The 72,089-nt window shown below is 34.2% G+C and overlaps 5 protein-coding genes across 5 annotated transcripts; 1 reads left to right on the top strand and 4 right to left on the bottom strand.

Moving 5' to 3' along the window:
* Window positions 1–9,387: 9,387 nt before the first annotated feature.
* LOC139874480 (small ribosomal subunit protein uS15-like) lies at window positions 9,388–16,523 on the bottom strand. The gene is made up of 5 exons (XM_071861909.1): window positions 16,415–16,523; window positions 16,239–16,311; window positions 10,478–10,616; window positions 10,168–10,354; window positions 9,388–9,468 (listed from the first exon to the last, which is right to left on the bottom strand). Exons 1-5 carry the CDS (start codon window positions 16,435–16,437, stop codon window positions 9,435–9,437), a joined length of 456 nt encoding a protein of 151 aa, XP_071718010.1. The 5' UTR covers window positions 16,438–16,523; the 3' UTR covers window positions 9,388–9,434.
* Window positions 16,524–17,552: 1,029 nt separating this feature from the next.
* On the bottom strand, window positions 17,553–19,916 carry LOC139874474 (uncharacterized). Its single transcript, XM_071861904.1, has 7 exons — window positions 19,807–19,916; window positions 18,852–19,059; window positions 18,637–18,731; window positions 18,443–18,523; window positions 18,238–18,313; window positions 18,060–18,152; window positions 17,553–17,860 (listed from the first exon to the last, which is right to left on the bottom strand). Exons 2-7 carry the CDS (start codon window positions 19,027–19,029, stop codon window positions 17,688–17,690), a joined length of 696 nt encoding a protein of 231 aa, XP_071718005.1. The 5' UTR covers window positions 19,030–19,059; window positions 19,807–19,916; the 3' UTR covers window positions 17,553–17,687.
* A 15,821-nt stretch (window positions 19,917–35,737) lies between these two features.
* On the bottom strand, window positions 35,738–39,117 carry LOC139874469 (probable protein S-acyltransferase 14). Its single transcript, XM_071861899.1, has 7 exons — window positions 38,663–39,117; window positions 37,618–37,840; window positions 37,428–37,519; window positions 36,950–37,073; window positions 36,755–36,840; window positions 36,571–36,636; window positions 35,738–36,216 (listed from the first exon to the last, which is right to left on the bottom strand). The coding sequence occupies exons 1-7, from the start codon at window positions 38,870–38,872 to the stop codon at window positions 36,091–36,093; spliced, it is 927 nt and encodes a 308-aa protein (XP_071718000.1). The 5' UTR covers window positions 38,873–39,117; the 3' UTR covers window positions 35,738–36,090.
* A 3,361-nt stretch (window positions 39,118–42,478) lies between these two features.
* Window positions 42,479–54,814, bottom strand: LOC139904565 (uncharacterized). The gene is made up of 3 exons (XM_071886482.1): window positions 54,185–54,814; window positions 52,414–52,502; window positions 42,479–43,223 (listed from the first exon to the last, which is right to left on the bottom strand). The coding sequence occupies exons 1-3, from the start codon at window positions 54,812–54,814 to the stop codon at window positions 42,479–42,481; spliced, it is 1,464 nt and encodes a 487-aa protein (XP_071742583.1).
* A 7,858-nt stretch (window positions 54,815–62,672) lies between these two features.
* On the top strand, window positions 62,673–66,987 carry LOC139874461 (protein transport Sec1a-like). The gene is made up of 19 exons (XM_071861894.1): window positions 62,673–62,748; window positions 62,866–62,944; window positions 63,055–63,105; window positions 63,202–63,298; window positions 63,393–63,425; window positions 63,567–63,695; window positions 63,806–63,985; window positions 64,062–64,145; window positions 64,226–64,324; window positions 64,414–64,484; window positions 64,615–64,711; window positions 64,802–64,927; window positions 65,001–65,096; window positions 65,187–65,300; window positions 65,394–65,471; window positions 65,855–66,009; window positions 66,364–66,454; window positions 66,541–66,630; window positions 66,754–66,987. The coding sequence occupies exons 1-19, from the start codon at window positions 62,676–62,678 to the stop codon at window positions 66,778–66,780; spliced, it is 1,770 nt and encodes a 589-aa protein (XP_071717995.1). The 5' UTR covers window positions 62,673–62,675; the 3' UTR covers window positions 66,781–66,987.
* Window positions 66,988–72,089: the final 5,102 nt, after the last annotated feature.

Below are 72,089 nucleotides of genomic sequence, written 5' to 3'. Positions count from 1 at the left end.
GTCATTGAGCCAAAATTATCGTTACCTCGGAAAGGACATAAATTGAGAAACAACCAAAATGTTAGAATTCATTTAAGAATGGAATAGAGGAGAAAAAGGCAAAGAAAAACATAAATAAAAGCCAAGTGTGGGAAAACTTTACCAAACTATTCAAAACATATATCACATATTTTTGTACAAATTTTTGAAAATACTTTTGTTTTGGAACGATAATCAACTGTTTTATCCGATGAAAGAAAAGAAGAGATAGATCTACACGATGAATCAATTCCATCATTAAAAGGAAGTAAAGTCATCCGAAAAAGAAACGCGCTTCTTGATTTAGGTCATGAAGTTGTCGTCCAGACCAGCTGTAGGTTGACGAAAAATCTAGAAAAGTCATCACTAAAATCAGCAGGAAATCCACGGACCTCAGCATTAAACAGGGTCGCCAAGTGGTCAGATTTATCCTAACCATGAGAAGGATTTATCTCGTACAATGGGGGGCACCATGCAAATTAGCAGGATAAGACTAATGAATCAGATCCCCAGAAAGGATAATCTCCTTAAAGATTAAAAATCAGCTTTTAAGACTGATATTATTCAATCCTAGAGATTGACCTTAAAGATTGAGAATTCAAACTCATGGAATTCAATGATATCTAAACTCGAGCTTGAACGAGAAAATATTTTGATCAAAATTACAAACCGATTTGTTTTTTGAAAACCCTATTTTCAATGCGTTCATTACCATTGAACGTAAAATCCTAGGAATTCACCGGGAATTCATTAGGTCACCTGAACCAAATCGGGTGTCAACCGTAAGAACGGTGGTTGCATAGCATGGTCGGAGACAGGACCTTGTGCCAGACCGAAAAATCATAGGATGATCTTTACTATTGCTCCTACCAAGGATAGTACTAGCATCCGACACGTAATTAGACCATGAACAAATGCATGTCATTAGACATTGCCTTAACAGTTTCTTGTTCATCGCTTTCCTTTACAACCGGACGGTAGTTTACCGAAAGGTAATATACGGAACAAGTAAACTGGATGTGTGCTTTCCGATACCGGGATAGCAGTGGATTACACGAGCCTAAAAGTTTTTAGCCAAAATGTTGATCCACAAATATATTTTGCAACACCGATGATGGATCAAATCAGAAAACTTGTCTAGGATAAAATCTAGCTTGAATTTTCAAAAGATCAAATGTTTTCATAAAGATCCAATTTCCTTAAGGATCTAAATTTTTATAGTCATGTGGGACTGTAAACCGCCTTTCAAATGTGCACTTTGCTTTGGAAACCGAAAGTAAATCGGCTATTTGATTGCAAGTGTCGTTGACCTAAACCCGAGGCAACTGTGGATGACACACCCACCTTTAACCACATTGTTACTACCATTGTTCATACCGCCGTATTAAAATCACTGATGTACAAAGTGTGAAGAATAAAGAAGTCATTCAAGTGTTTTTCAAGACTATATTGCTTGAGGACAAGCAACGCTTAAGTGTGAGAATATTGATAAGGCTAAAAAGGAACATATATTTCATAGCATTATCCCCCAAGAAATACAAGATTTTAGTTGCAATTGTTCCATTTTCAAGTAATATTCGTTTATATTAAATAAGTGCGAAGACAAAAGGCGAAAACGACGAATTGAAGACACAAAGGTCCAAAAAGCTCAAAAGTACAAGATACAATCAAAAAGGTTCAAATTATTGATGAAGAACGTCTAAAAATGATAAGAGTACAAGTTACAAAACGCAAAGTACACGATATAAAATTGTACGAAAGGACGTTCGAAAATCCGGAACCAGGACATGAGTCAACTCTCAACGCTCGACGCAACGGTGTAAAAATTACGAGTCAACTATGCACAAGAATAAAATATAATATTTAAATAATTCATAATAAGAATAATATTAAATAATAAAAAGTTGTTAATTGAGCATAGTTCAGGGGTCGTAAATGAAAATTCAATTTCATATTTTGGGCGATGATTTACGATCAATTTGATATACCTTTTTTCGATCATATTTTCTATCTATATATCGATCCATCTATCAATTATCAATATCAATTATCAATATCTATATTCTATATCTCTATCATAATGTTAACTTAATAAGATATAACAATAATCTTAATTTTAATTTTAAATTATGATAATAATAAGATTTATGATAGAGATCGTTTGAGTGTGTAAGTCGAAATTCTGTCCGTGTAACGCTACGCTATTTTTAATCATTGTAAGTTATGTTCAACCTTTTTACATTAATGTCTCGTAGCTAAGTTATTATTATGCTTATTTAAAACGAAGTAATCATGATGTTGGGCTAATTACTAAAATTGGGTAATTGGGCTTTGTACCATAATTGGGGTTTGGACAAAAGAACGACACTTGTGGAAATTAGACTATGGGCTATTAATGGGCTTTATATTTGTTTAACTAAATGATAGTTTGTTAATGTTAATATAAAGATTTACAATTGAGCGTCCCTATAAATTACCATATACACTCAATCGGACACGATGGGCGGGGTATTTATATGTACGAATAATCGTTCATTTAACCGGACACGGGAATGGATTAATAGCCACTAGAATAATTAAAACATGGGTGAAATTATGTACAAGGACACTTGGTATAATTGATAACAAAATATTAAAACCTTGGGTTACACTCAGTCGACATCCTGGTGTAATTATTAAACAAAGTATTAAAATCTTGTTACAGTTTATGTCCCCAATTAGTTGAAATATTTGACTTCGGGTATAAGGATAATTTGACGAGGACACTCGCACTTTATATTTATAACTGATGGACTGTTATGGACAAAAACCAGACGGACATATTAAATAATCCAGGACAAAGGACAATTAACCCATGGGCAAAAAAAAAAAAAACTAAAATCAACACGTCAAACATCATGATTACGGAAGTTTAAATAAGCATAATTCTTTTATTTCATATTTAATTTCCTTTATTTTATATTTAATTGCACTTCTAATTATCATTTTTATTGTTATTGTATTTAATTGCACTTTTAATTATCGTACTTTTTAATTATCGCAAGTTTATTTTATCGCACTTTTATTATTCTCAATTTCATTATCGTTATTTACTTTATGCTTTAATTTAAGTCTTGTATTTATTTTTAATACTTTACATTTGGTTTTAACTGCGACTAAAGTTTTAAAATCGACAAACCGGTCATTAAACGGTAAAAATCCCCCTTTATAATAATAATATTACTTATATATATATATATATATATATATTTGTATTTTTACAATTATTGTGTGTAAAAAAATATAGTGTTATACTTCACGAGCTCCCTGTGGAACGAACCGGACTTACTAAAAACTATACTATAATACGATTAGGTACACTGCCTATAAGTGTTGTAGCAAGGTTTAAGTATATCCACTCGATAAATAAATAAATAACTTGTGTAAAATTGTAGCATATTTAATAGTATTTCGCACTAAAAATAATACTATTTTGTATACACCCCCTACGACATCACCGTTGGTTAGTATTCTAAATAATACTAACCGTGATATGGAATAAAGATAGAGAGAAAATTTTCCTTGACTCACCTTAAATTCTTTATGCCACAATGTCGGAACGTTCATATGAGTCACCGTAATATAATCCCGGAAATTATATTACCCTGATTCATATGTGCATTCGACATCATTTCATATAGTCAAGGTGGCGTGTCAATCAAATTAAACAACGTGAGATTAAGATGAACTAAGAGTAGATATGAGTAGAAGCGTTCGAGTATAAATGCACAAGTAGTCAAGTAATTCCTACTTCAAGTCTATATGCCGGTTGTAGTCTAGACTCACCAATGTACCCTATGACTCGAGGTTGACACCAATGAACTCTAAATCCCTACAACCAACGCTCTGATACCATCTGTAGCGACCCGACAAAATCTTCATTGACGGCGCCGTCTACTTAGGTCCCGTTACGTGGTCATAAGTCTTTAAAACAACGTTTGACCAAAAGATATGTCGCATTCATTTCAAATGTAAAGATTGTTCAAAGTTTACAAGAATAGTTCCACCACAAGTTACGTTACAAAGTTATAAGTACAAATGAAACTTATGCGACACAATTTAAAAGTAGCCAAAAGACGCTCCATGTATGCATATATACTCAACATCCAATGCAAGTATCAAAATAATGAGCGGAAGCATGTATCATGTATCGTTCAAGGACCTGAGAAAAACATAGAAATCTGTCAACGAAAACGTTGGTGAAATCATAGGTTTAAGTAAGTAAGTACAAATGAACCACAAGATTTATAACATTTCAATAATAGTTAACCATTCCAAAAATTTGTTATCACGGGCACCCAATTATCAATGCTTAACATTTCTTCCATAGAACCCCATCACCTTAGTGTTAGAACATACACTGTTTCTCGAAAATATATTTCATTCGTAAACGGTAGCGAACCGTTTGAATGAGGGTTTGTCAAACCCATATGGCCATATAACATAAGTTCTCGCTTACACCCGGCAAGTGTAACTAATGATAATCGAATTGAGGATTTTTGTTCTAAACTCGTATGTAGAATGTTTGCTTTCCTGTACTTGTGTTCACTTAGTTAAAAAGGAACGTTTATGTTTTCTCATCCCAAATATAAGTTTTAAAAGTGTAAAAGTGGGACTATGATCTCACCTTGAGTGCACGAGTAGTAAAATACTTCAACAAGTAAACGTGTGCAAAGAACAATGCTAGTCTTGACCTAAACAATAGGTTGTATCAATAACGGTAAACACGATAGGTCAAAGATGTTCAATTAGTCCTATGGCTCTTTACGACTCGAATACTACAACATGTGAGTCAAATTGTCATATTTCATGCAAGATACGAGTATAAAAGCATGTTAGAACGATTTGCACAAACATTTGGTTAAGTTTGATTAAAAGTCAACTTGGTCGGGTCAAAGTCAACGAAAAAGTCAACACGTTCGGGACGGGTCCCGAACTATTTCTCTGAGGTTTTTAATCATATATGAGCACGTTAGAACAAGTTACATGTGAATCGGAGGTGCGTAGCATAGTAAACATTTTTCGAAAAATGACCAACGAAGACAGAAGCCTGTCAGTGTATCTGGACGGCGTCCAGATTGTTTGGACGGCGTCCAGCTTTGAAGGCTGGGACGGCGTCCAAAGATCTGGACGGCGTCCAGCTTTGTAATCTGGGATGGCGTCCAAGGATCTGGATGGCGTCCAGATTGGTATTCATGTCTGATGCAGAAACTCCTAAGTGCACGAACCAAAAACCAAACTAACACATTTTATGATCCGCAAACAACCAAGACATGTATCTTATATCATCGAAAAGCTCTTTTGACAAGGAACACAACTAGATACATTTCCTAAATCAAGTTCATCATTTAAGACAACAAAAACCTCGTCGAAGGATCGTTAAACGTTCAAAATCAATGTTTCAAGTTCATCAAATGCATTTTAAGTTTCGGGAAACCAATTCACACATATGATATGCCATTTTAAAGGTAATCAAACACACATTGCAACCAAACACTTATCAACAACATTTCATAGCATTTGATGCATCAAAAGTTCATATTAAGCCTATCAAACCCTAACCAAAATCTCAAAACCAATAATCATGTTAATGTAAGGTTTTCATGTCAATCAACACACCAAAACGAAGCTAATGAAGTAACTAACACTTTGAACATACAAACATTAACATCTAAACACATTTCATCATCCAAAATCAAAGATTTAACAAACACTTTTTCAAGTTCATGCTAGTTATGTCAAATCACAAGATCGAGCATACAATTTACATATACGACATCACAATGAGCCATAGACACTAATTAACACACTTTTAAGTCAAGAACACTAAGATTATGAAATTTAGAGTTTTTAGAAAGTTACCCAATCGAGATGAAATTAGTATCAAAAAGTAGAGAATGAAGAGAGGATTCCAAATATGTAATTTGTTTTGATGTTAGCCTCCAAAATCGGATTTAGATGATGAATTAAGGATTGAATGTTGAGAGGATTTGGAAGTAGTAAAAGATGAGGATGAGAATGAATGGGTGAAAGGGGTTTGACCCTTTGACCTAGTCAAGGGTTTGATCCCTTTTCAAGTTTAGTCCCTCAACTTTCGTTCGGGTGCGTGAATTACCTAAACGAGATAATTTAAAACGCGTATTAACGGGAGAGGTTATAAATATATAACGGACTTTAAAATAGTTAAACGAAAAGTAATCGGAAAAAGACGGGATGTTACATTTTTGAGGATTTGGTTTGAATTAGTGGGTTTGTGGTTGGCGGTGTTGTTTGTTGAAACCAGGCGTCTTCCGATGGTCGGAATCCTCCTGTGACCACCATGGGCGTTTAACGGCTGCTAATGGCGTTTTGTTGCTTTCGGCCGGCGTCTGCTTTTGGTGGTTGTGGGTGGTTCCAAACCAGAGCTGTGGTGGTTGTTAGACGGCTGTGTGAGGTTGTCGACGACGGATGACGTTGTAGGCGGCCTTTTGTGGCTGTCTGGAGGCTAACGGCGGCTGGATTCTGTTGGTGACTGCGGGTGGCAGCTGGCGGTCGCCGGCGGGAACCGGCTTCTGGTTTCCGGCTTCCGGTGGATGTGGGTTTGTTAATGTCCTCTGAAAATTCGGCGATGATAGCCGAGTCTCTAATGGTTTGACGTCGTAATTTGTATTGTTCGGTTGTCGTCCCGCTATTGTGTTAATGCCTCTCCCGTAGTCGAGTATATTCGGGTGGACTCGATGTCGTTGCAGGTGTGTGTTGACTTTGTCAACCATGGTAACTTGATGTTTTTTGAAGTAGTTCTTTCGGGATCCTTTTTTCCGCTCGAACGGGGATTTGATCTTACTTGACGAGCATTTGGTTCTCTGGCTAGGAGTGTTATGTGGTTCTTCGGTGCGAGAGGTTATTTTGATTTGCGGGTCTCAGGTTAGGTGTTGCTGGAGTGCCCGGTGTTCATTTTGGTGTGCGGCTTTCGAGTTGTGTTGATCACGGTGTTTGATACGTGCCCGGTTTTATATAGTTTTAGATTTAGGTTTGGTAGTCATCCGCTTGTAATGTCATTTTCATTTTCATCGTGCTCGCTCTCTTTCAATCAATGTTCTCGTCCAATGTTTGTAGGACGATTAGAGAGAGCCCTTTCAAATTCAATCATTGTCGTTTGTATGTACCATCGGATCTCTACGATCTTATATATATATATATATATATATATATATATATATATATATATATATATATATATATATATATATATATATATATATATAGTCATAATCAAGAGGGAAACACTTTTTTGGGGAAGGGGGAAGCAAATTATTTTATTTTATTTTTTCGTTTTTTGAAAAAACTTTATTCACGAACATTATAGATTAGATGATAATATGAACATTTAAAAAAGACACTTTGTGATGAATGTCATTATTTTGGCGGGAAAACGCTCGAAGAAAAAAATAAAAACATTCAATGCATTGAATGTTTTGCTGCTGAGTTTATTTGCATCGTTTTGTTTTCATCTTGTGTGATGTGTTTTTTTCGAATTTAGCTCGATTTAGAGTTTAGGGTTTAGGGTTTAGGGTTTTGGGTAAACCCGAAAACCCAAAACCCTAAACCCAAAACTCTAAGCCGTTCGTGTTAAAATATTCAATCTAGACTTAATTTATAAACCCGAAACCCTAATTTATAAACCCAAAACCCTAATTTCTAAACCCTAATAGCTAAACCCTAATTTATAACCCCCTAATTTCTAAACCCTAATTTCTAACCCCTTAAAAAAAACTCAGTAGCAAAACATTCAATGCATTGAATGTTTTTATTTTTTTCTTCGAGCGTTTTTCCACCAAAATAATGACATTCATCACAAAGTGTCTTTTTTAAATGTTCATATTTTCATCTAATCTATAATGTTCGTGAACAAAGTTTTTTTAAAAAACAAAAAAAAATTACTTCCCCCCAAAAAATTGCTTCCCTCTTGATTAAATCTCTCTCTCTCTCTCTCTCTCTCTCTCTCTCTATATATATATATATATATATATATATATATATATATATATATATATATATATATATATATATATATATATATAGGTAGGATCAAGAGGGAAGTAACCATTCGGGGGGAAGCGGGGGAAGCAAAAACTTTTTTTTTTCGTTTTTTGAAAAAACTTTGTTCACGAACATTATAGATGAGATGAAAATATGAACATTTAGTAGAGACATTTTGTGATAAATGTTTTTATTTTGGCGGAAAAACGCTCGAAGAAGTAATATATAACAATTATCGTGTTTTTCGAGCGTATTTTGAGGTTTTAGCTATTGGGGTTTAGATATTAGGGTTCAGATATTAGGATTTATAGGGTTTAGATATTAGGGTTTAGAAATTTAGGGTTTAGGGTTTAAATTTAGGGTTTAGATTTAGGATTTAGATTGAGTTTTTAACACGAACGGTTTAGAGTTTAGGGTTTAGGGTTTAGGGTTTGGTGTTTTGAGTTTATGGAATAAACCCAAAACACCAAACCCTAAACCCTAAACCCTAAACTCTAAATCGGGCTAAATTTTACTTCACAGAACATGAAAAAAAAACGTTCATATTCTTCACGAACAATATTATCTTGAATGTTATTTTTGTCGATCGTTTTCCCGCCTAAATAATAACATTCATCACAAAGTGTCTCTTCTAAATGTTCATATTTTCGTGTGATCTTGATGCCGGAAAAAAAAAACGAAAAAAAAACGAAAAAAAAAAAATTTTGCTTCCCCCGCTTCCCCCCGATTGGTTACTTCCCCATTGATCCTGCCCCTATATATATATATATATATATATATATATATATTCGTCGTAAAAAAAAAAAAAAAAAAAAAATTCCAAACACACCATAAGCAAACGGGTTTATCACCCAGTTTTTTAATTCAAAATTACTAACCCCATTAATCTCATAAACCAGGCATGCGTAATTGTCGCTAATATACTATTCAGTTGCATGTAGCCTGAGTGATTCACCGAGTTCTACCAGTCTGTCAAATGCTTCTAAAACATTACGAAAAAGAAAGATACACTAATTGAAGGTGCAAATAACCAATGGACAATTGTCTTGGTATGATCAGGTAAGCCTTTGAGGTTGTGGGTTCAACGGGGTTGAACATTTGTATATACTCGTGAATTCATGTTGAGTGTGTGAGATTGCCTTAAAAAAATGTAAAGTGCAGATAAGTTGACCAAAAAACGCACTTAGTGAACCATGGATGTTAAGTCGTCTATCAAGAAACAAATCTATAAAGGAAGTAGGCATAGATGACATACAATTAAACCCAAGCTACAAAACAGTTAAATATTCTCATTTAAAAAAAAAAAAAAAAAAAAAAAAAAAAAACTTGTTTTCCATCTAGTGCAACAAAGATCTTCTCTATGCCACCAGAGTGCTGGCAGTAGTTGACTCGCTGCACAAAAAAAAGAGGATAATGTAGAATGAGTCCAGAAGTACAGATTATCGACCAACAGATAATAGTTGTTTTCAAAAGTTGAACAGCAAAAGTTAGATAGTGCCATTTTTAACTCAAAAAATATATATACAAAGTACAAACAAATAGTGAAACAGAGACAATCAACATAAAAAATCAGGGGATATAATTGTAATCAAATAATCGGGATGAACAATGGTAAAAAGACATAAATTAAATCAGCTGTACATTGTTGTAATCACATACATGAAGTACATGTAACTTGATACAAAAAAGAGATCCATGTATGTTTTACTAACATAACTAAATGCAAACAAAAAATAAACTTGTACCCAAACGCACAGATAAAACTCGCTCCAGAACATATCAATACTGACCTACATTACCATTATTCTTTTCTAATTACTATAGTATACAGAGTATTATATTATACATACATCATATATATTATATACTAATATATTACAGTAATTAACGTTTATTCAGTTTTCAGGATAGACTTTTTACCAATACATAGCTTTTACAGTTGTACCATGAAGTGGGTATTTTTAATAAAGATTAACGTGTATGTCAAAAACAAATCATATTGCATTACTTTTTCAGACTAACAGATAATGATATTATTATGAAAACTAACAGTGAGAAGAGAAAAGAAAACTATAAAAGCATGACACGTACTATTTCCAGACAGGTGGCAGCTTCTTGGTCTTCTTGTAGTATCGAGCAAGACGATGAATCCTGCTCTCAACAAGAATCAACCTGAATTTTGAATCCTTATCCTTTCTGTTCCTCTCCAAATGCTTTCGTACAGCAACCGCCTTTTTAATTAGGTAATATAAATCCTCAGGAATTTCAGGAGCAAGACCTAATAAAGTATAACAATAATTATTACAAGGTTAAATAACGTTTGATTATTTCTTAGCCTTTTAAGAAGGTAACGAACTAATGATAATAATTTATGTATGTTGAAAAGAAGAGAAATGCGTACCATGTCCCTTCAAGATACGTAGAATCTTGCTTCCAGTTACACTGTTGACCTGGGCAATACCATGAGAGTCACGAAGAAGAACACCAATTTGAGATGGTGAAAGACCCTTCTTTGCAAACTTGCAAATGTTGTCCTCGACCTAAAAGATTTTAAAGAAATAGACTACATGAAATTATGAAATATCAATATCAATAAAGTCATATACGAATTAATTTAATCACATTAAAACTCGGAAAAATTTAGCTACTGACAAGATGTACAACAACAACAACAACAATACCCAATCCCGCACCTGCGAGGTATGGGGGAGGTAAGATGTAGACAATCCTTCCTCTACCCTAGAATAGAAGAGAAGTCGTTTCTTTAACCACGAGTCGAGAAAAGATTCTCCACCCACAGGAAAGGAAATTCATCCCCCTCTCTACTTCAGGGTAGAGAGATTGCTTCCGCGGGGACATCCGGCCAGCTACTGACAAGATGTGTACTTGGTAAAAGGTTATAAAATTGACAATAAACCCCTCCAAATCCAAACGCATTTACATTGGAAAACAAATCAAACCTGCTCCTTTATATTCAAATTCAACTTGATTTTTGTTACTTTTCAAATTAGCTGATCAACTCTCAGTGTTTTCTTCCTGTTTAAATCGGCATTTTTGCAAAAAACTAGCACTCGTTCGCAACTAAATTTATGAAATGCTTTAAAATCCAATAACCCTAACCCTAACAAAAACTAACATAAAATTGTAAAAAGAAAAAAAAAAAAACAATACTGTTTCCACATTTAAGTTCAACACTTTAGACCACTAGCAACGGCCCTCGAGCACTCGTACAGGGTTATTTCTTGTTTACGCGCAAATGAGGACGAGAGGAAACGATAACTTTGACCGTTCAAGGCGGGTCCATCCAGTAGCAATGACACAAAACATAAATAAATATATTTTTTCTAATTTTATACTATAAATGCTGCAACATTTTCTCATTTTTACACAACAATTCACACTTCATTTCTAATCTTTTATATAAATTATATCAATTTTCACTCACAAAACATCATCAAAATGGCAAAAAAAACAACCCAAACCAATTCAAATCGACAATTCTCAAAGTCAAGTTTTTTTCAACACATGCCTGCAGATCAAATTTATCCGTCACCATATGCCTCATCTTCGGACCCGCGTCTAAGTATGGGTTTCGCTTCTACTCTTCATGTCTACCCGGGTTCAATCCACAACAAGTTATCAACGATCCATACCGACAAATCGACAATACAAAAACACTCAATTCCAACAAAACACTTTTCAACAATCTACTTTTCGACAACCTTCTTTTCAACAAACACCATCACAAATACCATCATTGTAAATCTCCTTATTTCTCACGAGATCTCATTTTTGGAAGGCAACTGAGACGAGATGTCCATCTCCCGAGATTTCTCGTTAAACGGGTCAAACTTGGTCAAAGCAACGATTTCTTGAATTTTCTCGCTAATTTCTCGGTTTTTCTCGTGAAATATCGTAATTTCTCGGATTTTCTTGCTCATTACTAGGATTTTCTTGTAAAATCTCGTAAAAATGTAATTAAATATACATATATTTATCGATTTATATTAAAAAAACTAAAAAATCAACGTACGTCAATGTCCGAGATCTCCGCAAAAATATCCAAACGAGATCTCCCGAGATCTGAGTTCTCCAACCTTGCTCCGATGATACCGAAATTGAAGAAGTGGAAAAAACAAAGCCTGTAGTGGAAGAAACACAACCTGACCGTAAAATAAAAGGAAAAAAAAGTGCAAAATATAAAAAGTATCGTGGACCAAAATGGAAGGGAAAATTTAAGCCGAAGTTTGGGTACAAGTGTCAGAAAATAATATACAGACAGTGCACAAACAAACAAGTCTTTTGGGGCACCATTGACCGATTGAAACGTCAAGCCGACAAAATCATCGGTAAATGGAGCAAAATGGCGAAATATGTCGTGAATTTATTGAAGTGTACACCAAACTTGAAAAACATTGGCCAAGTAGAGCGAAAACGCGAATATTATGTCATTCGTCCGACGGGTATTCAAGAAACAAACAACTAGGTATTTTAACTACGCAAACGAATGGCGTGTACAAAAAGATTGTCCGAAATTTCTAACACCGAGGGTGTCACGTGTAAAAGAAAGACAACGATCGAGGAGCCGATCAATGTGACGGACGATAACCCGAACCAAACAATCAGTTCAGACTCGGCTCAGTTTGAGCATCTATTTCGTGAGAAGGCCCTACGACGTCCACCGGGTCGTGCAATTTCCAAGAGTCAAAAAAGTTCTGGCCGTTTGATGTGACATCGCGTTTATCGTCGAAGGAAGTAAATGCTACAAAACGGACTATAGACAAAATATACAAGGAAGTTGAGATCCGTACAATGTTGGAAGTTTAAATTGTCTCAACAAACCGGTTGCAAACGATTTGTTCCCCCAACAATACGAGTTGTTGTTGAAAGCTCGTTAGAAGATCCACAAGAAATATCAAAATGCGTTTGACGATTCCGACAAAGAATAATTATATTTTTATGTTGTTATTTTATGTTTTAGTGCGTTTTAGTTTAAATATGTCGTCTTTAAATTATTAATGTAACGTTTAAGTTTTAATTAGTGAAATGTAACAACCCCAAGGGGTTGGCTTGGTGGTAGGATGCTTGGAAAGTTCCAAAGGGACCCAAGTTCAATCCTCACTTGCTACACTTTGGGGGGCTTGCCTTTCAAAAAAAAAAAAAAAAAAAAAAAAAATTAGTGAAATGTAACGTTTTAGTTTTAATTCATATATTAAAACTAAAACGGTACATCTATAAATTAAAGACGACATAATTAAACTAAAACGCACTAAACCGTTAAATAAATGACAACTTAAGATAGAATTACTCTCCATCAGATTCGACAGACCCATTTTGGTATTTCTTATAGACCTTCGATCGAGTTTTCATCATCAACTTATATTATTTGGGAAACAAGTCATTTGTAAACGGTTTGGTGAGGAATTTTAAACTTTTCAACATTGTACGCATGTCGGCTTCCTTGTATATCTTCTCTATAGTCCGCTTTTTAGCTATTGTGGAATCAATAATCGATTGTTGGGCTACCACCAACGACAAATGTGATGCCGCATCCGATGAGGCCGAAGTAGTTTAACTCTCGGCGTTCACAGAACTTTGGGTGGACGGCGCAAAGCCTCCTCTTGAAATAGACCCACAAACTGACGCGGGTCCAGATGGATTGTTCGTTTAGGGTTATCGTCCGAAGAATTGGTCGGTTTCTCGATCGATGTCTTTCTCTTGCTACTCGTGATCCACTAGTACGTAAAAAATTTCAGAAAATCTTTAAGAACACGTCACGGTTCCTCGTAAATGAAGTTCCGAACAATTTAATCCTTAAATGCTCGTCGAGCATGTGACATTATATCCGCATCTTTATTTCCACTCTGCCAATACTTTTCAAGTTGTGCAAAATGTCCAAAAAATCTTGATATATTTCGCCAATTTGCTCCATTTATCCGTCATTTGATACGCCCGGTATTTTCGGTTACTTGTTAATTGTATCTTTGTCGGATCGTGCACCAAAATGAATCTTTTGTTATATTAGTTCTTATTTCCAAATCATGGCCAAAAGTCGACTTTCCACATCAAACTATGGCACTTTTTTGCATCTCACTTTTTTTCCTTTGCCTTCTGAATCGGTTTCCACAACTTCCTCGAGTTAGATTTGTTCAACCTCTTCAATTTCTTCTCCTCGTCTTCAGTTTCAAATTAAATAGGTATTTCTTATTGCAAGGGTATTTGTTAAAAATAGGTTGTCAAAAAGAAAAAGTGTTCTATTGGAAAGGAGTGACATGTTAATGTACTGTTGTTGGTACGGAGGTGACGGGTATATTTGAGCGTCAAATAGATTTTAGAAAAATATCTTGACTTTTCATTTTTATGTTTGTTTTTGTTGATTTTTTAGACACTTTGGTAGTTAAAGTATAAAAAAAAAAGTAGAGAATTGAATGGAATGGTATAGAAATTGTGGTGAAAGATATAAAATGAATGTTGGTTTAGGTTGGTTTATATAATGTTTAGTAATGTGTTTAAAATAAATAAGAAGTTAAAAAGTAGTCTTCGAAATGGTGGAGGTGGGTATCCGTTGGAGCCTAACGGCTATTTGCCTCGCCCTCATACGAATCTGAGGGCAGAGCAGTGCCATCTGCGTCCTCAAGAGTGGAGCTAGTGACAGAGCGAGTATGGGGCCATTGGTAGAGATCCGTTACACAATTAATGACACAACGAATTATATAAGGATTGTAAAATTGATTTGCTATCACACAGTTTGTATTTGAAACGAATGACAGCAATATTTTAGGTTAAAAGAAATATTTTATTCCTTTTCTCTCTTCAATTACAATTACAAGAAATAGTAATCAAATGCTACCCAATACTCTCCCACTTACTAAATACATATAGCTAGTAATATGGGGCAAAATCTCCACTAATCCTATACAACAGAATAATAGGATCGTGGGCATGTGACCAGCCCCACTACACCATGTTGCAAACATGTCAAAGAATTGGTCTTCCTTGGTTCTCGAAAAATAGACGAATGAGAATGATCGTCTCAGATCATACCTCCCCTTCTCCGGCAAAGACGAGCAACTCCCGTTGCTCATAACTTATTGATAATTCCTCTCTCAAATTGAAACTTACCACGTTGTGTGATCATTTTTTTTTTACAACGTTTTCAGTTGTTTCTTAATTTGAGGCTTCTCCAATTTTTTTCTTTCTACCTTCTTTTATGAACAAAAAGAAGATGACGATTTTCTCCATGTAAAAACATACAAGTGTTTGAAACATGGAATTCTTTTTCACCTACACCAAGTAGAAGACTTTTTTTTTTTCTTCTCCATATTTTTCCCAATTTTTTTTAATGGAACTATGGGATTTTCTTTTCTTCTTCCTTCAAAGGAAGAGTTTAATTTTCTTATGTTCAACATTTTTTATATAAACGTAAACACGGCAAATAGTTGCTTCTTTTTCTTCATACCCATTTTTTTGTTGTCTTCTTGTTGTTCTTTTTTTTCTTCTTCTTTTTTTTGACCATTGCTATGACACTTTGAAAAACTCGCGGAAGCTTTGTAGTTGATCACCGTAGGAACGATGCTCTGAATACCACTTGATCCGTTACACAATTAATGACACAACGAATTATGTAAGGATTGTAAAATTGATTTGCTCTCGCACAGTTTGTATTTGAAACGAATGACAGCAATATTTTGGGTTAAAAGAAATATTTTATTCCTTTTCTCTCTTCAATTACAATTACAAGAAATAGTAACAAAGGCTACCCAATACTCTCCCACTTACTAAATATATATAGCTAGTAATATGGGGCAAAATCTCCACTAATCCTATACAACAGAAAAATAGGATCGTGGGCATGTGACCAGCTCCACTACACCATGTTGCAAACATGTCAAAGAATTGGTCTTCCTTGGTTCTCGGAAAATAGACGAATGAGAATGATCGTCTCGGATCAGGCAGTGGTCTTAGTGAACAATAAATGACTATAGCCATAGCCATCACAATATAACGGAAATGTAAAAAGTCAATTTCAATTGCTAATTGCTAATAAATACTCCGGTATAATATAATATAATGCTGCTAATAAAATAGAAATAAAAATGCTGAGAATTATAATTAAAAATTTAATAATAATTAAATAGTAACATAATATTAATAATTCTTACATCCTGTGATGAAAACTTCAACCAGCTTGGTGCACTCCTCTTGTACGGCTTAGCTGATGCCGAAATACCTTTACTGCAATTTTTCACCAAATTCACAAATCAAAAAACACAAAACAAATCAAAGACATACACTATATGAGTATATATATGTATGTATGTATATCGTGAGAAAGTACCCTTTGCTGTGCATACGACCCATGGAGAAGCCGGAGATAAGTTACCCGCTTGCGAAGTGTGCTGAAAATGCGGCAAAACCCTAACGCAAAATGGCGACCAAAGGAGTGGGCTATAAATTACTACCTCCGTCCCTAAATTATTTTACAGTATTTCATTTTGGGATGTACCAAATTAATTGTCTACTTCCATAAATAGAAAGGAAAGGAGATATTTCATTGGTGGATCAGATATTTCATTGGTGGAGAAATAAAGTTAGTGGGATTTCCTAAAACTGTGTGTTTTTTGTCTGGGGACAATTAATCTGGGACGGAGGGAGTAGGTTTTTACAGCTTTGTATATTTGCTATAAAGCCCCTTACATTTTCAACTTTTTGAGCATTGGGCTTTAATCTGGGACTTGGTGAAATATGGACTTTTTGTTTACTTTTCCTTTTTTTTTTTTTTTTTCTTGTCTACTAGTGTCAATTGCTATTCTACAATTTTGTTGATTATTAATTATTAATTTGGGGAAAACATAATATGTAGTTTTTGAATGGAACGTAGATAATATTTCATCAACACTTTATGCTCGAACAGAACAAAGTGGATTATGAACCTCCCTAGTTACCATATGTAAGTATTGCTATTGTTTTAAATTACCAATCTTTATCTAATGTTTGTAACATCATGTCTTCTACATAATATTATCGTGTCACTTCATTCTTGACGTCACAGAAGAATGAACTGTGATTGTGAACCATAATTCTAAACACATCTTAACATTTGTTCTGTCATTCGACAGTAATAAGTTTTGCATGTGATCGTTCCTCACATGAGACAGTTAACATCCAAGTAGCAAGAAAGAAGAGTAGTTTGAAGGCCGGCTGAATGTCAACCCAGTTTTGAAGTACGAGGTTGTTAAGGGAGAAGTGTTTGCGTGCCATCGGTCCTCGTGGTTGCGGTTTCTTTTCAAAATGGTAAAGTCATGTATTTCTTTATCAGACATTACTCGTGGTGGTTGTACATTTGTATGCATATGTACTCGTATATCTTTACAAATAACAAAGTAAATTGTAAAAGTATGTGCGAATATAATGGTACCAAATTATAGGATATAGTGCATACTGGGTTCTCGCTACCACATAACAACTTGTACCAATAACATTACCATAGAAAGTTACACAAGCATAACTCCATTTATAGTTGTACTCGAACAATCAAAACACACACGACCAATCGACCATAACTATTTGTGCATACAAAATACATAGTTACCACATGGTCTTTGAAACGTCTACATGATATCTACCGGGGTTACCTTTTTGACCTTTTCAGTCCCTGAACCGTTAGAGGGTTCGCCAGCTGGCACTATTTGTCCATCAGTTCCCCATGGACCAATCCAAGGCAATGTCCACTTATCCCAAGCTCCCATATCGTTCCATCCTAACTGACCAAAAGCATCAAGCCCTACAACACGATTAGACGTCACATTTATACGTTACATTTATAGACACCATCTTTAGAAACATAGGCATTTGACTTCACAAACAGAGGTCAAACAACTTTTGCAATCATGTTTTACAAACCTAGAATCACATGTTGTCATCATGATAATCTACTTAATCACTAAAATTTTATTATAGGAAACTCGGTAAAAATATTATACCTGCATTTTCAAGTGAACCGAACCCATCACTCCAACCTGGTATATTCTTGTCTGCACTCACTTTCCAATTCTCTTCAAACCCATTTAATTCATCTGAGTAATTCACATAATTTAGTCTTTAATCAACTAAAATAAATAAATAAATAAATAAAATCAGTTTTTTAGAAGAAAGAATAACCTTCATTAAGGTTATGTAAAATTTGCAACGAATCCTCTTTGCCATCAGGGGTGCGTTTCTTTGTCAATGTATGGCCCTTCACAACCATGTAACATATTATTATATTGTAAATTTATAACAAAATGATCAATAAATAACTTTGAATCAGAAAATTTTATTTAGAAGTTGAAATTTTATAATTGGTACAAAAAAACAAGATGCATACCTTCTCATGTATTCCTCTAGAGATTGTATGCAATCCTTCACCAACCATCTTATCTTCTTCTTTAATTTCTAAATAAACGACCTGTATAACCATATTTTAATTCATTTATTGTACACCCATGTTTAGGTAATTTAAGATCATACTAATTCTAATTCAAGAAAATAAAACATCAAATACAAACGATGACATCTTACCCCGTCGTTACCAGTCATTTGGCCGATAGAGGAACTGTAGTACACTCCATTGATGCCACCATATGCCACTCTTCGATAGTTGAAACTTTTGGAATCTAGATCATACGAATGCAAATTAAATGTAATTCAAGAAAACCTAAAGTCACAACTTTAGCCTTTAGGCTTATTTGGACCCTACAAAATAGGAAAAGGTAACTATAGAAACATGTTTGTACCATGAGTTTTGTGAGCTGGTGTGTTTTTGACTGCTACTTCTGTATTTGGAACTGAACCCTGGCCGTCGTTGTCTAATTCTTCAATGGTTATCTCCTTTCTTGGCCCAAAATGGCTACCAAATGGGTCAGTGAAGAACGGGTCATCAAATGGATCTTTTCCTCCAAATAACTTGGACATTTTACTTTGAAAAAGTACAGTCTAAGAATTCTACAACACGAAAATAGCATTCGTTAGTGATAAACCATGAGTATCTACTACGAATCATTAGGTGATTAATTTAAGATGGTAGAGTTAGAAATTTGTTTTTTTTTTTCCTTTTTTTGAAAATAAGTATGTACCCATATGCTCATTTCTAACTGCTAAAATAAATGGTATTCAAAATAGTGTTTTAAAATTAATTATCCAATATAATTTGTAAACATGATCCACAAGCAAATAAGAATTTAAATTTGTAATTAGCTAACTAAGCCCAAGCATCCCAAATGTTCATGATCCACAAGCAAAAGCCAAATCCAATTTTTGCCAAGATTAATCACAATTTTCAAGAAATTAAATAAATATGTTTACAATTCAACAACATGATCGATATACTAGAGCTCCCTCCAAAAATTTATAGGGATTAAAGCAAAATATGGTCAATAACAACAGTTCATTGGCAAACGCATAGATTAAACGCAAAAGTACACCTTGTAATTATAATTCAGAAATGTGATAAAAACCAAACGCGCAAATGTATAGGACTAGGATTTACAACAATTTGGGGTTAAATGAAATTCTATAATCAATAGCAGACACTAAAATTCAGTTAAGAGAAGCAGCGAGCAATAAAAAATTTGATCAGAGTAAAAAGATTCTTGTTGAAGGCCTTTTTAATTTAATTTCTGTTTTTTCGCCCAAAAAAAAAAAAAACACAGATTTAAGCAATATTAAATTTCAGGTACAAAAGTAAGTTACCTTGAAACTTGAGCGTTGAGTGTTGTTCTTGAGTGTGTGAAATACTCCTACTCCGTATGAATTATATGATCGTAAAAAGAAAGAGAGAGTGATAAAAACTTCGAGAAAAGATAAAAAAATGGTAATGGTAGGTCACACCCAGAGGCGGAGCCATGTACAAAGGGATGGGGTCATATGACACCATCGAGAAAACCATATATAACGGATATTAAACGCGAAGAAATATATATACATTGCTAGCTCACTGGTTCCTAAACTTTTCTTTCAACTCCCACACTGGTTCAAATCTTGCTATACTTAGTCCCTATTTTTTTTGGTTAAGTTCTACCCATTTATTTGGGTTCCCCACTACAAGACTTAAATGTTGTTTTGAAGTTAAATGAAGGTAATTGTTTATAATTTTTTATTTATTAACTAGGAAATACTAAACGAGAAGAAATGTATATACACTGCTAGCTCACTGGTTCCTAAACTTTTCTTTCAACTCCCACACGCTGGTTCAAATCTTGCTATACTTGTCCCTATTTTTTTTTGGTTAAGTTCTACCCATTTATTTGGGTTCCCCACTACAAGACTTAAATGTTGTTTTGAAGTTAAATGAAGGTAATTGTTTATAATTTTTTATTTATTAACTAGGAAATATTTTAAATGACATTTGTGTTAGAAGATAAATTTATTTTATATGTTTAATTTAATAATTAATTCTAGTCCGTCAATTAAATTATTGTAACTTGGTAGATTATGTTATTATTTTGTGAAACCAAACATTTTATATCTTGACAAATTTTTGTAACCTGATAAATTTCGTTATTATTTGTGACACCAACCAATTTAAATCCTGGCTCCGCCACTGGTCACACCTATCGACTTTAATTTTTGGAAAACCAATTTTTGATTATGTAGAAGTGTGAAAATAAAATAAGTGTTATAAAATATTTAGATTGGATGTTAATTTTATTATTATTATATTTCTTGTATAGTAATATTTTATACTATAAATAGACATGTATGGTAGCCATTTAATGTGTACCATTTCTCTTGAAATATCAATATCAATATTTCTTCTCTCTTTCTTCTCTCTTTTTTCTCTCTTTGTTCTTATAACCATTAAAGGTAGTTATAAGCCTACTGAATTATAACACGTTATCAGCACGAAGTGCTCCGTATATTATATGTAAAAAAAATCTTATGTATGTACAAAATAAAATCTCATGTATGTACAAAACAAAAGATATCTTGTAGGATTTTGTTTCAAGTATGTACAAAACAAAATCAAAACAAAATCTCATGTATGTACAAAACAAAAAGTAGTTTGTATTTTTATTAAAAGTACATCTTAAAAGTTAAAATAAGAAAAAAAAGGAATGGTAAAATGGAGTAGCTTTTTTGTCAAAAAATGAAGTATTGAAAATGAAGTGGTCTCCTTCTATAATTAAAAAAATATACTTTCATCAAATGAATTATTTTGTGGCCGACAATTCCAAACACGAGTCAGTGTTTAGTTTATCAAGAATATCTCTTGCTTTGGTGAAAGGTCACGATCACGATATCGGGTGTTGTGAAAGAATTAAAAAATTGGTCAAGTGTTTTTTTTTTAAACTAGAAAATGCTTAATGATACAAGGAGTTAATATATATTAACAATTGATGATGATGGTGACAAAAAGTGGGAGCATCGATTAGATTAGTATAGTGGAAGAAAAAGATGATAATAAAGAAAGAATTGTGGAGTTGATTGATCCCATTTGATTAATTGTCCAGCCACCGAATTCCTTTCCATTCTCCACTTGCTATCTAACAAATGTTAAACCAAGTTTTTTTTTTTAAACAAAAAGTTTTTTATATATTTATAATTTACGGGTAACGTAAAAAAAAAAAGTTTAAAAAAAAAAATCCGCGGGTACGGGTGATGGATCCAATGGATCCGCATCCACGACCCGCGGGTGCTATCCCTAATTGTGACAAGTACAAATCAACTAAAAGTCTAAAAGATAAATGCTCTTATAGGGACCAAATGTTCACAATAATTGCCTAAGCTAGATATGAAACAAATAGTTCATCAAGAAAAATATGCATCTAAAGCTTCTACTGAAAATTAATGTGCAAGGTACAACATATAACTATATGGTCAAATTCATTTGAGCCTTCGGAGTCACAAGTATATGATGTATATATATTACTCAATTAACAAAATAGTAAATCGAAATTAATTCATATGAATAGTAAAATGAAATTAATTAATTTACTATTCACATAAAAAGCGCATCGCATATGATAAAAAGCGAATATGATGAAAAGCGCAGCGCATATGATGAAAAGCGCATATGATTAAAAGCGCATATGGTGAAAAACACAACGCATATGATTAAAAGCGCATATGGTGAAAAACACAACGCATATGATTAAAAGCGTATATGGTGAAAAGGATATATGATGAAAAAGCACATATGGTGATTTATGAAAAAAAAAAAAAAAGCACATATGGTGATTAATGAAAAGCACATATGGTGATTTATGAAAAAAAAACACATATGGTGATTAATGGAAAGCACATATGGTGATTTATGAAAAAAAAAAAAAAACACATATGGTGATTAATGGAAAGCACATATGGTGATTAATGAAAAGTATATATTGTGAAAAAGAATCACAAATGTTTCTTGAAAGAATTCAAGGTAAGATATATGAACCAATTCATCCATCATGTGAACCATTTTGATATTTCATGGTTCTAATAGACGCATATAGCGGATGGTCTCATATTTGTACGTTATCAAGCCGTAATATGGCATTTGCAAAGTTTCTTGCACAAATTATTAAATTGAGAACACATTATTCTGATTACACCATTAAAAGGATGAGACTTGATAATACTGGTGAGTTAACATCTCAAGCATTTAATGATCATTATATATCTACAGGGATTGTTGTTGAACATCCAGTTGCTCATGTGCATACACAAAATTGGTTTAGCTGAATCAATAGATAAACGCTTGCAGCTAATAACTAGACAATTGATAATGAGTACAAAACTCTCAATATTTATATGTGGACATGTAAATTTACATGCTGCGACATTAATTCGCATTATACCATGTGGAAGTCATAAATATTTTCACTTACTACTTGATTTTGGCCAAGAGCCAAATATTTTCCACCTTAGAACATTGGTTGTGCAGTGCATGTTCCAATTGTATCACCACAACACAATAAAATGGTTTTTCAAAGAAAGACGGTAATATATTTTGGATATAAAACATCTTCAATCATAAGATATATTGAACCCATGATGGGTGATGTTTTTACAGCACGTTTTTGCTAATTGTCATTTTAATGAAAAATTATTCCCTAGATTAGGGGGAGGAATGAAAAATAAATAAAATGATATTTCATGGTGTGAACATCAATTAAGGTATATTGAACTCGCACAAAAGAATGTGAAACAAAAGTTCAAAAATAATGCATATGCAAGAACTTGCAAATTAATTACTTTATGCATTTACAGATATATAAAAAAAAGTGACTAAATCATATATACCAGCTATAAATGCTCCAGCTCGAACTGAAATTCCAAAAGCTGGCAATAATGTCACTGTTGAGTATTTGCCACGCATCAAACGTGGAAGATCAATTGGTTCTGAAGATAAAAATCCTCGAAAAAGAAAATCAGCTGATAATGAGGTAAAAGAAAGTGTTCAAGAAGAACCACAAATCAATATTCCTTCTGCAGAGGATATTGATAAATGTAAATACTAAAATTGCGATAAATTATGCAATATTATGGAACCGAAATGAAATTAAAATCTCTATGAGATATTTTCATAAAATGTTACAATGACATCATGAATAAAGATGATGATCTGGAACTAAAATCTGTCATTGAATATACAAAATAGACATGATTGAGCTCAATGGAAAGGAGCAATACGAGCTAAATTAGAATCGCTCGATAAAAGAAAAGTTTTCGGATCAATCGTTATCACTTTTAAAGATGTGAAACGTATGGGATACAAATGAATTTTTATCCGAAAAGAAATGTGCAAATGAAGTTACAAGGCAAAACTAGACTTGTAACTCAATATTTCCCACAAAGACCATAAATGAATTAGGAGGAAAACTTATCCTCCGGTAATGGATACAATTACTTATTAGATACTTAATCAACCTGGTAGTTATTTAAATGCATCTCATGAATGTTGTTACTACTTATCTGTATGGATCACTTAATAGTGATATATATAAATATACCTAAAGGGTTAAGGTATCATAAGCATCTAATGTAAAACCCAAGGGAATATATTCTATTAAATCACAAAGATTTCTAAATGGGTTTATACAAACGAGACGTATGTGGTATAACCGATTAAATGACTACTTGATAAATAAAAAAAAAGGTATACATATAAACTTATTTTGCACGTATGTTTTATAAAAACAATGTTCGGATATGTGATCGTAATTGTTTATGTCAATGTTCTTACCATCATATGAACAAATAAAGAGATCTATGAAATCATTCAACTTCTAAAGAATTATTTTGAAATAAAAAATCTTGAAAAAATCAAGTATTACCTTGGATTGCAAATTGAGCATATGCCTAATGATCTACTTGTACATCAAACAACTTATACTGAAAAGATTTTAAAACATTTTTTTTTTAAATAAAACCAATTGGTTGTTAGATCACTCAATATTGACACTGATCCATTTCATCCCCGTGAAGATCATGAAGATATTAACGGATCAGAAGTTCCATATATTAGTGCAATTGGGACTGTTATGTATCTTAAAAATTGTACAAGACCTGACATTTCTTTTGCAGTTAATTTGTTGACAAGGTTCAACTCAGCCCTTACAAAAAGACATTGGAATGGGACAAACACATATTTTGATACCCTTGAGAAACTGCTGATTTAAAATTATTTTATTCTAACGTTTCAAAACAAGATTTGGTTGATTATGTATATGCAGGTCATTCATCAAATCCTCATAAAGATAAATCTCAAACTCGATATGTATTCCTAAATGGAGGTACCACAAAATCATGGCGTTCTTAAAACAAACACTTGTTGCAACATCATCAAATCATGACGAAGTGATTGCATTATATGAAACTACTCGAAAATGTGTTTGGTTGAGATCAATGACACAAATCATTATTGATTCTTGTGGACTAGAACGCTATAAAAGACTAACAACTATCTTCACCAACAACTATATATGAAGATAATGCAGCTTGCATAATGTAACGACCCGTCAAAATCGCTATTGACGCGGCACGTTAATCATTGATTCCACAGTGAGGTTTTGACCTCTATATGATACGTTTTGATAAAATATTGCATTCATTAAAATAAGTGACTTTCTAAACATAGAAAGTTATAAACATGTGGGCGAGTGCTTAGGTATAAGCAAAACCCCGAAATACATAAGTCTTTAATTTACAGGTTGACATCACAGTCCAATTATTTATTACACAACGCAGTTTTATTTTGAATGCAATAAACTTTGTACAAAGCATGAGAGACTCCATGCAGGCAACAAGCACATCACAGCGGAAGCATTCTAAGGACCTGAGAATAAAACATGCTAAAAAGTCAACACGAATGTTGGTGAGTTATAGGTTTAATTGCTCGAGTCATAAACATATATAAAGATAGACCACAAGATTTCATCAAAAGTTTATCAATAGATTCTACGTAACAGAGCACCCTGGTAACTAAACTTAACGCTATAGTGATAATTACCCCATTCGTTTTAATACACGCAAACCAACGTGTCTTAAACTCAAATAACATACGTCCGTTAAAAGGCTAGTGCTCTAGCTCGGACGGGGATGTCAAGCCCTATGGATCCATATACAATTATTCGCGCCCACCAGTCCATATCCTATGTACTGGCAGCTACTAGTTACCAAAGCTAAGGGATTTTCGGTTTAACTCAGTGTAGAATTTAGTATGTACTTGTGTCTTATCGCGTTTAAAATAAATTGCATATATTCTCAGCCCAAAAATATTTAAAGTATTTAAAAAGGGAGACTATAACTCACAGTTCAATATTGCGATTCAATATTGTAGGCAAATTGCGTAGACGTAATGATGGTAGACGACTGTATGGTTGGTCTTGGATTCAAGAACAATACCCCGAACAATACCCAATATTACCTTATTTTAAAACGGTTTGAAACCCGAATTAAAAATACCCTCGAATATACTTTATTATTATTAAAATTAAAATTAAAATTATAATTATAATTATAATTATAAAATAACGTACATATATATTTATGAAATATTTCGTCGAGCAAAACTGACCTTTTATAGTAGTTTCCGATTTACTGTAGCTCATGCGATCGCATGAGTTTTCAGTGTTTTTGCCATGCGATCGCATGGCCGCCTTTTCTGTTTTTGTTTGCTAGTTCGTCGACATCAAATAGTGTTACTGTAGCAAATAGTGTTTACTGTAGCAAATAGTGTTTACTGTAGCAAATAGTATTTTACTGTAGCAAATAGTGTTTTACTGTAGCAAATCACTGTAGCAAACTCGTTTTCACTGTAGCACCGTAGCAAAATACGGTTTCACTGTAGCAAATAGTGTTTTACTGTAGCAAATTGTGTTTTACTGTAGCAAAGTAATTTTTACTGTAGGAAAGTCGTTTTTACTTGTACATATATATATACATACATATAATTGTTCATGAATCGTCGAGAGTAGTCAAAGGTAATTGTATATATGTAACAGTTCTAAAATTTTGAGACTCAATCTAACAGACTTTGTTTAACGTGTTAAAATAATAAATCGTATAGAGAATTGGTTTAAATAAGTCAAAAATTTTCGGGTCATCACAGTACCTCCCCGTTAAAGAAAATTTCGTCCCGAAATTTTGAGTAGTACCTGTTTCATGAGCGATATCAGTGAACAAATGTGGATACTTTTGCTTCATCTGATCTTCACGTTCCCAAGTAAACTCGGGTCCTCGTCTTGCGTTCCAACGAACCCTAACTATCGGTATTTTACTTTGTTTTAATTGTTTGACCTCACGGTCCATGATTTCAACAGGTTCTTCGACAAAATGGAGTTTATCATTGATTCGTATTTCGTCAAGAGGAATTATGACATCCTCTTCAGCTAAACATTTCTTCAAATTTGACACGTGAAATGTGTCGTGAACACTACTAAGTTCTTGTGGTAGCCTTAATCGATAAGCAACTGCTCCAATTCTTTCGGTGATTTCAAAGGGTCCTACGTACCTAGGACTTAGCTTTCCTCGTTTACCGAATCGTACAACGCCTTTCCAGGGTGACACTTTCAACATGACTTTGTCGCCCACTTGAAATTCTAGCGGTTTTCTTCTTACATCAGCATAACTCTTTTGGCGACTCATGGCCGTTTTCAATCGCTGTTGTATTTGAATGATCTTTTCGGTGGTTTCGTGAATAATTTCTGGTCCAGTAAGTTGTCTTTCTCCTACTTCACTCCAACAGATAGGAGATCTGCACTTTTTACCGTAAAGTGCTTCAAATGGCGCTGCGTTGATGCTCGTATGATAGCTGTTATTGTATGAAAATTCTGCCAACGGTAAGTGTCGATCCCAACTGGTTCCAAAGTCAATCACGCATGCCCGTAACATGTCTTCTAATGTTTGTATTGTTCTCTCACTTTGACCATCTGTCTGTGGGTGATAAGCGGTGCTCATATCTAATCGAGTTCTCAATGCTTTTTGTAATGACTGCCAGAAATGTGATGTGAATCGGGTGTCGCGATCAGATATGATAGAGATGGGTACACCATGCCTGGAAACTACTTCCTTCAAATATAGGCGTACTAATTTCTCCATACTGTCTGTCTCCTTTATTGGTAGAAAGTGAGCTGATTTAGTTAGACGATCAACTATCACTCAAATAGTATCATGACTACTTGCAGTCCTTGGCAATTTCGTAATGAAATCCATGGTTATTCTTTCCCATTTCCACTGCGGAATTTCTGGTTGTTGCAGTAATCCTGACGGCTTTTGGTGCTCAGCTTTAACCTTTGCACACGTCAAACATTTGCTTACATAAGTAGCAATTTCTGTCTTCATATTAGGCCACCAATAGAACTTCTTGAGATCGTGGTACATTTTCCCATTTCCTGGGTGAATTGAGTACCTCGTTTTGTGTGCTTCATCTAGTACTAGTTGCCTTAGGTTACCATGTCTTGGTACCCATATCCTACCAGCAAAATACAGGGTTCCATCGGCTTTTACTTCAAGTTGTTTTTCTAACCCTTTGCTCATTTCACCTTTTTTGTTTTCTTCTTTTAAAGCTTCTAACTGTGCTGCTTGAATTTGCTTTGTGAGATCAGTACGAATTGTAATATTCAAAGCTCGGACCCTAAGAGGTTTTACTCTTTCTTTTCGACTTAGGGCATCAGCTACAACATTAGCTTTTCCGGGGTGGTAACGGATTTCACAATCATAATCGTTTAACAACTCTACCCAGCGACGTTGCCTCATATTGAGTTGTTTTTGATCAAAAATATGCTGAAGACTCTTATGGTCGGTGTACACTGTACACTTGGTGCCATATAGATAGTGTCTCCATATTTTGAGTGCAAAAACTACTGCTCCAAGTTCCAAATCGTGCGTCGTATAGTTCTTTTCATGAATTTTTAGTTGTCGTGAGGCATATGCAATAACTTTTGTGCGTTGCATTAATACACATCCTAAACCTTGGCGTGAAGCATCACAATAGATCACGAAATCATCATTTCCTTCCGGTAATGACAAAATGGGTGCAGACGTTAACTTCTTCTTTAATAACTGGAATGAGGATTCCTGTTCCGTGGACCAATCATACTTCTTTCCCTTTTGAGTCAATGCAGTTAAGGGTTTGGCGATTCTAGAGAAATCTTGAATGAATCTTCGGTAGTAACCAGCAAGACCTAAGAATTGGCGAATTTGTGTTGGAGTCTTCGGTGTTTCCCATTTACTAATGGCTTCGATCTTGGCGGGGTCAACTTTAATTCCATGTTTACTGACAACATGGCCCAAAAATTGTACTTCTTGTAACCAGAAATCACACTTCGAAAATTTTGCGTACAATTCTTCTTTCTTGAGTATCTCCAGTACCAGTCTTAAGTGTTGCTCATGTTCTTCCTTGTTCTTCGAGTAAATCAATATGTCGTCGATAAAAACAATGACAAATTTGTCTAAATACGGTCTACAGATGTGATTCATTAGATCCATGAATACTGCTGGAGCATTAGTTAATCCAAAAGGCATGACTAGAAACTCATAGTGACCGTAACGGGTTCTGAACGCGGTTTTAGGAACATCTTCTTCCTTCACTCTCAGTTGATGATATCCGGAGCGTAGATCAATCTTAGAATAAACACTTGATCCTTGCAATTGATCAAACAAATCATCAATCCTCGGTAATGGGTACCGATTCTTGATCGTTAATTTGTTTAATTCTCGGTAATCTATGCACATTCTCATAGATCCATCCTTCTTCTTGACGAACAGAATAGGAGCACCCCAAGGTGAAAAACTAGGACGAATAAATCCACGGTTCGATAATTCTTGCAACTGGTCTTGTAATTCTTGCATTTCTGAAGGTGCAAGTCTATATGGAGATCGGGCTACAGGTGCAGCTCCTGGTATGAGATCAATCTGGAATTCTACACATCTGTGTGGAGGTAGCCCCGGTAATTCTTCTGGAAATACTCCGGGATATTCTCTTACAACCGGCATGTCATTAATGCTTCTTTCTTCAGTATCGATCTTCTTTACATGTGCCAGAATAGCATAACAACCTTTTCTTATAAGTTTCTGGGCCTTCATACAGCTGATAAAGTTCAACTTTGAGTTGCTCTTCTCCCCATAAATCATTAATGACGTTTCATCCTTACGAGGGATGCGGATTGCTTTCTCAGCGCAAACTACTTCCACTCTTGTTTTGGACATCCAGTCCATGCCAACGATTACGTCAAAACTTCCTAATTCTACGGGTATCAAATCGATTTTGAAGGTTTCACCAGCGAGATTCATTTCGCAACCATGGCAAATTTTATCGGCTTTTATCAGTTTACCATTAGCTAATTCAATAGTATATTTATCGTCTAGAGGTAATGATGCACATTTTAGTTTAAAACTAAAGTCTTTACACATATAACTTCTATCAGCACCCGTATCAAACATAATAGAAGCTAGTTGATTATTAACGGTAAACGTACCCGTGACAAGATTAGGATCCTCACGTGCTTTACTGGCACTAACATTAAATGCCCTCCCACGTGCGGGTTCTTTGTTCTTCTCCTTATCAGGGCATTGATTTATAAAGTGACCAGACTTCCCGCATCCATAACATATCTTGACATCGGTCAATTTTGTCTTTACTTCAAAAACGGTGGCATAACAATCTTTCGCCACATGTCCTTTCTTGTTGCACTTATCACAGACCACTTGGCAATAGCCTGCATGATGTGTGTAACACCTTTTGCAGAACGGATGAGGTCCCTTATAATTTGGACTTGCAGTTGCCCCATCTTGTTTACCTTTAAAAGTTTCTTGTTTCTTCAGGTGAGTACTTTTGCCCTTATAGTCTTCCCATTTCCTCTTTCCTTCAGTTGTCTTGACTTCGGTAATTGGTGCCTTAATCGAACTCTCTGTGATCTGGTCCATGAGTTGGTGTGCCATTGTCATGGCTTCCTGCATCGTATTCGGTTTGGACGATGTAACATTTCCTTTGATATTGATCGATAAACCGTCAATATACATTTCTATCTTTCGTTTCTCATTTGGCACCAATTCGGGACACAACAAGGCTAGTTTCATGAAACGCTTTTCATAGTTATTGAGATTCGCGCCGATAACCTTCAGATTACGTAACTCAGATTCCATTTTTCTGATCTCGTTTCGAGGACAGTACTCCTCGATTAGCATCTTTTTCAGTTCTTCCCAAGAGATATCATATGCCGTATCTATTCCTTCTGCTTTACCATAATTGTTCCACCAAGTAAGTGCACCATCTTGCAACGTGCACGAAGCATACTTTGACTTGTCTCCGTTCGCACAATTACTGATTTTGAAAACGGACTCCATCTTTTCAAACCATCGGGTTAGACCGACTGGTCCCTCAGTTCCACTAAACGTCTGTGGTTTGCATCCTTGAAAAGTTTTGTATGAGCATCCGTTTCGTGAGTTTGTGTTTACGGCTGCTGCTTTGGCTGCTGCTTCGGATGTTGCTTTTGCTGCTTCGGTTGCAGCAATTCTTTCATTCACACGTTTCTCGACTAGTTGCTCAAACTCAGCATCCGATATTTGAGACATGTTTCTTCAATAAACACAACAGATATAATTTAATCATATAGAATATTATAGGTAAAATGAGTTGTCAATAGTTAATCGTAGCATATTAATAATATGAACCGATTATTATAAAAACCTTTTCTTCTTATTAGTATTTTATAATTATTTCTAGGGTATTACCTACCCGTTAAGTTCATACATAATAGCTAGTACAAGGAATTAACTACTAAAATCCTAATAATATTCCACTATAAAAAATTATAGCGAGTTACTACATTATTATGTAATAATAATAATAATAATAAGTAGTAATAATACAAATAATCATTCCATGCATTTATTATTAATAAACCAAAATAATACAATACCATACAATACTGATATTTTACATATGCTTATTTTACATAACAAGATAGAGTAGCACACATAAGCAATAAAATAGCGCATGGAAGATTTATGGTTGCGAGGTCGTTCATTCAGAACTATCAGAAACTTCTTCCCATTTGGTTCTCTCTGCCAATTGTTTGTGTGCACATGGTCCGACAGACATTCTGGCAGTGTATTTTATTTTTAGTTGGGGTTTTGAGGTACCCGTTGCCTCAGTGGGTTTAATACAATAAGGGTGGTTACGGATCGAATGGTCCTGTTCTTTTTTAATAATTAAGGACATTTTATTATTGTGGTTGTTTTTATTATCTATAGCAAGTTGGAATTTCTCCTTAGTGATCTCTTTTATTTCATTAGCGAAATCCTCCTCCTTACTGATCTCGTCTGATGACGAACTGTCTGAGTCATGTGTAGGAGAATATGATGACGAACTGCAAGAATATGTACCGGTGGTCATGAACCAAAATCTGTCAGGCGTAATCGGCACAACCCGCCCGTCGGCGGTATATCTGGACCAATGTCCATATTTGTTTAGAAATGGACGATCCTCTTTTACTCCAGGGATCATGGGTCCATGCCAACGATACTGTGGCTCCGGAAAACTAAAGCTGGGTGGAGCTGGAACCTCCTCTGGGTTTACCGGGAGTTGAGATTCCCCGGCTAACACAATTTCTTCTTTAATAGGTATTGGAACGCCCTTTTCAGTTGTGGATAGAATAGATTCAGTGTCCGATTCTGAGTCGTACAAAATGATAGGATTAGAGGAAGTCATCTATCACATAATTGAAACAACAATTACGTTAGCATATAAATATATCACATATAATGTTTTTGACCAAATAATAAGCAAAAATCAGGAAAAACAGATATGGTCATAGTCCAGACTCACTAATGCATCCTAACAATTACCAGTTAAACACAATAATGTAATTTCTGGTTCCCTATGACCTCAAGCTCGGATACCAACTGTAACGACCCGTCAAAATCGCTATTGACGCGGCACGTTAATCATTGATTCCACAGTGAGGTTTTGACCTCTATATGATACGTTTTGATAAAATATTGCATTCATTAAAATAAGTGACTTTCTAAACATAGAAAGTTATAAACATGTGGGCGAGTGCTTAGGTATAAGCAAAACCCCGAAATACATAAGTCTTTAATTTACAGGTTGACATCACAGTCCAATTATTTATTACACAACGCAGTTTTATTTTGAATGCAATAAACTTTGTACAAAGCATGAGAGACTCCATGCAGGCAACAAGCACATCACAGCGGAAGCATTCTAAGGACCTGAGAATAAAACATGCTAAAAAGTCAACACGAATGTTGGTGAGTTATAGGTTTAATTGCTCGAGTCATAAACATATATAAAGATAGACCACAAGATTTCATCAAAAGTTTATCAATAGATTCTACGTAACAGAGCACCCTGGTAACTAAACTTAACGCTATAGTGATAATTACCCCATTCGTTTTAATACACGCAAACCAACGTGTCTTAAACTCAAATAACATACGTCCGTTAAAAGGCTAGTGCTCTAGCTCGGACGGGGATGTCAAGCCCTATGGATCCATATACAATTATTCGCGCCCACCAGTCCATATCCTATGTACTGGCAGCTACTAGTTACCAAAGCTAAGGGATTTTCGGTTTAACTCAGTGTAGAATTTAGTATGTACTTGTGTCTTATCGCGTTTAAAATAAATTGCATATATTCTCAGCCCAAAAATATTTAAAGTATTTAAAAAGGGAGACTATAACTCACAGTTCAATATTGCGATTCAATATTGTAGGCAAATTGCGTAGACGTAATGATGGTAGACGACTGTATGGTTGGTCTTGGATTCAAGAACAATACCCCGAACAATACCCAATATTACCTTATTTTAAAACGGTTTGAAACCCGAATTAAAAATACCCTCGAATATACTTTATTATTATTAAACTTAAAATTAAAATTATAATTATAATTATAATTATAAAATAACGTACATATATATTTATGAAATATTTCGTCGAGCAAAACTGACCTTTTATAGTAGTTTCCGATTTACTGTAGCTCATGCGATCGCATGAGTTTTCAGTGTTTTTGCCATGCGATCGCATGGCCGCCTTTTCTGTTTTTGTTTGCTAGTTCGTCGACATCAAATAGTGTTACTGTAGCAAATAGTGTTTACTGTAGCAAATAGTGTTTACTGTAGCAAATCACTGTAGCAAACTGTAGCAAAATACGGTTTCACTGTAGCAAATAGCAAAATACGGTTTCACTGTAGCAAATAGTGTTTTACTGTAGCAAATTGTGTTTTACTGTAGCAAAGTAATTTTTACTGTAGGAAAGTCATTTTTACTTGTACATATATATATACATACATATAATTGTTCATGAATCGTCGAGAGTAGTCAAAGGTAATTGTATATATGTAACAGTTCTAAAATTTTGAGACTCAATCTAACAGACTTTGTTTAACGTGTTAAAATAATAAATCGTATAGAGAATTGGTTTAAATAAGTCAAAAATTTTCGGGTCATCACACATAATACAAATGAAAGAAGAGTATCAAAAGTGACTGAACAAAATATAAATACTAACGAGGCGCCAAAGCCATAGACGGTCTTAACGGTCATAAGTTTGATGGAAAAGAATGGTATGTTGGTAAGGCTCAGAAAAGACTACAAGGGAATAGGAATTGAAACAAGGGTTTTGAGCAAACCATGAAGGAGACTGTAGACAAATCACAAGGGCTAAACTTGTACATAAAAGATTTAGATGATACAGTTTCAGATGAAAACCTCAGATTCTTCTCATATACTCAAGATCTCGTAAAAGACAACCAGATTAAAATGAGATAAGTTCAATCAACAACTCTGCTGATCTTTATACCAAAGCACTGCCAACTGCTATTTTCAGAACACACGTTCATAATATTGGCATGAGGCATGTTCAGAAGATGTAACAACTCAGGCGTTGCCTACTTGAGGGGGAGTCAACTCTATGCTGCACTCTTTTTCCCTTAGCTAAAGTTTTATCCCAATGGGTTTTCTTTAGCAAGGTTTTTAACGAGGCAGTACTAGTTATTCCCTAATAAAATTGTCATCCAAGGGGGAGTGTTATAAAATATCTAGATTGGATGTTAATTTTATTATTATTATATTTCTTGCATAGTAATATTTTATACTATAAATAGACATGTATGGTAGCCATTTAATGTGTACCATTTCTCTTGAAATATCAATATCAATATTTCTTCTCTCTTTCTTCTCTCTTTTTTCTCTCTTTGTTCTTATAACCATTAAAGGTAGTTATAAGCCTACTGAATTATAACAATAAGTTCATTATGATAATTTTATAAATACAAAATATATTAAATTAAAATAATTCTAATGATTTAGTAGTAGAGTTACAAATGATAACGATTCGAACAATCTATTTGAGTAGACCATATGATCTACTTGAACAACATTATACCGACTAGCTTCTGGTACAACACTATGTATCTAATTAACAGACATAATCACCTCGAACAATACCACACACTAATGAAAATAAAATTCAAACCATTAGGACAATAAACCCCTAAATCATTTAGAAAATGACGAGATTAGAAGAATCGCCGCATAAGCCATTAAAAGCGAGAACAAGTGAACTTCCAAAGTGAAATTGCTTTTCAAAAGATAAAAGTGAACTTCCAATTCCAAGGGATCATATCCTAAACAAAAAGTCACAAGGAAACAAGTGCTTCAACAAACACCAATCAAATCAACTGACAAACCATTTATCTCCCAGCCCGAACCAAACCCCAACAGCAACGATCAACTCTACCACTCCTAGACATATGAATATGAATAATATGTATAACCCGTTCCAAAACACACTTCAACACCCACACAGCACCAACCTCTAAGGAATCACTTAAAATCACCATCAAAATGCATAAACCAGTCACCATGACACCCAAGTACACCACGACCGACTACCAGATATTATATATAAAAAAAAAACTCCAGATAACCAACAACCCAGCCTTTTAACAATAATTGTAGCTACTAACTCAAGATAGGCTATCTTTTAACCCAAACATTACCAATTTTACCTGATCAAATTGTTAAAAAAAAAACATATCATACCAAACGACCAATTTATTTTGACATTGCAAATGTATCCCTGATAACCCATCTTAACTCCAATAAACCAACGTCCAACGGGCACAAGGATAATATATCACAACCATTAGCTTAAAAAAACAGAACTACAAGAAAACCGACACATAGTGTCATTAGTGTAAACAAGCAAAACAAATGCAACCAAACCAACACGACATTCAAGTTGATTACGTGTGAACAATTCTTCAAACGTTACTAATGTACATTTCTGTTAACAACCCTATATATAGCTTACAATAACTTCACCCAAATCCTGGCCACAAAAACTGTACCCAAACATTCCACTCATCCAACTCGTCCCCACTTACAATCAAACTACTTCTATAAAAGTTAAAACACCTATACTCAAAATCAGCTTCAAACTTTTTAGTGCATCGTGTGGTGGGGGGGCCCGCGGGCCGATGTCATAAACCAAGAAAGCTGAATCTCTAACCCCTTGTCTAGATTTCTTGAGCGTCTAAATCCGGTTTTGATGGATACTCAATGCCTTGAAGGGCGGGCATTTTTCTCAAATCTTCGTCACAATAAGCTGGAATAAACCAATACTTTTGTACAGTTCCAAACACCTGTTATTTTATTTACCAAATTCTTAGCTGCACCAGATGATACAAACAACATGTTTTTCTCAAATTTTGAAATAAATACTTACTTTGTCACAAAAAAAATTGTTTGACTTTACATAAAACATTAATTGGACAAAAACACATTAAACCGAAAGTCAAATAACAACAGGAATGGCATGTTCAGTATGACGTTTAAACATAATACTCCCTCTATCCAATAATAATTTAGACGCATATTAAATATATAACTCAAAAAAATTGTCTGGCCATTAACCAAATAAGTAAAACGAGTCTTTCTAATAACAAAATCACGCGAAAACAGGAAAACATTATATGATTGAACATAACGAAAGGTACCTGCTCAAAGTTCTTTTTGCGACCAAGATCATAACGCCATTTTGGAGTGGTCTTCTTCTCGTATGCCTAATCATAATAATACAAATATACAATACAATACATTAATAACAAGAATGTGAAGGTCATTTAATGCTACACATAGATGGATTTAGATTTAAATAATTAACAAACAGGAAAACAATACCTCGATTGTTGTGGTATTAGCAGACACCAACGATATGTGCATTATTAGAAATCCCAAAACACTCAAAGCAAAAGCCAGATTCAAGACTGAAAAAAACAAAAATTTTAAACTAAAAGGTAACCAAACACAAGATATCTGTCTATCTATCTATCTATAAAATAAAAGTATCATAAAATAGGGTTTCGTTAGATTTACCAAAAGCGAGAAATGTTGTAGCTAGAGTGCTAGGTGACCCGGGAATCTCCCCATCGCTAAAGAATACTACGAAATGTGGTAGTAATGCTAAAGTTACAACGGTAGTTTCTAGAAACGTGTAGAACTGCATCAAATAACAAAAATATCAACATGTTCCCTTGTATATTTGCAATCCTGACATTCATGTTTTTTTATCATCAATCCAGTCCCCATTCATGTTTTTTTATCTTTTAAACATAAAATGGGGCCCGTTTAATATTTCTAAACATGCCAAAATCAAAGTTTGTAATATTGGTTAAACTGAGTCCACAAGTTAAGAAGTGCAAGAAACATAAAAATAGGCGTTCAGTATGCAATTTTCAGTATTCGACAGCAATAAAGGAATTGGACCATGGTAAATGGCGCTAATTGGTCATCATTGAAGGAAGGGGTATTTTTGACATTTCATATATAGGATTTATTAAATTGTCAAACATACCAGGAAGAGAAGGAAATACTTGTAGTTTAGCGCCCCAACACAATTAACAACCCACACACAATGATGGTCCATTTTCAGCACACATCTCCCACCTATAACACACATCAAAAACACACATTCTTTATACTCGGTTAACAAAACAAGAATCATACTCACAATTATTACTAATAGAGCACGAGATTATACTTACAAACAGAACAATGGTGGCACCGAGGTGGCTTTAACTGGTTACACTTTCGACAATAACGGATTCTTGTATTGGTTGGATCAGGTGTAGTCAATAGGCCCAATTCAGACGCTTCTAATGGATCCATGTCTCCTATTTCTTGATCAACTAGTGGCCTATAATTAGGTGGCACACCACCTGGGTCCGTAAAGACCACCGAAAAATAGCTCCATAGTAGCATCGCCAGCTGGAAAGGTATAATTGTTATTTAGAATATAATACCATACACACGAGAACTGTCTATCAAAATGACTTCTGATTTGGGGTAATTTTTGTCAAAAGAAGGGAAAAAAACTTTTCTTTCTGCCTTATTTGCAACGATAGCAAAACAAGTATATATAAAAGTGGTTTTTTTAATAATTTTTTTGGTTCTTTTAGAGTTTTGGGCCGGGTTCGATGACCTATCTTGCACACCTATGGTCATAAGAAAACCAATTCTGTAATAAATATAAACAAACCTAAACTATCTTATAGCTTTACAAAAATGAGTATTTTGATGATAAGTATGTTCCCTTAAATCTAAAATTCCAGGTTTACTATATTCGTAAGGCTGTAATTCAGTCCAAAAAATTCTAATTACAAATATAAGAACATTGAAGTAAGGTCAACAGCATTTGGATAACAAAACTCATGATTATATATTCTTTCCTTTTTTAAACTTAAGTTCATGTTCATTAATAGTTTTCAGAAAGCTTGATTTACTTAAAGATACCTTCAATAAACTGTATGACCTAATTCAGAACAAAGCATTTACTATTTACTACTCTATTAGGCAGCTAAATGAGTCCTTAAATCACCAAACATCTACTACTATATTCCCAAATTAAAGTTTCATTTTTTCCCTATGATCAATTATAAAAATTATAGTTTAAGAATGCATATATAGCTAAAAGTTCCTAACTTTAAGCTAAAACACAAGCATATAACATCCAAAAGACATAAACTTTAACAAATTGATCGGAATACATATATGAACTGGAAAATTAAATAAAATAAATATCAAAATTACCAGGGCATGAAAGATGATTAAAACAAGAAATGCAATGAGGGTTTCAAGACCACCAGCAGCCAAAGCAGGACCATAATTACACAAAACGACCGCGTAATATGTGACACCGACAATACCAAGAACCAACAAGATCATGATCGAACCTAACCATCTTAAGGCCGTACAAAATTTAAATACATTCCATGCCATCACAGCTCCAGATCTATACATAATACAATACTCCTTTATAGTGATTTAAAAAATCAAAAAGTTTATAGAGAATGGATCAAACCCATGAAAAAAGGTTTTAAAAATTATTAATTTTGAATTGGGTTTTGATAAATGTGAATCTTGTGACGTGGGTATTGTTTTGTTTTAAGGGTTTATGAATTTTAGGGAAGATGGATTGAATCCATGCGTGATGAGAGATATGAGATGGAGGAGGAGCTAAACACAACGACTTTTTATTTTGTTGGTCAAAATGCTACTACTAGATTAGTGTTTAATGATTTGCCCATAATAATTTATTTTTTCTGGCAAAAATATTAATTTTAATATGTATATGTATAAAACACCCGAGGATCCGGTGGAACTACATTAGACAGATCGTGACGATCTGTTTTGAAAGTAATTGGTCACAAACGACCAAAACATATTGGCTCTCGTTATGTTCGTTCTAAACACTATGAATGACTAAATTTTAAAACAGAGCGAGCACATTGGAATTACATTTTAGATTATACAAAAATAAAACCACCGAACCTGAGCCTAAAACATACACATAAACACGACCCCGCATCTTCACCCCACAGAAACTGCAAATTCAAATCATTCACCGGGCAACCCAAGAACACTTAACCCGAGGTCTATTTGCCCAAGTCAACTAAGTCAACAAGCTCATTAAAGACCCAACGACGGTAAAATGGAATGAATGAACCAAACAAGCATCAATTGAATATATCCAAATGCATAATCGAACCGTAAAGGGACCAGACATCTCACCAATTTTCAAAGGACAATTACAAACCACATATTCAAGCAGTCCAGCAGCAGCCGCAAGCAACACTTGGCGAATACCAGCGACAACCAACCGCCACTATCACCATTATAAGTCATCAGCGGCCACTAGGGCCGTCAACAACATCACCAGCCGTCATCAGCCACTAACAGCCGCCAGACAACCACCAATAGCAGCTAGCGGGGGTCGCCGACCACTGTTTGCCACCACCTTCGACCACCAAGAGCTAGTAACAGCTAAAACAACAAGTTATTTTCTATGAATAAAAGGTTAAGGAAATAATATCAACAAGAATATGAAAAACTAAATGTGTTGGATTTATTTCAAATGGTTACAATCACATCCTTATATAGAGGATTAAAGCAAAACATAATCATAACATACCAACAACTAGACCCACTAATAAAGCTAGATGACAACTAGCATACATGTGAACACACTATGACAACTAGCATACATGTGAACACACTAACAACTAGACCTAATAAAACAAGATAAAAGGCAACTTGATTATGCAAGTATGCCACAAAAGATAATGTCAAGTTGTCCACTAAACACCTTAACCATTAATTTGGTCAATATTGGACAAGTTGAGCAACTTGATCAATAATTCCAAAATCAAGTTGAGCAAGTTGAGCAAGTTGAGCAAGTTGAGCCACTTGAGTTTGAGTTGTGCACTAATATTTTAACACTCCCCCTTAGTGCAAACTCCCGATCAAAAATTCCCAACGCCTCTCGAAATTCTATGAACTTGACTTTCATTAAAGCTTTAGTAAAGATGTCGGCTACTTGATCATTTGTCCTTACATTTGCTAGCTCGATTTCCCCGCTAAGAATCTTTTCACAAATGAAATGATACCTCATTTCTATATGCTTAGTACGAGCATGAAAAACAGGATTCGAAGCAAGTTTTATTGCACTTTCGTTGTCACATTTCAGTTTGACAACATAATCTACTTCTTCAAGTATGTCACCAATCAATCTTCTTAGCCAAGTACACTCTTGAGCTGCCATAGTTGCAGTTATCTATTCCGCTTCCGTGCTAGACAAAGCAACAACATCTTGCTTCTTGCTACACCATGAAATAACCGCGGAACCCATGTTAAAATAGTAACCCGAAGTTAAATGGCGATCATTTGCGTCTCCCATCCAATCTGCATCTACGAAACCATTTAATAAAACATTATCACACTTCTTATACCACAAGTCGTGGCCCATTGATCCTTTCACATAACGAAGGATCCTTTTAGCTCCATAAAGATGAACATTAGTTAGACATTGCATAAATTGTGAAACAATGTCAACCGAATAAGCAATTTTCGGCCTTGTGATGGTTAGATAAAACAAACTTCCAACCATTTGTCGGAACATCTTTACATCCTTGAGCTTATTTCCTTGAACCTTCTTCAATTTGAGGTTTGGTTCCATTGGAGTAGACATAGGCTTTGACTCCCCCATGTTGAAACGTTCCAAGAGACTTCTTGCATAACCCATTTGAGAGATAAAATACCCATTTTCTAATTTATCAACTTCCAAGCCAAGAAACATCCAATCTTCCCCAGATTCTTCATTTCAAAACGAACTGAAAGATCATCACTTAAATGAGAGATTTCTGACTCGTTTCCTCCGGTGATAATCATGTCATCAACATATAGTAATACCAAGACATGAATACCCTATTCTTTCTTCACAAATAAACTAGGATCCGCATCAGAATTTTAAAACCACAAAAGACAAGGTATTGTGTGACCTTACCATACCAAGCTCTAGGAGCTTGTTTCAAGCCATAAAGAGCTTTTTTCAACCAGCACACATATTCTAGAAATTGATTTGAAATGAACCCAATAGGTTGTTCCATGAACACTTCACGATCAAGCTCTCCATATAGAAAAGCATTCTTCACATCAAGTTGCCACAATATCCACCCTTTGTAACCTGCTAGTGAGATTATTGTTCTCACTGTCACCATTTTAGCCACGGGGCTAAAAGTTTCTTCATAATCAAGCCCATAACTTTGACAAAAGCCACGAGCCACCAAATGAGCCTTGAACCTATTAATGGTTCCATCTGAGTTCTTCTTCAAACGGTACACCCACTTGCAAGTAACCGGTTTACATGCTTCCAGTTTCTTGACAAGCTCCCAAGTTTCATTCTTTTCCAATGCATTAATCTCCTCTTGCATTGCTTTTCTCCAATCTGAAGAATCCTTGGCTTCTTCATAACATGTTGGTTCTTCGATTAAGCCACCTGAAAAGAAACAAGTTGTGACCGTGTTCACCTCATAGTCACTTAGATGTCTTGGTTGTCTCTTTTCTCTTGTTGACCTTCTAACTTGGGTTGGTTCTTCTTTACTAGGTGTCTCTTCTTGAGTTTGAGAAACACCATCATTCTCACTTTCTTCTTGAGTGTCGAAGCTAGGAAACATAAATTTGTAATCTCTATTTTCTTCACCATTTTTGCTTGATTCAGAAAATTGAGAAGACACTTCATCAAATACCACATCTCTTGAAGTGGTAAACTTCTTTGTTTCTAGATCCATACACCTCCAACCTTTCCTGTAAGAATCATAACTAACAAAAACACACTTTCGAGCCTTTGGGTCAAGTTTGGTTCGGTTACCTTTTGGAACATGAACATAATAAATAGAACCAACCACCCTAAAATAGCTTACATTAGGCTTTTCACCATAAGCTAGCTCAAAAGATGATTTTTGTGTACCTGGCCAAGATGGTAACCGATTATACACATGACAAGCACATTGAAGTGCTTTCGCCCAGCTCCCTAGGCAATCCTTTGTCATGCAACCAAGATAAGCATATTTAAACAAGGTAAGCAATCTTCCTTTCCGAAACACCATTTTGTTGAGGAGTATCCGGACAAGTCATTTGATGAGAAATACCGTTTGTTTTACAATAGGCAAATAAATCATTTGACATGAATTCTCCACCGTTATCACTCCTAAGAGCTTTTACCTTTCTCCCAAATTCGGATTCTACCGCTTCTTTGAACTCTATGAACTTTGATAAGGCTTCACTTTTCTCCTTTAGAAATTTCACCCAAGTGAACCGAGAATAGTCATCAATTAACACCATGACATAGCAATGACCGCTATAACTTGTTGTTCTTGTTGGCCCCATCAAATCCGTATGAATCAAGTCAAGCAAACCTTGTTTTCGATTTGTTGACTTCTTATATGGAAGTCGGTGTGACTTTCCATATTGACACCCTTGGCATATTACCTCCTCACGAACATTCTTTAATTGGGGAATACCATCTACTAGCTTATGTGAGAATATCTTTTTTAACATTTGATATCCCACATGGCCTAGTCTTGCATGCCAAATAGCTCCGTTGTCGGTTTGACTTGTTTTCTTCACATAAGCCTCACCTGCGGACAACACAAACAAAGAACCTTTATTTTCTCCCGTGAAAAGAACATCACCCACAATCTCCTTGACATTCTCAAGGACTTTCACATCCGTTGGACCAAAAAGAACATGCTTTTCGGATTCGGTAATTTGAGGTACCGAAACTAGATTCTTGGTCAAGGAACAAGATAAACATCTTCCAAAGTAAATGTATCATTATTTACATCAATAATAACATCACCTTCCTTTTTAACCGAATGAGTTGAGTTGTCGACCGTTGTAACGACCCGGAAATTTCCGACCAAATTTAAACCTTGACCTCTATATGTATCCGACACAATAAGCAAAATATGTAATGTGGAGTCTAGAAACTTTGAAATCTATATTTATGAAATCCAATTACCCTTTTGACCAAGCCCGACGATTCACGAACAATTGTTGTAAATAAAATACGTTATTAAATATATTATATAATTGTTGAAAATAACATATGTAATATTAATGTATTAAAATTCAATTACAAGTTAAAATATAATTGTTACTATTATTATTATTACTACTTTATTTGTGAAAAAAAAAAAATATTAATATTATTATCTGTATTATTATATAACATATAGATATAAAGTTTGATACATTCAATTTATTATATATATAATATTGTTGTCATTATTAGTGTTATTATTACTCTTATTATTATAATATTAATACAATTATTTCTATTATCAAATTTATTAGTTTTATTATTTCTATTAATATTAATATTGTGTATTATGTTTGTATTAGTATGTTTCTTCATAAACAGATATAGATGTAGTTAAATATACATATTAATAATTTCAGATATATGGTACTGATAAATACAGTTATATATATATTTTATATAATTGGATATACAAGATATATAAAAACACAGATATAATAAAACCGCGTATGTTTCCATCTCTTTCAACTTTTTTTTTTTTTTTTTGTTTCTTTTCTACATCGTTCTTTTCTGATTCTTCCCACCCGTGTTTCATTGTTGACTAAATTCACACAACAATCCAAAATCTGTTTAGCGTCAATATCAGATTGTTATTTTATCTTTTATTCTGTACGAACGAGTTAATCCCTGTCGACCATTAATCACCACTTTTAACTTTCCATTTATAAAACCATTAGATCAAAACACCCTCTTGTGAACTCGCCACCACCACTGCTACTACGATTTTTCTATTTCTTGATTCAAACACCAACACAACACATCTCTCTTTGCTTTCTCTCCTTGATCATCATCTTACGGCTCACACCACACCCACCTTGCAACCCACTTCGTTTCCTTGTAACCAAACCAAAACCAAAAACCATGCAACCCATGATTTACATTGCTTTCTGCTGATGTACTTTCTGTCTTCTGATTCGAAATAATCACAACAACTAAACATGTAACTTGAATAAAATTTCGGGTGCCAATTTCTTTCTTGTTTCTTACTGCTACTTGATTCAATTCGTCAACAAAACCTACACACCATTATTCCTTCTTCGATTGTAATTAACCACAACTCCATCTGATGTTATAACGTTAGATCATATCAAGTTTATCAATCAATTAAATTATTCGAATTATATACACAAACATACAATATATATACATTCACGTACCTTCTTGTTCTCTTAATCGAACACGTACATCCACCACCATCTTCAACCTACTTCAAACTATTCTAAACCGTTATGTTCTTCTGTTTAATCATATTCGAAAGAACATTTACAATCGCCATTACTACCTTGAAACCTCCCAACAATCACCACTCAAACCCCGTTTACAATTAAACAACCATTGAACTTGCTTGTCTCCGTTTCCTATCTTCTGTTCCTGTTTCGTTTGACACCTACTACGGCTGTAGTATACTTCTGCTACTACTATTATAATACGGCTGCAGTTGCTACTTCAATTTTCCTGCTCTTCCTTCGTGAGCCTCAAACCAACAAGAACCAAGTACCTCAAAAACAAGAATGTGAATAAGTGAAATATTAAGTGGAGCAAATAAATTATATAAAGAGAGAGAAAAGGAGGAAACTTTCGGTGCTCATTTACCCAAATCCACTAACGTATGTATTGAGCATTTTGGACCACATGTCCCTATGATTTTTCTTATTCTTCTGCCTTGTATTAATCATTATTAATGATATCATGCAACTTGCAAGATAATTGAGACAACAACTTTTAATTATTTATTTCGAGATAATGATTGCAGCAAACATCCCAATTTCATTTTACTCTTGGATCGGTTATGTTGTTGGGCCAATATGAATATTTGTTGGGGCGTATTTGTTGAATAGGTAGAGATCCCTTACATGGATCAATAGAGGTATCGATGAGATGAATGATGATGGTTTAGATGATAGTTAATAAGGGTTATGATGTGACGAACATAGATGATGATGATGATGATTGATGATCGAGTGTTCGTTGATGATACTCCCCTCTGCGAATTTCTTCTGCTATCCCGATCTGTTCGATCTAATTTAGAACCCCATTTGCACGCGTAATTCTTTATATTAGGTATTATTATTATTATTATTATTATTATTATTATTATTATTATTATTATTATTATTATTATAAATATCATGATTTTTATAATTATTATCATTTTTATTATTTTATTAAATATAACTATTATTAAAATTTTCATGTCTATTGAATATTATTATAATTAAAATCTCCCTTAATATGTTTTAACTAATACAATATTATAACGTTAATTGAATTATATATATCAAATAAGTATTAAAAATCATTTACTATCTATTATAATTAAAATTACAAATATAATTATTATTATTGTTATTATTATTAAAATTATTATTTATTATTAAAGATAGTATTTTTATTAAAATTTTCATTATTTATAAATTATCATTTTTATTGAAATTATTAATCTAATTATCATTATTAGTATTATTATTATTTTTATCATTAACATAATTTTTATTATTATTAATATTAACATTATTTTTAAATACATAAAAACATATTTGATACATAATTATATTAATATTACATAAAATATTAAATAAACATTAACAATTATTATATAAATATTATATAATTAATAGGTGAAATTATCTGATTTCAATTAAGTGTTAATATATATATATATATACGTGTTATAGGTTCGTGAATCCGAGGCCAACCTTATACTTGTTCAATGATGTTATATGTATTTTTACTACAAAATACATTAGGTGAGTATATAGTCCCACTTTTAAACTCTAAGTATTTCGGGATGAGAATACATGTATTTTATGTTTTACGTTATGGACACAAGTAACTAAAAAATATATTCTACGTTGAGTTGTACCACTGGCATACTTCCCTGTAGCTTGGTAACTAATATTTACAGCGGTATTGTAAACGCGAATCCTGTTGATAGATCTATCGGGCCTGACAACCCCAACCGGACTGGACGACCAGTATTCAACGGTTGCACAGTACTTCGTTTCGTGACTACACTTGGTACAGTGTAGTAAGATTTCATAATAAAGGGAATATGCGACGTGATTAAATGTTAAGTATGGTTACCAAGTGCTCAACCACTTAGAATATTTTTATTAAAATGTTTACATATGAAATCTTGTGGTCCATAGTTATAACGCTGCTAGCATCAAACCTATATATCTCACCAACATTATGTTGACTTTTTAAATCATGTTATTCTCAGGTACAAATTAAGTCTTCCGCGGTGCATTTGCTCGTGTTAAGAACATTACCTGGAGTCGATCATCGCAATGGAACCAGATGTTGTTAATTTCGTCCAGGGGGATAAGGACGGGTTACTACAGATGGTATCAGAGCGTTGGTCTTAGCGAACCAGGTCTCCCATTAGTGTGTCTAACTGGTAGTTGTTAGGATACATTAGTGAGTCTGGACTTTGACCGTGTCTGCCTGTCAAAAGTTTTGCTTATCATTTCTAGTCGGAAATCATTGCTTATTATCCTTAGGAAATTGCCTGCCTATCATTCTCAAGTCTAGACACGTCCTACTGCATTTAGTGCATCGATAGTGTATAGACGAAATTCATATCCTAGCGTATCTGTAGACTTGCCTGGCATATGCCGTAAATTCCTCTGTAATTTACGAACTCTTTGGTATTATACATAGATATTCTATATAGTTAGAATATCATCCGACATCCGAAAATCATTTCACATCGAAGATCTCTTCCATTATCAAATTGCCCTTTTCAACCTGAAGCGCTTACCGGCGAACCAGTTCGAGAAACCATTTTCTTTCCCCTTTTTCCGAGTATCTCAACACAATTACATACTATCTCATATTTCGAATCTTATACATCCGCTCGCTTCAATCGCCAATCATCCCGGTGTACAAGCGTAAGTTAACGAACTTCGCGCTCGTGTGACGGCTATGGAGAATATGGTGCGACGTTTACAAACACCAGCAGCAGCCACAACCGCGTCGTAAACCTTAACATCATAAACTATACCTTGAGTATAGTCACTGTTCTACGTATCATTCTATCTACTTAATTTTCGTTCGACATATCGTTCTATATCGATTACCTTCGCTTTACGTTTTATCTCATATATCTTCGTTCGACATGGCAATCATGTAATCTCTAATGTTTTAGAGATCATGTAATCCAGTGCTAACGATAAATCAAATGAGTATAATATTCTATTGACTCATTAAATTCATAATTACATCCGAAGAAAATATATATGCAAATATATTTTCATAAAGATTGTAATTAAAACTTCTATCGTACAAACTGTTAATGATGAGAATATTTTAACGGGTGGGTAGTACCCGAGGAATATTTAGAATTCACATTAATAAGTTACACTGTACATTCTTCGAATCTGATTCAACGATCATATACTATCCTACTTACAACTATCGATATACGTATCCGTTCATCACAGAATAACCATTTCCATTCAAATTTCATATTTGGATTTTTACCTATCTGAATCCAACAAGTGGCATAACGAAGAAAACATTGGACAAAATAAAATTTGTTAGAAACAAACGGATTAACTAATTGAAATTTGGTTAGGATTCCACGCTAACTGTTCCGGCTAACTGTTCCCAGCTAACTAATTAACATTTAATTTATCGCAATTTACATTCTCGCAATTTTATTTATCGTCATTTAATTTCTGTTATTTACTTTTACGCACTATAAATAACGGGACATGTATGCAAGGTTTCAACTTATCATATCGACCCATCTATATATATATTTCGGAACAACCGTAGACACTCTATATGTGAAGGTGGGAGTTGGCTATACAGGGTTGGAGTTGATTCCAAAATATATATATACTTTGAGTTGTGATCGACACTGAGACCGGTACACGGGTCACGATACGTATTAAGTAATTCGAATATTATATATATCTAATTTATATATGAATCTATTGAACTATTAGACAATCAGACTATTGGACTGCTAACTTTGGACAATTAGAATGAGTTAAAATGCTGATTAAAACATATGAAACTAAACAATTCTTCAAGTTTGCCACTTGATTCTATTTTAAACCTCATTCGTATCTTGACGATTACAATTCGCATTCACAACTTTTCATGATTCTTGAAAACGCCTCGATCAAGAAGTTGAACTAGTCGCACCTCGTTTACGGAAGAAAGATTCATGCATATGGTTATGCACCTGAAAACTCTCGGAAACTGAGTCAACACGTAGCAGTGTAAATTCCTCTAGTGTTATTATTACCCAAAATAACTTTGCAATTTCTTTCCAAATTAGCCACTTTTATCACAGCTCTACTTTGACTTCTCAGTAAAACTAGTCTTATTATCATCTCGATATACATACGTTGTCCTTTCGCCGTCATTACTGGAGAACCTTTCACGACATCATGTACCAGCAGCTCGGCATCCTTTTGACGAAATCTGCAAGTCGTATTTTGAAAATCTCGTAGAACTTCTCCAATTATACCTACAACGTTTATCCTAAGAAATTCATACTCTGAATGTGAAGTTTCTGAAAAACACCCTGAACTATGAAGTAGTTCTTAAAATGCTGATGAAGCAGCAAAAACTGTAAACGAATTTAACAGTCAAAAGTTGACGACAAAGTATCATGTGTTAGTAAAGCTCAGAAAAAGAGGAGATTTGGAACCGGAAAACGGAGTGAGCAAAGTATGAAGGAAGGTGCGGATAAATCACAAGAACTGAATCTGCTTTCAAAGAATCCAAACGATTCAGAACCTGCTGAAACCGTTAGTAAGAACCCTACTCGATATTCTAAACCTTTTCGGATAATATTCTTCATCATCATCTTATCTTAGATATTATAAGATATCTTCATATCTCCTGTTATACATATTCTCCATATTTCTGGAGATATTTTAACAACTATCCTTATCTGAAATCATTAATCTCTCTGTAATATCTGCGTTACAGTACAAAAGAAACGGTGTTAGTTTCTAAATTCTGAAACCTTCGAAATTAAAATATGAATGTTTTGAAGTAGTGTTGGGAACTGATGCATGAATTAGTATAATATAATGAAATTTGATCAACTTCATTATATTACAATAAGTCATGTTGAGTTTCTAATGGAATGTGATGATTCACAGTACCGTCATCATGTGCCATGTTACACGGCTCTTACATTCTATCCAATCTCCAAATATATTAGAACATATCACCATGATAGTTCTAATTTTCCGAAATATTCAGGTAATTTGACAAATTAAAATCGTACCATTACCATTCCTTTCTGAGAACATTAGTCATGTTCATTCCAAATTTTATACTTACGAAATCCGAACCATTGCTCGCTTATCTTAAGGACGGGTCAAATAGGAGAAAGAGTAGAAGATGTGGGATATGGAAATAAGGGAACGAAGGGGGTAGTTTTATAAGTGAAATATCAGATAAAGAAATCACAACAGATTTGCCGCATTAAATCGAAGGAGATTTTGTTTCCTAAATCGCCAAAGAACCAAATCTCGTTACAGAAGATTTTCTTTAAATCTCGTGAATTCCGGAAATCAATCATCACCACGTCATCAGTTAAAACGATACCATATTACTCATTTCACTCTTCTGTGATAGCTTTACTCGTACGCTTCATATGATCGAATTGTTTTATCTATATTCCCCCAATAATGATAAAACTCCGTTATTACCTCATATTCGTCATGAAAACATTCCTATTGTTATTTATGACAACCTCTACCAAATTTCGGGGACGAAATTTCTTTAACGGGTGGGTACTGTAACGACCCGGAAATTTCCGACCAAATTTAAACCTTGACCTCTATATGTATCCGACACAATAAGCAAAATATGTAATGTGGAGTCTAGAAACTTTGAAATCTATATTTATGAAATCCAATTACCCTTTTGACCAAGCCCGACGATTCACGAACAATTGTTGTAAATAAAATACGTTATTAAATATATTATATAATTGTTGAAAATAACATATGTAATATTAATGTATTAAAATTCAATTACAAGTTAAAATATAATTGTTACTATTATTATTATTACTACTTTATTTGTGAAAAAAAAATATATTAATATTATTATCTGTATTATTATATAACATATAGATATAAAGTTTGATACATTCAATTTATTATATATATAATATTGTTGTCATTATTAGTGTTATTATTACTCTTATTATTATAATATTAATACAATTATTTCTATTATCAAATTTATTAGTTTTATTATTTCTATTAATATTAATATTGTGTATTATGTTTGTATTAGTATGTTTCTTCATAAACAGATATAGATGTAGTTAAATATACATATTAATAATTTCAGATATATGGTACTGATAAATACAGTTATATATATATTTTATATAATTGGATATACAAGATATATAAAAACACAGATATAATAAAACCGCGTATGTTTCCATCTCTTTCAACTTTTTTTTTTTTTGTTTCTTTTCTACATCGTTCTTTTCTGATTCTTCCCACCCGTGTTTCATTGTTGACTAAATTCACACAACAATCCAAAATCTGTTTAGCGTCAATATCAGATTGTTATTTTATCTTTTATTCTGTACGAACGAGTTAATCCCTGTCGACCATTAATCACCACTTTTAACTTTCCATTTATAAAACCATTAGATCAAAACACCCTCTTGTGAACTCGCCACCACCACTGCTACTACGATTTTTCTATTTCTTGATTCAAACGCCAACACAACACATCTCTCTTTGCTTTCTCTCCTTGATCATCATCTTACGGCTCACACCACACCCACCTTGCAACCCACTTCGTTTCCTTGTAACCAAACCAAAACCAAAAACCATGCAACCCATGATTTACATTACTTGCTGCTGATGTACTTTCTGTCTTCTGATTCGAAATAATCACAACAACTAAACATGTAACTTGAATAAAATTTCGGGTGCCAATTTCTTTCTTGTTTCTTACTGCTACTTGATTCAATTCGTCAACAAAACCTACACACCATTATTCCTTCTTCGATTGTAATTAACCACAACTCCATCTGATGTTATAACGTTAGATCATATCAAGTTTATCAATCAATTAAATTATTCGAATTATATACACAAACATACAATATATATACATTCACGTACCTTCTTGTTCTCTTAATCGAACACGTACATCCACCACCATCTTCAACCTACTTCAAACTATTCTAAACCGTTATGTTCTTCTGTTTAATCATATTCGAAAGAACATTTACAATCGCCATTACTACCTTGAAACCTCCCAACAATCACCACTCAAACCCCGTTTACAATTAAACAACCATTGAACTTGCTTGTCTCCGTTTCCTATCTTCTGTTCCTGTTTCGTTTGACACCTACTACGGCTGCAGTATACTTCTGCTACTACTATTATAATACGGCTGCAGTTGCTACTTCAATTTTCCTGCTCTTCCTTCGTGAGCCTCAAACCAACAAGAACCAAGTACCTCAAAAACAAGAATGTGAATAAGTGAAATATTAAGTGGAGCAAATAAATTATATAAAGAGAAAGAAAAGGAGGAAACTTTCGGTGCTCATTTACCCAAATCCACTAACGTATGTATTGAGCATTTTGGACCACATGTCCCTATGATTTTTCTTATTCTTCTGCCTTGTATTAATCATTATTAATGATATCATGCAACTTGCAAGATAATTGAGACAACAACTTTTAATTATTTATTTCGAGATAATGATTGCAGCAAACATCCCAATTTCATTTTACTCTTGGATCGGTTATGTTGTTGGGCCAATATGAATATTTGTTGGGGCGTATTTGTTGAATAGGTAGAGATCCCTTACATGGATCAATAGAGGTATCGATGAGATGAATGATGATGGTTTAGATGATAGTTAATAAGGGTTATGATGTGACGAACATAGATGATGATGATGATGATTGATGATCGAGTGTTCGTTGATGATACTCCCCTCTGCGAATTTCTTCTGCTATCCCGATCTGTTCGATCTAATTTAGAACCCCATTTGCACGCGTAATTCTTTATATTAGGTATTATTATTATTATTATTATTATTATTATTATTATTATTATTATTATTATTATTATTATTATAAATATCATGATTTTTATAATTATTATCATTTTTATTATTTTATTAAATATAACTATTATTAAAATTTTCATGTCTATTGAATATTATTATAATTAAAATCTCCCTTAATATGTTTTAACTAATACAATATTATAACGTTAATTGAATTATATATATCAAATAAGTATTAAAAATCATTTACTATCTATTATAATTAAAATTACAAATATAATTATTATTATTGTTATTATTATTAAAATTATTATTTATTATTAAAGATAGTATTTTTATTAAAATTTTCATTATTTATAAATTATCATTTTTATTGAAATTATTAATCTAATTATCATTATTAGTATTATTATTATTTTTATCATTAACATAATTTTTATTATTATTATTATTAACATAATTTTTTAAATACATAAAAACATATTTGATACATAATTATATTAATATTACATAAAATATTAAATAAACATTAACAATTATTATATAAATATTATATAATTAATAGGTGAAATTATCTGATTTCAATTAAGTGTTAATATATATATATATATATATACGTGTTATAGGTTCGTGAATCCGAGGCCAACCTTATACTTGTTCAATGATGTTATATGTATTTTTACTACAAAATACATTAGGTGAGTATATAGTCCCACTTTTAAACTCTAAGTATTTCGGGATGAGAATACATGTATTTTATGTTTTACGTTATGGACACAAGTAACTAAAAAATATATTCTACGTTGAGTTGTACCACTGGCATACTTCCCTGTAGCTTGGTAACTAATATTTACAGCGGTATTGTAAACGCGAATCCTGTTGATAGATCTATCGGGCCTGACAACCCCAACCGGACTGGACGACCAGTATTCAACGGTTGCACAGTACTTCGTTTCGTGACTACACTTGGTACAGTGTAGTAAGATTTCATAATAAAGGGAATATGCGACGTGATTAAATGTTAAGTATGGTTACCAAGTGCTCAACCACTTAGAATATTTTTATTAAAATGTTTACATATGAAATCTTGTGGTCCATAGTTATAACGCTGCTAGCATCAAACCTATATATCTCACCAACATTATGTTGATTTTTTAAATCATGTTATTCTCAGGTACAAATTAAGTCTTCCGCGGTGCATTTGCTCGTGTTAAGAACATTACCTGGAGTCGATCATCGCAATGGAACCAGATGTTGTTAATTTCGTCCAGGGGGATAAGGACGGGTTACTACAACCTTGATTACAACTCGATTTTAATTGTGATCTTTAATGTCATGAAGGAGAGTTCCATCACCGGTCACATGATGAGCGCAACCCGAATCGACAATCCATTGATTCTTCTTGACAACCGTATCAATGGTAAAACATTGCTCCCATTTGACTTCATCATCATCTTTGCTTGAACAAGCCACGTTTGCTTTTGTGACTTTAGAACGACAATATCTCTTGATGTGACCAACCTTCCCGCACTTGTAACATGTAGGAGGTTTCTTCTCATAGTTACTTTTGTAACTAATTTGCTCTTCTTCTTTTTCTTTGCTAGAAGAGCCTTTCTTGAAGTTCTTCCCTTTTTAAAACAATACCGCATCATTTTCAAATCCTTTAGCCATTTGCTTGGCCAAAGCTTCTTGATTAGAGAGTAAATTCTCCAATTCTTCAACCGAAGGTTGAGTAGTCCACCCCTGAATAGAGGTTATGAACCGGACATACTCTTTCTTCAAATCGCGAATTAGATATCTTCGCAAACGAGCTTCACTAATTTTCTCGCTGACATCAATCTCTGATATTTCAGAACAGAGATTTTTGACCCGTAAGAAATATTCTGAAACAATCATACCTTCTCGTCTTAAGATTGCAAACTCGTTTTCCAAGAATTGTAACCTTGCAGTGTTTTTCTTAGAAAAGAGTTTCTCAAGAGTATCCCATACTTCTTTTGGAGAAGTAATATCACGAACGTGTTCTATGAACTCTTTGCTAATTGAAGTTCTCAATGCAAAGAGAGTCTTTCCACACCCTACCTTCCATTTTCTTCTTGACTTTATATTCTCTAGAGTTTCTACGGGAATTATGGCATCACCTCCGGCCACAAGTTCCCATAGATCATGACCTTGAAGAAAAGCCTCCATACACATCTTCCAATACTTGTAATTATTTCCTACAAGTTTCTCTATTCCATTGACCATACTACCATTGTTTCCATTTGTGCCTTCCATTTTTGATAGCAAGATAACTAGTTTGAACTTTGACTAAACTTTGAGTATTTGCACACAAGAGTTTAACTTAGAACCAAGCTCTAGATACCATAAAACAACAAGTTATTTGCTATGAATAAAAGGTTAAGGAAATAATATGAACAAGAATATGAAAAACTAAATGTGTTGGATTTATTTCAAATGGTTACAACACATCCTTATATGGAGGATTAAGCAAAACATAATCATAACATACCAACAACTAGACCCATTAGTAAAGCTAGATGACAACTAGCATACATGTGAACACACTAACAACTGGACCTAATAAAATAAGATAAAAGGCAACTTGATTATGCAAGTATGCCACAAAAGATAATGTCAAGTTGTCCAATAAACACCTTAACCATTAATTTGGTCAATAATGGCCTAAACCCATTTGGACAAGTTGAGCAACTTGATCAATAAATTTCAAAATCAAGTTGAGCAAGTTGAGCCACTTGAGTTTGAGTTGTGCACTAATATTTTAACATCTGCTAGCAGCCACTCAAGGCCGTGAGCGGCCACCACCTCCCCTCAGCAATCTCCGGTGGCGGCCGGACCATCGAGTTCTGCCGAATCTCAACATAACACTCCAAAATCCAAACGATTCCCAGAATTCGAGTAGGAAATACCCGGATTCGTCGCCTGAAAACTAGAGAAGATACCGGAGCAGTAGATCGACAATAACTACTCATTTTTTAAAAATAACTGCCATCGAGCTATTTTTTAATTCTTGATTACAACCATTAGTTATTAGTAAAATTCTTATAAAAATAGAGTATGTAACTTCAATAATTTTGTCAAAACTTTCTAAACTAGTGTTGTAAAGTTTCAAAGGTGGATTTGAGTGGGTGTAGCAGGGTATAAATGTAAAATACTCTGTACAAAGTAACGAAATTATCGTTGGAAATAATTGGGCGCTTAAAATGAAGGCCCTTGAAAGAAATGGCCCCCTTTACCGCTTCTCCCCTCTTTTTAGAATTCCATTTTTTAATTATTTTTTGTTCATGCATCCATCTCATATGTTCTTTCACATTTTTTGATTCGATTACGTATAGATCTGTCGGAGTTGTAAATCGATCATGTCGAAATCCGATTCTGAGTCTGAGACATCCTCTCATGGAGAACATAAGATGTTTCGTCAAGTCACCCGTGATCGTAAGTTTTTTATATATTTTTTAAATTTTACATTATAATTATATAGTCTATAGTCTATAACGATGCTGATTGTGAATTTGCGATTATGATGATGATGTTGGCCAACATAAATTTATGGATTTGTTCTATATCCTTAGTTAATACTCACAATGATAGCTATCGTTTTAGAGTTTTTATTGAATTTAAGATATGTTTGATAAATGTCTGTTTTATTTCTGTATTCAAGGTGAATATGACTGAAACTGTTTAAAAAATAAATGAAAATAAATGATTGAGAATGGTAAACCAGGTAAATTCACATGTTTGCTGATATTCGATAGCGTGCTCAATTATATTGGCACGTATATGAAGAGTAAGGTTTTTGAGGCATGAGTAACAATGATGTGATTAAAACTTCCATCAAGTCTACATGACTAACTAATACTCATTATTAACTAATATTCCCTCCGTCCCAATTAAGTTGATGTATTTGTTGTACTTCTAACAATTTGTGTATGGCCATTATTATACATGAGTTTACCCTCAATAACTCATGAAATACATTCATATTTGCATACAGAAGTATACCTTGTTGTATATCTAATGTAAATCTTGATTAATTTGGGGCTTCATAATAATGAGTAGCTCGTCTCGTAATTGCAGGGTTGCTTTATGAAATGATCAAATCATCCTCATCGAAGGGAAGTTGGAAGGTACATATAATTCTGCACTGAATTTACAATGAAAAATGGAACCATTAGTTGAGTGTCATTCGTAATTGACCAACGTATATACTTGTTGGACATGTACATAATTGTGTCAACATCTGCTCTATATATGTTTGTATGATTCTTGTACTACTTTTAGGTTTTATTCTTTAAAAATGTACTATGATGGATATATCTGATGGGAAAATAATCACAACGGGCAATATACAAAGCGGAAACAAACCCGTTTGACCAACACTTTCCCGACCCGTATGAACCCGTGAGGAAACTAACAAACAAGCTATATCAAATCCAACCCAAATCAGTCCCCAAATCTGTTCCAAATCAGTAGCAAAACACTAATAAAGCACACACTAAAACACGAGACTTTTTACGTGGAAAACCCCTCAAAATCGAGAGTAAAAACCACGGGACTCGTAAGCCACTTAAATTCCACTATCATCAACAAAGAGAGCAATACAATAATTCTTCTCTAGATCAACTAGAGGCATACAACATCATCATACTCTTGAACAACAATAATCAACAAGTATATGAAGAAATTAAAGACAAAAGATGAATGATTCACCCAATAAACTGCCCTCTGTTCCAGCAGCAAGAACACGAGCTACAGGCCTCTTTAGACAAATTCAACCGTTGAAAACCTTGGCACTGATGTCAGGAAGACACAGCCCAAATTTGAAGAAGATCCAACGGTTAGATCTTCGGGGATCGTCGATTTTCTGAACTGCTGTATTTTTAGACGGAAATTGAGAATCTCTCTTTTTCTTTTTGATCTCTCTGATCTATCTACACTCTTAATAATGAAAACAGCTGCAACTTGATGTTTTAAGATGCCCTCCTATGCTTGACCAAGTCAACCAAGCAATGAGCCTAATTTTGTTGGGCTTGGGCTTGTTAATACTTACTCATATTTGGAAACCCAATAACAAAACCCAACAAATCTCTCCCTTTCCAATTATGAGGAAGGAATCGCTCGAGCAACATACCTTGAGCTTCTCACTTGCCAAAGTCTTTGTACACATATCGGAACCATTATCATCCGTATGAACTTTATCAAGTTCAAACAAACCATTTTCAAGACATTCTCTAATCCAATGATACCGCACATCAATATGTTTCGTCCGCTTATGAAACATAGAGTTTCTAGCCAAGTGAATCGCACTCTCATTATCACAAAGAACCACATATCTTGATTGCTTAAACCCAAGGTCTTGTAGAAACCTTTTCATCCACAATAGTTCTTTGCACGCTTCTGTTGCTGCCATATACTCAGCCTCGGTTGTAGACAATGCAACACACTTTTGTAACCTTGATTGCCATGAAACTGCTCCCCCTGCGAAAGTCATCAAATATCCAGAAGTGGATTTCATGTTATCTTTGTTTCCTGCCATATCTGAGTCTGTATAACCAACAAGCACCGGCTCTCCATTTCCGAATGTGATACCTAATTTTGAAGTACCTCGTAAGTATCTCATAATCCATTTAACCGCTTCCCAATGCTTCTTACCCGGATTTGACATAAACCGACTAACAACACTTACCGCGTGAGCTATATCTGGCCTAGTACACACCATAGCATACATCAAGCTACCAACTGCTGACGCATATGGAACTATATCCATCTCCTCAACATCCTCCTTTGAAGTAGGACAATCTCTTTCTGTTAGCTTAAAGTTGTTAGTAAGAGGGGAACTAACCACTTTAGCATTCTTCATGTTGAATCTACTAAGCACATTTTCAATGTATTGCTCTTGTGATATATGTAACGTCTTAGCACCTCTATCTCTAGAAATCCGAATGCCAAGAATCTGTTTTGCTGACCCCAAGTCTTTCATAGCAAAAGACTTGCTCAATTCTCGCTTCAACTGCGCAATTCTTTCAACATTCTTACCAACAATCAACATATCATCAACGTATAACAACAATATGATGAAATCATAATCACCAAACCTCTGAAAGAAAACACAATGATCTGAAGTTGTCTTTCGGTAGCCTTGCTTTCCTATAACCGACTCAAACTTCTTATACCACTGTCTCGGTGCTTGCTTCAACCCATATAGACTTTTCTGAAGTCTACAAACATAATTTTCTTTACCCTTAACCCGAAAACCTTCAGGTTGCATCATGTAGATTTCCTTATCCAAATCACCGTGAAGAAAAGCAGTCTTGACATCCATCTGTTCAACCTCAAGATCAAGACTAGCAGCTAACCCAAGAACCACTCGAATAGATCCCATCTTCACAACCGGTGAGAAAATCTCATCAAAATCAATACCCTTTTTCTGGCTGAATCCTTTAACGACTAACCTAGCTTTGTACCTTGGTTGTGAAGTAAGCTCATCTGTCTTCACTTTGAATACCCATTTGTTTCTCAAAGCTCTCTTGCCTTTAGGTAACTTCACCAGCTCATAAGTATTATTTTCATGCAAGGAATTCATTTCATCTTGCATAGCTTCAACCCACTCTTTCTTATGCTCATCTTTCATTGCTTCTGAATAACATTCTGGCTCTCCCCCATCAGTAACTAATACATACTCATCAGCAGAATATCTAACAGAAGGATGACGGTCTCGGGTAGACCGCCTAAGTGGGACAAATGGGGGCACATCTGGTACTGGAATCTCTACCTGCTCCGGAGCATCATTATCATCAGTACCATGTTCATTATCATGAACATCATCATCAACATGTGAATCAACATGTTGTGGAGTAACTGGATCCAAATCAACAAGATCAGCACTATGTTGAGGAACTGACTCTGTCTTCTCAACATCTTTCAACATTTGATCTTCTGAAAAAATAACATCTCGGCTTCGTACAAGTTTCTTTTGAACTGGATCATATAACCTGTACCCAAAATCATCTTCACCATAGCCGAGAAATACACATGGCTTAGTCTTCATATCAAGCTTTGACCTTTCATCTTTGGGAACATGAACAAATGCTTTACATCCAAAGACTCGTAAATGACGGTAAGAAACATCTTTACCGCTCCAAACCCTGTTAGGAACATCAAAACACAAAGGTACACAAGGGGTTAGATTAATAATATGAACTGCCGTATTTAAAGCCTCACCCCAAAAGGAATCAGACAACCCTGCATGTGAAAGCAAACATCTAACTCTCTCAACCAAAGTTCTGTTCATTCTCTCTGCTAAGCCATTCAACTGAGGTGTCTTTGGTGGAGTCTTTTGATGCCGAATACCATTCTCCTTACAATAAGCATCAAATCTGCCAATGTATTCACCGCCATTATCAGTCCGAATACACTTGAGTTTCTTCCCCGTTTGCCTTTCAACTAGTGCATGAAATTCCTTAAACTTCTCAAATACTTGATCTTTTGACTTTAAAGTGTAAACCTACACCTTCCTGGAATGATCATCGATGAATGCAACAAAGTAGGAACATCCACCAAGTGTCCTAGTCTTCATAGGCCCACAAACATCTGAATGAACTAGATCAAGTACGTTCTCCATTCGAAAAGGAGAATGACTCTTAAACACAACCCTGGTCTGTTACCCTGCCAAACAGTGAGAACACTTACTCAAATTAATATCATTAACACCCGATAACACATTCTTCTTAAATAAGATAGACATTCCTTTTTTACTCATGTGGCCAAGTCTTTTATGCCACAACTCGGTAGAATCAACATTGTCCACTGCATTAACAATGTTCTGGATAATCTTCGGACGCGTGATGTATAATCTTGAGTCTTTCTTGCCTCTTCCCACTATCATAGAACCAAGAGTTAGTTTCCAAATACCATTACCAAAACCGTTATAATAACCATCATCATCAAGAATGCCAGTTGAAATGACATTAAGTCTCATATCCGGAACATGTTTTACATTATGCAAAACCAACTCCATCCCCGTGTCAAATTTCAAACAAACATCTCCAATACCAACGATCTATGATAACCCGGCATTACCCATCCTAGAAAATACATAGTCACCTGGAGTGTAAGATGAGAAGTGATCTCTACATGTTGCAACATGACATGTAGCACCACTATCAACAATCCAACTCGTGTCATCATGAGTAAGATTGATCATATCATAATCAATACAAACAAAGAACTCATCTGTGATAGCGTTAACTTCAACCTTATCATCATCACCACCATCACTTTTCTTTTGTTTATTCTTGTCGTATGCTTTTTCTTCTCGTTCTTTAACTTTGGACAATACCATTTTGTGTGCCCCTTTTCATGACAATTATAACACTCAACATTAGCAAATTTACCTTTGCGTGAGCTGCTACGATGATTGCCTCTTTTACCCTGACCTCTACTATGACTTCTCCCCCGCGTTTCTGTGAACAAGATATCTGACTGTGAAGAGGAACCTTGTGACTTTCTTCTCATCTCTTCATTCAAAATACTACCCTTAGCCAATTCCATGGTGATAGTACCATTCGGTGCAGAGTTGGACAAAGATGTCCTAAAAGTCTCCCAAGAGTCCGGTAATGTACCAAGTAACCAGAGACCCTGAATCTCATCCTCAAACTTGATACCCATACCTGCAAGCTGATTTATAATACCCTGATATGCATTTAGGTGATCTGTAATAGGAGTCCCATCATGATACTTCAAAGCCATCATCTGCTTAATTAAGAACAACTTGTTATTTCCAGTCTTTCGTTCATATAACTGCTCAAGCTTTTTCCATAAGGCTTTAGCATCATTCTCCCCAGTAATATGATTCACAACATTATCATCAACCCACTGCCGAATATACCCACATACTTGTCTATGCAAAATTTTCCATTGAGCATCAGTCTTACCCTCAGGTATACCCTCAGTAAAAACAGGTAAATAATAATCTTTCACATAAAGAAGATCTTCCATCTTTCCTTTCCAAACATGATAATTTGAACCATTTAAATTAATCATCTTACTTGTATTAGCTTCCATCTTTCACACAAGTCAATCAAAAATAACCTTAAGCTCTAGATACCAATTTGATGGGAAAATAATCACAACGGGCAATATACAAAGTGGAAACAAACCCGTTTGACCAACACTTTCCCGACCCGTATGAACCCGTGAGGAAACTAACAAACAAGCTATATCAAATCCAACCCAAATCAGTCCCCAAATCTGTTCCAAATCAGTAGCAAAACACTAATCAAGCACACACTAAAACACGAGACTTTTTACGTGAAAAACCCCTCAAAATAAAGAGTAAAAACCACGGGACTCGTAAGCCACTTAAATTCCACTATCATCAACAAAGAGAGCAATACAATAATTCTTCTCTAGATCAACTAGAGGCATACAACATCATCATACTCTTGAACAACAATAATCAACAAGTATATGAAGAAATTAAAGACAAAAGATGAATGATTCACCCAATAAACTGCCCTCTGTTCCAGCAGCAAGAACACGAGCTACAGGCCTCTTTAGACAAATTCAACGGTTGAAAACCTTGGCACTGATGTCAGGAAGACACAGCCCAAATTTGAAGAAGATCCAACGGTTAGATCTTCGGGGATCGTCGATTTTCTGAACTGCTGTATTTTTAGACGGAAATTGAGAATCTCTCTTTTTCTTTTTGATCTCTCTGATCTATCTACTCTCTTAATAATGAAAACAGCTGCAACTTGATGTTTTAAGATGCCCTCCTATGCTTGACCAAGTCAACCAAGCAATGAGCCTAATTTTGTTGGGCTTGGGCTTGTTAATACTTACTCATATTTGGAAACCCAATAACAAAACCAGTGGCGGAATATAGAGTAGTCCGGAGGGGGTACCCGCCCCACCTGGATTTAACGGGACAAAAAATTTTACACTGAAAAAATTGAAAATTTCACTAAAAAATATGATTTTTTTAGTGTTTACCCCTGCTGAGAATGAAAAATTTATTAAATTTTTACGCTCGCCCCATCTGTACTCGGGTTCAAGTTCCTCCACTGAACAAAACCCAACAATATCATATATGTATGATCTTTTGCAGGTACTTATAATGGATAAAGTCACTGTAAAAGTTATGTCCGCTTCGTGTAAAATGGCAGACATAACCGATCAAGGAGTTTCATGTAAGACTGTAAAGTTAAATAATAACGTGTCAATTAGGTTTTAACGTCACCATATATTGGCCGCTTGTTTATCATGTACTTATAAGTTTTTCGTCTCGTTTATATTTTGTTTTGCAGTGGTGGAACAGCTTTTTAAAGGAAGGGAGGCGATGACTAGTATGGATGCCGTATATTACATTCAACCATCTAAAGAAAAGTACAACTTCCTTCTTATATTATATGTTGTATATAACAAAATTAATTATTCTCTTAATAGCTTATAATAAGCAGATTAAATTAATATTTAGGTAATATTTCCTTTTGCAGTCTGATCATGTTTATATCTGATATGTCAGGGAGAGAGCCTCTGTATAAGAAGTAAGTGAAATATGTAACTGCCATAAACTAAGACCTTGTATATTTTATTAATCGTCTTATGATTCATATTGTTTGGTTTTATTATTCTTGTTGCAGAGGATATGTCTTTTTTAGTTCTCCTATCCCAAAGGATTTTATTAGTAGAATCAAGGCTGATATTAGTGTAGTACCGCGTATAGGTGCACTGAGAGAGGTTAATTTTATGGCGATACTTTTTCTTTTTCCTTACTAAGTGTTGACATATGATCATAATATTACTTTTTACTTTATTTGATTTATACTTGCAGATGAACTTGGAGTACTTTCCAATAGATAATCAGGTACAAACCTGAAAGTACATTGGTATTTTAATTTCTAACTAATTTACCCTTTATTGATCAAGAAATAGATCTCAAAGTTTTATAAAATTTTGAAAATTTGCAATTTATAATTGCATATGTAAACTCTGTCTTTGACTACAGGCATTTGTAACCGATCATGACAGAGCGTTAGAAGACCTATACTGTGACAATGCTGAAAATACTCGAGAATATGAAACTATATTAGCTCAGATGGCTACTCGCATTGCCACTATTTTTGCTTCACTTAAGGTGTGTGACATTTTAGAACTTTTTATAAAAAAAAAATCATGTAAATATTCATATTTGTTGTCCAAAATATTCACATTTGTATTTTTTCTTGAATTTCCGTTTCCTCTCAGGAGTTTCCCGTTATACGATACCGTGTAAAGGGTGGAGATGGATCTACGTTCCGTGATCAAATTCCTAAAAAACTAGCTTCAGAAATTTTGAATCTTATTACTCCGTATAAAACTACTATTCCCAATTTCCCTCAAGTCGAAACTTGCGAGTTACTCATTTTGGATAGATCTGTTGATCTGGTAATTGAAGTTGTTTTTGTATTGTTTATTGTTTGGGGCCTTTTTTCATTACTATGTAACAATGCAAATAGTTCAGGTTGCACCTGTAATTCATGAATGGACTTATGATGCAATGTGCCATGATTTAATAGAGTTGGAAGGGAACAAATATGTGATGGAGGTACCATTTTAATTGAAAATTCATTTTTAATATGTTATAATAAAGATCAAGCAACATCTATGAATAACAACCGATTTTAGGTCCCGAGTAAATCTGGTGGCGACCCCGAAAAAAAGGAGTATCACTTGGATGATGATGATCCCGTTTGGCTTGAAATGCGCCATTTACATATAGCTGATGTACGTCTCTACCATTCTTTTTTTCTTTTATGTTTTAACTCTAATTGCTAGTATAAGTTATAATGCTTTTAGCATGATGTCCATATCAGGCTAGTGAGAAATTGAGTGACAAAATGGACAATTTGATGAAACATAACAAAGTTGCACAACTACAACAAAAGTGAGTACTGACATCAATGAATTCAAATCCATCTCTTTAGGCGCATAAATACATGCATTATGTATATATGTATGTGTGCGCGCACGCACTTTGTACATGTTTTCTGAGGTTAAATTTGACGTGGATGCAGAGATAGTAGTGAGTTATCGACTAGCGATATGCAGAAAATGGTTCAAGGTTTGCCTGAATATAACCTACAAAAGGAAAGACTTTCACTTCATATCGAGGTTTGTTTGTACTTTAAACGTTAGTTCATATATTTATCTCTTTGAATTCTTGTAGACTGATTGATTGATAGTTTTGACTTTTTAATTCAGCTTGCTGGGAAAATTAATACAGTTATCAGTGAGGAAGGACTTAGAGATCTTGGTCAAATCGAGCAAGATCTTGTTTTCGGTGATGCCGGAAACAAAGAACTCGTTACCTTTTTAGAGGAATTTGAGGTGAATAGTGGGCCCACAATCTTCCATTGACATATCTTTATCTTTTTGTTTTCTCATTGTGTACGTAATGCAGGGCGAAAATGTTGAAAATAAGTTGAGATTGATGATGATATATGCATTGGCTGATCCTGAAAATTTTCAGGGCGAAAAAGCAGCCAAACTTTTGGAGGTAGAAATTAATACTCACAATGTATTTAATAATTACTCTATTTAAAAAAGATGAACTATTTATTGTTTATGTTTGTTTGGTACATTTCAGATGGCTAACTTGTCGCCTGAGGATATGAAGATAATAGAAAATATGAGATTACTTGAAGGACCACACAAAAAGAAACAAGAAAAAAGTGGGGGATTCCTTAAGTTCGATAGAAAGGTATACATAACGTGTAGAAAATAACTCCAAAAACTTTCATAGATCATGACATGAAGTTCTGAACACTGTTACGGTTTATTTGGTTAACAAAAGGCGAAAAATGCACTGAGAAAAGATAGACAAGGCGAAGAAGAAACATGGGCACTCTTCCGTTTTTTCCCCGTGCTAGAGGTACTATTATATATACTAATTCTAATGTTTTTACCCAAAAAAAAATATTTATATTCTAATGTTTGTGCAAAGATGTTGATTACATTATCAAATTCAAAGACACACAGTTTAAGAAATATCTGTATCTTTTATTTATATACAGTTTTAAATATTACCTTTTACTTATATTTTTGTCTTACATGCAAAAGGTAAGTATATATAGGAGTTTTACCTCATTATTTTCATCTATTCATAGAGATGAACTGTTAATTTGGAACACCCTACAATGTAATATAGAATAGTGGACTATTAATATATGAAGTAGGGAGTATTATTAGAATAATATTACTAAGATACAAATAGATGATAATGGTAATAACTTAAGTGAGTATGTTATGACTCAGGAGCTAATTGAAAAGATTGAGAAACATGAGTTGCCAAAGGACGAATACCAAAGCTTGAATGAACCAAACCCAAATGCTAAAGGAGTAGTTCCAGGCAGGGCTGCTCAACAATCGAGGAGACAAAGAAGGGGAAAGACTGACGATGGAACTTCAAGGTATCATAACATTACAGACTTTTTATCCAATTATATTTCTGGTTATGTTTTATCTCTAATGGCTGAATCTGATTATGTAAGCGCGATCATTTCCCAATGATCGTGACCCATTGTCAAAATCTTTATAGATAGTTAGGGTGTCAAATTTGAATATAGAGAGTATATTTTGCAATGACCCATACCATAAATCACCTGTTTTTGACCCATTACCCAATCTGGTCTGACCCTCCCAATTTCCCACCTCTAGTCAAAGTGTGTGTGACCTCAAGTCCTAAACCAATGGTTCATAAACATTTGTCTCATTTACTCGATCTCGCTCTAGAGGCTATAAATAAATTTCATCTATATTTGCAGTGACTCGGTGCTAAAAAATGCTGCTCCGGATTTAAAACACATGGGCCAACGAATTATAGTTTTTATCATTGGTGGTGCCACCAGATCTGAGGTAAATGTTTTAACACTTTAATTTGTGTTTTTATACTCCATCTGTGTTGCATTTTTCGTTATTGATATTTCATTCGTTGTCTGTAGTTGCGAGTTTGTCACAAGCTTACATCTAAACTAAGGAGGGAGGTTATACTCGGTTCAACTAGCATAGATGATCCACCACAATATATTACAGTAATTAAATTTCGCTCATTTTATTTTATTTTTTATTTTATGTATAAGTTCGTGAGTGACAGGTGATTGAAACTGCAGATGATGTCACCTAATGTTTGTTTTCAATTTATTTATTTGTTGCAGAAAGTGAAGATGATGTCCATGAAATAATTCGGTGGTTGTTGATAACCAGATTCATGGGAGCTGTTGATAAGATCTAGTTAGTCATGTTACAATGTTGCTAGTATCATATCATGTTCATAAAACTAAAGGAATAAACAAATTAACCCAAATGTTATGATGTGCTAAAGAGAAAAGTAAGAAATGGTCAGTGTTGCTTATTGTAAATTTGTGATAGAAACTTAGTTGCAGGCGGAATCAAACAACTAACAACAATCGGTTGATTGTTTAACAAGTTAACGAACAATACAAACATGAAGACTTTACGTGACTATATCCGAATCTTATCTTGCCAATGCCGACCTAGACAATCCCCAGATCACTAACCCATATGTTAATAACTACCACCCTTTGACTTTGACTTTTAGGTAGGTAGAAAATAACGACCATTTGACAACACAATACCAATAAGTTAATAGCTACCATCCTTTGAGTTTTACTTTGACTTTCTAGTAATTAGAAAATAACTACCCTTTGACAAAACAAATACCAATAATTTATGAATTACCACCCTTTGACTTACAAAAAATTTAGAAAATCAGTCACAGCAAACCAACAACATTACCATGTCTTCTATCTCTAAAGATTAAGATCCTTGTTAGTGTTAGATATTCTAAAAAATCACTACCCTGCAACCAGGTTTAATTGATAAACAATAGTTTATGAATTAACATGTCCGTACTAGACTTAATCTTCTTCTCCAGTCAATGACACATTCATGTCCGTTGCGCTTCTTCTCTAGTCATGGCACTTGCAGTCGTAGGGGTATAATCGGTATTCCCTGCCATGGACTTTTATTGAAAATTTGATGCTCTATTCTAGCACGAGGTTCACTGGGTACCGCTATGTGACTTGAAAGATTAACAATGGCCTTTAGCTTTCTTTGTTTTGGTTTAATTGGACTTATAGTGGTTTTGTAAAAAAAAGAAGAGGTATCTTGAAATCCTTTGAAATATGAAACTTGAACCAAATGAAGGATACGATTTCAAATACTAGAATTTTAAATCCATTGGGATTTCAAATATCATGAGATTTGAAATCCTATGACTTTAAATCCCTGAATCAAACGCCACCTAAGTCTATTATATAGATGTGGCAAAATAGACACGGCGGGTGGAGTAATGGGTCAACATGGATTCAGGTCGATACAAGTAATTAAAAGTTTTTATTCTCCTACATTCTCGTATACTGTATTAAATTTTATAATAATTATCACCAATATTGCAGAACTCGGAAAAACTCGCCGAATACTCGGCGACTATTTGCTGAAAAGCTTAGGCTAAGTAATCGGTTCAAACTCGGTCAATGGAGATCACTCGAGATTACTCGGTCAAAACGTGATTGCTCGGAAAATCGGTCAAAATTGGTCAAAACTCAGTCAAAATGGGTCAAAGTCACAACATCCGATTACTCCCGAGTACTCTTCGAGTTGTTAGTTACTCCCTAAAAAGTCCCAACCGAGTAGTCCCTAAGTAACGATTATTGCAACGTTGATTATCACGATAAAAAAATGCTTGGCTGTGATATAGTCAAAAGTGCACGATGTCCCGATACTTTGTAGTTGTTAGGAAAAGATTTCCTATTGTTAGGAAAATATTTCCTATTTATTAGAATTGATTGGATAAAATCGGTAGTTTGTGTAAATCCCTTAATTAGTGGAATTTGCATTTATCTAGGGGATTTAGTTTCCTAATTCTTATCCCCAAGACTCTATAAATAAAGAGGTCTTGGGGTGAGGTTAGTTGTCTTTGCATGCAGCAAGAACCGATCTCATAACTTTGAGATCGTCTATCCTCTGTTTTTCATTGTTTATGTTCTTCATCTATTCAATAAAATGTTAAACTTTGAGAAACTTCTTTTGTTCTTCGTTTCCGCACTAAGCTAATGTTTAATTCTTTTGCTTGATCGACGTTATGGGGTCTATCAATCGGTATTAGAGCAGGATCAACATATCTTGTTGATGATCCGGTTATTTTCGAGCAAAAGATGTCTTATTGAAGATACAAAAGAAAAATCGTTTTCAGATTCGTCATGCTATGCGCAGTCTATGTAAAACGATTGTTTAATATTCGTTGGCCGTTGGATCGTCATGATTTTTGGATATGAGGTTAACGGCATATAGATCTATCTCGTGTAAAATTTTTAGCTTGATCTGATAATTATATTAAAAGATATGTATTTTTAGTTCTGCTGTAATTCTGAGTCTCGAAACTCAGACTCAAGACTCTAATTGAGATATGAGTCTGAATTTCGGACTTAACAGTTTGACTCAAATGCAGACTCAAGATCAGACTTAAGAACAAATTATAAAGATCAGATTCAGACTTCAGTTTTGCGTGAACTTATACTTAGTAGAAGTCAGACTTACACGAGGTCAGACTCAAAATACTTCAGACTCTAGGACTCCAGACTCAAATCAGGTCAGACCCATTTGAGTTCATCTCTTTTGAACTCAGATTTTGAAGTGGTTATTCCTCAATAAGAAGACCAGATGTTAGCTCAACATAATCAACATTTATGAAGATGAAGATTCAACAAATATGTTCAACATTTATACGCAATTGGTTAAGCGGTGGTGAACACGGTTTTTCATGCATACTTTCAAATGCAGTTTTGTCATGATTATGTTCATGTTAGTTGATGATTTGTCTTCGGGATACTTAAGTGCGGATGAGATGTTGAGGCTATGTGTACAACAATGATAAATAAAGAGGAGGAGAATCAAGATTAAAGAAAGATCAGTTTATCAAGAGTTATGAAGATCATACAAGATGGTTAAAGCTTTGAAGACAAAGATTAGATTTATTTTTAGTCTATATTTACATCTTGTAACCGATTTTTTTTATCCTAATCAATTAGGGGGAGATTGTTAGGAAAAGATTTCCTATTGTTAGGAAGATATTTCCTATTTATTAGAATTGATTGGATAAAATCGGTAGTTTGTATAAATCCCTTAATTAGTGGGATTTGCATTTATCTAGGGGATTTAGTTTCCTAATTCTTATCCCCAAGACTCTATAAATAAAGAGGTCTTGGGGTGAGGTTAGTTGTCTTCGCCTGCAGCAAGAACCAATCTCATAACTTTGAGATCGTCTATCCTCTGTTTTTCATTGTTTATGTTCTTCATTTATTCAATAAAATGTTAAACTTTGAGAAACTTCTTTTGTTCTTCGTTTCCGCACTAAGCTAATGTTTAATTCTTTGCTTGATCGACGTTATGGGGTCTATCAATTGGTATTAGAGCAGGATCAACATATCTTGTTGATGATCCGGTTATTTTCGAGCAAAAGTTGTCTTATTGAAGATACAAAAGAAAAATCGTTTTCAGATTCATCATGCTATGCGCAGTCTATGTAAAACGATTTTTTTAGATTAGTTGGCCGTTGGATCGTCATGATTTTTGGATATGAGGTTAACGGCATATAGATCTATCTCGTGTAAAAATTTTAGCTTGATATGATGATTATATTAAAAGATATGTATTTTTAGTTCTGCTGTAATTCTGAGTCTCGAAACTCAGACTCAAGACTCTAATTGAGATATGAGTCTGAATTTCGGACTTAACAGTTTGACTCAAATGCAGACTCAAGATCAGACTCAAGCACAGATTATAAAGATCAGATTCAGACTTCAGTTTCGCGTGAACTTATACTTAGTAGAAGTCAGACTTACACGAGGTCAGACTCAGAATACTTCAGACTCTAGGACTCCAGACTCAAATTAGGTCAGACCCATTTGAGTTCATCTCTTTTGAACTCAGATTTTGAAGTGGTTATTCCTCAATAAGAAGACCAGATGTTAGCTCAACATAATCAACATTTATGAAGATGAAGATTCAACAAATATGTTCAACATTTATACGCAAGTGGTTAAGCGGTGGTGAACGCGGTTTTTCATGCATATTTTCAAATGCAGTTTTGTCATGATTATGTTCATGTTAGTTGATGATTTGTCCTCAGGATACATAAGTGCGAATGAGGTGTTGAGGCTATGTGTACAACAATGATAAATAAAGAGGTGGAGAATCAAGATTAAAGAAAGATCAGTTTATCAAGAGTTATGAAGATCATACAAGATGGTTAAAGCTTTGAAGACAAAGATTAGATTTATTTTTAGTCTATATTTACATCTTGTAACCGATTTTTTTATCCTAATCAATTAGCGGGAGATTGTTAGAAAAAGATTTCCTATTGTTAGGAAAATATTTCCTATTTATTAGAATTGATTGGATAAAATCGGTAGTTTGTATAAATCCCTTAATTAGTGGGATTTGCATTTATCTAGGGGATTTAGTTTCCTAATTCTTATCCCCAAGACTCTATAAATAAAGAGGTCTTGGGGTGAGGTTAGTTGTCTTTGCCTGCAGCAAGAACCAATCTCATAACTTTGAGATCGTCTATCCTCTGTTTTTCATTGTTTATGTTCTTCATTTATTCAATAAAATGTTAAACTTTGAGAAACTTCTTTTGTTCTTCGTTTCCGCACTAAGCTAATGTTTAATTCTTTTGCTTGATCGACGTTATGGGGTCTATCAATTGGTATTAGAGCAGGATCAACATATCTTGTTGATGATCCGGTTATTTTCGAGCAAAATATCTCTTATTGAAGATACAAAAGAAAAATCGTTTTCAGATTCGTCATGCTATGCGCAGTCTATGTAAAATGATTGTTTTAGATTCGTTGGCCGTTGGATCGTCATGATTTTTGGATATGAGGTTAACGGCATATAGATCTATCTCGTGTAAAATTTTTAGCTTGATCTGATGATTATATTAAAAGATATGTATTTTTAGTTCTGCTGTAATTCTGAGTCTCGAAACTCAGACTCAAGACTCTAATTGAGATATGAGTCTGAATTTCGGATTTAACAGTTTGACTCAAATGCAGACTCAAGATCAGACTCAAGCACAGATTATAAAGATCATATTCTGTAGTGCCCCGACCAAATCCATATGGACGAGAACATTACATATGATTACATCGCGAGGTATTTGACCTCTATATGATACATTTTACAAACATTGCATTCGTTTTTAAAAGACAACCTTTCATTTCATCGAAAGTTAACAGGCATGCATACCATTTCATAATATCAAATCTATAAATGACCTAATCCGTCATTTACTTAATAATAATCTCTAATGAACTTCAACGACTCGAATGCAACGTCTTTTGAAATATGTCATGAATGACTCCAAGTAATATCCTTAAAATGAGCTAATGCACAGCGGAAGATTTCTTTCAAACCTGAGAATAAACATGCTTTAAAGTGTCAACCAAAAGGTTGGTGAGTTCATTAG

Source organism: Rutidosis leptorrhynchoides, chromosome 1, assembly GCF_046630445.1.
Source record: "Rutidosis leptorrhynchoides isolate AG116_Rl617_1_P2 chromosome 1, CSIRO_AGI_Rlap_v1, whole genome shotgun sequence".
In the NCBI taxonomy this organism is placed as follows: Eukaryota; Viridiplantae; Streptophyta; class Magnoliopsida; order Asterales; family Asteraceae; genus Rutidosis; species Rutidosis leptorrhynchoides.
The sequence above is the reverse complement of the archived record's forward strand: the minus strand, read 5'-3'. Positions and strand labels throughout refer to the sequence as shown.

Excerpts from the sequence above, each read along its gene's own strand:
- LOC139874480 (XM_071861909.1), bottom strand. The coding sequence starts at position 16,437 with ATGGGTCGTATGCACAGCAAAGG. Across the intron at positions 10,617-16,238 it reads TGAAGTTTTCATCACAGGAT|GTCGAGGACAACATTTGCAA; the intron begins GTAAGAATTATT and ends AAAATCTTTTAG. Across the intron at positions 9,469-10,167 it reads CTGCCACCTGTCTGGAAATA|CGAGTCAACTACTGCCAGCA; the intron begins GTACGTGTCATG and ends TTTTTTGTGCAG.
- LOC139874474 (XM_071861904.1), bottom strand. The coding sequence starts at position 19,029 with ATGTCCAAGTTATTTGGAGGAAAAGATCCATTTGATGACCCGTTCTTC. Across the intron at positions 18,524-18,636 it reads AAATGACTGGTAACGACGGG|GTCGTTTATTTAGAAATTAA; the intron begins GTAAGATGTCAT and ends ATGGTTATACAG. Across the intron at positions 18,153-18,237 it reads TTTACATAACCTTAATGAAG|ATGAATTAAATGGGTTTGAA; the intron begins GTTATTCTTTCT and ends TGAATTACTCAG.
- LOC139874469 (XM_071861899.1), bottom strand. The coding sequence starts at position 38,872 with ATGTATAGATCTGGAGCTGTGATGGCATGGAATGTATTTAAATTTTGT. Across the intron at positions 37,841-38,662 it reads TAATCATCTTTCATGCCCTG|CTGGCGATGCTACTATGGAG; the intron begins GTAATTTTGATA and ends ATACCTTTCCAG. Across the intron at positions 37,074-37,427 it reads AGTATTTCCTTCTCTTCCTG|TTCTACACGTTTCTAGAAAC; the intron begins GTATGTTTGACA and ends TATTTGATGCAG.
- LOC139904565 (XM_071886482.1), bottom strand. The coding sequence starts at position 54,814 with ATGGAAGGCACAAATGGAAACAATGGTAGTATGGTCAATGGAATAGAG. Across the intron at positions 52,503-54,184 it reads AAGGATTTGAAAATGATGCG|ATCGAACAGATCGGGATAGC; the intron begins GTATTGTTTTAA and ends GTTCTAAATTAG. Across the intron at positions 43,224-52,413 it reads TCATCATCATCATCATCTAT|ATGTTTATCTTGTTCCTTGA; the intron begins GTTCGTCACATC and ends TTACTTTGGAAG.
- LOC139874461 (XM_071861894.1), top strand. The coding sequence starts at position 62,676 with ATGGATAAAGTCACTGTAAAAGTTATGTCCGCTTCGTGTAAAATGGCA. Across the intron at positions 63,106-63,201 it reads AGAGAGCCTCTGTATAAGAA|AGGATATGTCTTTTTTAGTT; the intron begins GTAAGTGAAATA and ends TTCTTGTTGCAG. Across the intron at positions 65,301-65,393 it reads TCCTTAAGTTCGATAGAAAG|GCGAAAAATGCACTGAGAAA; the intron begins GTATACATAACG and ends GGTTAACAAAAG.